Source organism: Sebastes umbrosus, chromosome 7, assembly GCF_015220745.1.
Source record: "Sebastes umbrosus isolate fSebUmb1 chromosome 7, fSebUmb1.pri, whole genome shotgun sequence".
Lineage (NCBI taxonomy): Eukaryota > Metazoa > Chordata > Actinopteri > Perciformes > Sebastidae > Sebastes > Sebastes umbrosus.
In genome coordinates, this window is record NC_051275.1 from 2,332,768 (window position 1) to 2,404,856 (window position 72,089).

Here is a 72,089-nt window from a genome sequence, read left to right on the forward strand (position 1 = left end):
CCATGATGAGATAAGTTTAAACATCCAAACATTTTGGGCATGCGCGCTCCTCGAGGTTGACAAATGTGCTCTGCAAAAGCCTCGGTCAGGAATGCATGCTGACAGCTTCATGGCCTTCTCTAAAACAGATCCGGCATGATGGAAGGAGTCCTTCTTGACAATGCCAACTGGTAGATGTTTGTGTAATTGCGTATTGACTTATATATATATGTATGTGTGTGTGTGTGTGTGTGTGTGTGTGTGTGTGTGTGTGTGGGTGTGTGGGTGTGTGTAGATGACACGAGAATCCATTATTTGCCCCTCTGTATTTTAACCACCAATATTGCCAACTACTTTTTCTCCTTGCGCTATACAATGTTTCTTTTTAGTGATCGTATTTTCTATCCTCAAGAGCACCTTAAACGGACTGTTTGTAACTTCTTACATGAATAAATCAATCCAGGTCGGTGTCCCATGCGTGCTTGCGTGTGGCTACGCTGTTCAGACTCAGACTCCAACACAAACTACATGGAAGCACCAAAACCACAAAGTTCTATCTAGTGAAGCCCGTCTGTTAAACAGTGCTGGCCGCGGTCGGAGGACGTGGGGAGACCGTAGCTTTGCGCACACTACACACTGCAGAAGAGTTAGTGTAGCTCTGAGAATATCTAGTGAAGTGGACGTTTGTGCAGAAATAACTGCTGCAGCTCCTCCAGACCAACAGAGATTTCCCGTGTCTTGTGAAGTGACGGGGCTCCGTAGAGAGAAACGTTATCGTCCTCCGACCAAAACTCCGGCGTCTCCCCCGTTCCCTCTGGCCGCGGTCGGGAGGCTGAGGCAGGAAAAGCCAACACTAGGATCAGCATTGATTCATGGAGAGACCTTCGTCTGGTCAGCTAACATTACTGCCAAGCAGCTGAAATATAGAGTGATATTGTGGTTTTAGCTGACGTGTGTTGCCTCACTGTTTTGAGCAATGCTCGTTCATGTCTATGTAGAGCGAGCACAAGCGTAAGCAACAGGACACTGACTTTCATTGACTTAACGGCCACAGGTGTCGCTGTTAACAAGCAATTTGTGATTCTAACAAACAGTCCCTTTAAATGATAGATTCACATTTTTTTCAATTATATCTAAACACAATATCTAAAGTCCATATGTATGTTGAAAGAGTTATTGGTTGCTGTAATTGTTCCACCTCTCCATATTGACAACAAAGAAATCCCTTGAAGTGATTTCAAAGTGATGGAGGATAAAAATCTATTGGCATAGTTAACATTAAGGTTGGGGGTTCCCAAAAGAATTTAAAGAGGAATGTGATGTGTATAAGACAGAGAGGTCTAATGTATTGGGATGTGTGTAGCCTACATATTATACCCTCCAAACAGAATGCAACGCGAATGAGCGTCAGCGACAAAATCAGTTTGATTGCATTGTTTTCTACTGGAACGTCCTAACTGACCGCGAGTGATGCAGCATTGCGCGGCGTGCCGTTTTGAGCTGCAATTTTGTTGGACACCCTGTTTCTATCTATTCCTATAGTTCGCTTTGAATGCGCAGCGATGGACCGAGGACCGGTTGATTCGTGAAGTTGAAATGAGGAGTTATCACTACACTACAAAAACCTAAATAAGGTGACAGCTGGTTGGAGGGAGATCGCCTGAACGTTTTCCTACTTGCTGTTGGCTATATTGTAAGACACACTCATGAGGACACAACAATGTCGATATTATTCATAATTACAATAAATCCTTTGTTCTGTATTATCATGAAAATATAAATGTAATAAATAAATAAATACATTTCCGAATCAACACAAATTGCGCCTGTGGCAAAATCCACAGTCCATGTCTTGTGTAAAAATGTATTTTTACATTCTGTTAAAAAACTCTTTCGATGTACATCATTGGTATGTGAGTATTGTTTTAAGAGAGACTTGAAAACATTGTGAACCTATCCTTTAATGTTCTGAGGATTTATTGCATGTGAAAGTGATAGAGCACTGATTTCTATTGCTTTTAAATGGCTTCAAAGTGGATCCAAATACCCTCAAATTAAAGCTGAAAGTCAAGTGGGGAATTTTCCCCTTTAGGCTAGTGCAAGTGAATACAGTATCATATGTAGTGTTGGCCAATGCAGCCCCAGTTCCTGACTCCTCCCCCAACCAATTCCCTAATTAGGGCCAGATTATATAAGGCACCTGTTGGCCTATACTCACTCTTTTGGCCCCTGTCCTCTGTTATGGCTGCTAGTGTTTGGTGTGTTGGAACCCCATTGTTGTCCTGTGGACCTTTCTGAGTCATCCCATATGTTAATGCTCCATGAGCAGGGTCACAACATCAAACTGTATCATTTCAGTATGTGGCACGGTGAGCCCTGTTAATCCCTGCTTTCCCTTTGCAGGTTCACCTGCTGCTGTTTTGCTCCTTATTTTTTCGTTTGAATTCCCGTTCTTTTGCCCGTATTGTCAAACCAACTGGGTTGTTTATTCGCTTTTGAGTCTTCTTTGTATTTGTTCCCTTTTTCAGTGAAGCAGAGTTCCATATTATTGGGAGGCTGGGCACCCGTGGTGAGGTCCCTACACCTTATGCATGCAAGTAAAGCACTGGGACAGGAATGTAGATTGCACCATTTTTTGCTGTGAGGATTGCTGTGTTGCTCCTGAAGTGAGTAAGCGGTAGCACCCAGTTTTGATAGTTAGACTGGCAGTTTTAGAGTTATCTTAGATTTTGTATTAAAGGTCCCAGATTGTGCTCATTTTCAGGTTCATACTTGTATTTTGTGTTTCTACTAGAACATGTTTACATGCTGTAATGTTAAAAAAAACTTTATTTTCCTCATACTGTCGTCCTGAATATGCCTGTATTTACCCTCTGTCTTAAACACCCCAATTTAGCACATTTCGACGGAATTGCAACATAATTGTGTTGCTAGGCAACAGCTTGGGTCCATGTTTACTTCCTGTCAGTAGATGTTATTCACATACACTGCAACCAGGAATAAAGTGACACTTTAGATTGTTTACGTTTTAAAACTGTGTAATGGTCTAAATATTGTATATTTATATCACAAATGGACAAAAATCCTGACAGCTTGTTTCAAACGCAGAGTTTTCGAATACGGGTTGTGTGTATTTCACTGTGGATTGAGCGTTTCGATACTTTCACAGTATTTATATAGGACTTAAGCCTGCTTTATAATAAAAAAAAAAGAAGAAAATCTCACTTTTTATAATATGGGACATTTAAAGTTAGGGTTGGTAATCTTAAGAAACCAGCAAGAGTACCCTAGATTTTAAAAACTATCCATTAATTTCCTTTCGGTCCGGATGAAATGATAGGACGGGCTTATTACAGTTCTGCGACAGCCACAGCCAAATTTTCATTGGCAATAATATCCCTTCCTTCCCAGCAGCTCCAGTCTGTGCCTATTTCATTTTTTATTAATTCAATAAAACATTTGGTCCATTCTGAAAACATGTCTGTCTTGTGTCAGTAATGAGTCTATGTGCCTTATCAATTTTCAAAAAGGTTTTTGAGACGGTATTTCCAGGGTGCAATTCCCCCAGTGGCATTGTTGGCATTTTTTTTTTTTTTTTACCATTTTCCCCTTATGCCTATTCCAGCCTTATAGTAATTATTTTATTTAAATCTAATGTGCTGGGGTACAAAACTAAAAATACAAAACTGCATCAACGTACAAAAACTACTTTCCTAGTCTCCACTTTTATATTACTGTAATACTCTTAATGAAGTCCCTCTCAGATCACATCATAGTAGTGCCCTGAATCCTTGAACTGTAATGGCAAAAAGAGGAGCACCACATGCTCAGCTTGCATAACCAAAACAATGAAGAGAAGTCGTTGAAAAGTCAGAAGTTACTTGGCAGAGGAAAAAAACATGCTGAATGTGAAATTCCGGCTCAGTTTGTGTGTGTGTGGAGGTTATATGACCAGACGGGGTGCGAGTGAAAGAGTGTGTGGTGACCTGTAACAGCTCCATGACTCCAGTCTGGGGCTTTAAAATCCACACACCGGGGTCCTGGATTGAACCCACAGCAGACCACACTTCAGTATAGACAAGGCAGCCCCAATGGGAAACTGATTGTTTATTTAACTACTGTTTTATGGAATACCTAGTGACAGGAAGTCCTTAAAACAGCAGCAGTTACTATTTATATAGTCCCTTTTTCGGAGTAAACACACTCGCTCGCCCCTCCTCCTCCTCCCACCAGACACCCTGCCGTTGAGGAATGCACCCATTCACAAGCTGGTGGCCATCTTGGAAGCTTGCCTCTCACTTCCTGTTTCCATGGCTACACTCCAGTGCTACGGGAGATGATAAGCACTAGCAGTCTCGGGTCCTAATCCTCTTCATCTAGCTCATTTTCTACATCACTTCATGCCATTCAGAATGAGCTGGAAAAGCCAGTTAGCCGCAACAAGCGTCACCTTTTTTTACGCACATAATCCCTGGATTCACAGACACAAGCAAATATACACAAAAGAAAAATGTGGATACATTTATTTTATTTTTTATTTCGTCCAACAGCTGGAAAACATTCATTCCAAAGCTGCGTTGATTTGAACGCAGACCAAGACTGCCAGTTGTGCTTGAGTCTGGTATACACATGTTTGTGTGCAGCTTATGGGGCAGCTGTATTCTGATGTGCTCCTCCAGCGCTGCACCATAAATCACAAGGTCACCATGAGCCCGTGGGACCAGAGGAAACATCAGTGTTAAATAGGAATGATATTTCACTTCAGCCTCTTCCTGCTCCACCGCTCCCCAGATACCCACTACAACCAACTCCCGAATGCTTTATCATGACAGCTTCACGTCAGTGCTGATTCGGATGTTGGGGATGAGACCGGAACAACACGTCTGTACGATCTGGGGATCCGTTATAAATCTGAGCTCGGTGGAAGTGATATAGTGCAGAGTAGCAGAACAGTTTTTTTGTGGCTTCACATCATGAATACTGTTCCAAAAAAAATGGACTGGTTATAGATTTTGTTACATCACTCAAGAATTAATGTATTAAGATTACAGATACTTCTACTCTTTACGCAGAAATAGTGTTTTCATGCACAGGTGGTGGAAGTGTAAATACATTGTGACACAATCTAATTCTCTAGTGATTAGCCATAGATTGATTAATTAGAAAATGTTAATTGAATATAATCCATGTATTTATGTCATTTAGCTTTGGATCCACTCAGCTGGAACTTGTGAACATGTGAGAATATTTCACCAAACACAATTTTGTCATATGCTTTTTTTTCTCTTTCTTTTTCACCTGACAGATCCCTCTGTACGGTAGCGTGTAGCTGCCACAACAGAAAAAGAAAACCGGATCAGTATTGCATCATTGTTATAACAAGATGTTTTTCACCTGATAACAATATATTTTCACATTAATAAGACATACAAACTTCTCACGTTATGACAATATACTATTTATCTTGTTATAACGGGAAATGTTTCATGTTAAAACGTGATAAATTATATTCTTATAACATGAAACACTTCATGTTATAACAAGATGAGATAGTCTTGGGGAGAGGTGGATTCCTTGTGATATGCATTCCGGTTGTGAACTGGCACTTCACGGCCCTTTGCAATGAACTGGCATCACCATGGCCCAAAAAACAGATAGGCTACCCCAGTGGGTCGAACTCAATCAACCTTCTGCAAAGCCCTGTGCATTTTAAAATCCTTCATAGTGTATGCTTATCACCATATTATTCTCTGTGTTCAATAACAGCAGAATCTCACCATGTCTCAAACCGAGCATGAATAGAACTGAAAATTGTGTAAAGGAGCCATATTCCTCAATTTATCTGTTCTCCGCACACCGTTTCCTCATTCAAGCGCGAGTTTCACGTTATAGGCTAACATGAAACGTTATAACAAGATAAATAGTATGTTGTTATAACAAGAAGCATTTCTTGTTTTAACGTGATAAGTTTACATATTGTAATAATTTGTTATAACATGAAAATATCCTGTTAAAATGTGAAAAACATTGTTATAACGATTTCACATTATTACGTGATATAGATCCGTACTTCTTTTTCTGGCGTGGTAACATTTGGTTTTCGTAGTTCCTCTGTGCCACTTGTCTGTCTAAAAATTTAAGGATCATCAAATCAGAGCTAAATTTAAAAAAAATTTACTTAATTGCCTTTATTCATTAAATATGACCGGAAATCTAGAGGTAGAAAGAACATATTGACCTTGTGTTACTCACGAATAACTGCAAATACTTGGGCGGCAACCTCTGGTTCTGGAAAGTGAAGCTAATGTGGAAGTGCTTTAACGTTCTTTCTAACAGCCAGCAGGGGGCGACTCCTCTGTTGCAAAAAGAAGTCTGATTGTATAGAAGTCTATGAGAAAATGAGCCTACTTCTCACTTGATTTATTACCTCAGTAAACATTGTAAACATGAGTTTATGGTCTCAATCGCTAGTTTCAAGTCTTCTTCAATACAGCATGATGTTCATTTAGTCAATTATGGTCCCATTTAGAGTCAGAAAAACCATAAAGCAGGGGATGCGTTAAGGCGTGGCTACCTTATGATTGACAGGTCGCTACTAGGCGTCGCCTGGTCTGGGTGTTGTCCGTGTTTTTGTCTTAGAACTCCTTTCACAGTGTGTTTTCAGTTTGTGAAAGTTCATTGTAACATTTTGGTCGCCTAAAAATGTCTTATTCTGAGTTCGGTTGTACTTAGCTCCACCCTCTCTTGTCACTTCTGGTTGTAAAAAAACAACATGGCAATGGCCAAAAACCAAGATGGCGATGGCCAAAATTCAGAAACAAGGCTTCAAAACGGCAGTCCACAAACCAATGGGTGACGTCACGATATATACTCTATGATTAAAACCCTTCCAGTTTGACCGTGCTCTCTCTGTGGTTTGTTAAGTTCCATCCCTGTAGGCGAAGCAGTAGCTGCGTTAATGTGAATAAATATATCCTGTATTATTGAGCTGTGGACAACTTAGGCAAAACAGTGACAGTGTGAAAACTGGAGTTAAGACAGTTTTATGCCCTGTACAGTTCTCACAGAGGCACGGTATGAGACGGGGAGGAAGCTTTAAAGATGGTCCGAGGATGTGCAGGGTCACTGCAGTGTCAGGAGGGACTCTCAGGATTGTTGTACATGGTAAAGCCCACGGAGACGTGTGAATAAGTGAGATGTTACAGACTGATGAAATTCCCAGAGAGCCCACGATGGATAATGTGATCCCACCACAGTGATGCAGAAACCAGATGGAGAAAGGTGCTTTCACATTTCTCTTCCTCTCTTTCTTTTACATGTCCATGAACACTCACACAGGCGTGTACCCGGACACACATACAGAAAGACTATACACACCCACACACCCACATACCCACACTCACTGCACACACCTGTCTAAGTCATGAGATATATAGCCCTCTGAGGGGAAATCCATTTAGTCTCTGTTGTAAAATATTGTGATTTTTCTCACTCTCGTATATATTTCTTCGCCTGCACAAAGTTTTCCTTGTCTTATAAAACGTTGCAAATAAATGTCCTTGACTGAGCTCCTTAGAAAAAAAAACCCAAACATTTTTATAACTCCATGCCTAAGCATTTTAGAAAAATGAAGGGAACAAGTGCTTATTCATGGCATTTTACCCTCTAAATTTCCCCCCACAACATCTGCTTTCAAGTAGTTCTATAAAATTGGGATCAGATCTGACTATTACAACAAACAACAATCAAGCTTTGGTATTCTGTCTCGCTGACGAATCCACAAATCCCAACTGGCTCAAACAGAGGGATGGTACTCCTGTTATCTGAAAGTGCCTTTTAATAGCACTGGGAGTCAGGCGTCCCTCGGGCCCCTGCTGACAGAGTCAACACAACCCGGGGCTGCTTTGCAGGTCATAAACACTCTGTTGACAGTGTCGGAGGCTTATTATCCTCAGAGCAAAGGACAGCGAGCTGGACGTACAAACACCAAACAATCCCAGCCTGCGGATTTAGACAAAGCCCTTGTTAGCAGGTCTCCTGCCACTTCCCTTTCCTTCAAGCTAAATCAGGATGTCACACGAGGAAAGTCAGTATTTTAATGTATAAAATGTAAACGGCTGCTGTTTTGCAGCCTCTGCAAGTAATCTTGTAGCGGCTAAATGTGTTGTAATCTATTGATATTTGATATGGGCTGATATGACTAAGGAAACAACCTTCATATCAGTTAAATGTGGGCCAGAGGTCACTGCTGCTTTGTGTGCTTTCTGGTCTCTGAAGCTGCTGTGGCTCAACAGTGTGGAGCTGGCTGGCAGCTCCGCACAGATAAGTGAGCATACATGTACCCCAGGGGGCCAGAGACAGCCGACCACTCAGTGGATGAGAAGTGTCTGTGCTGTCAGCTTTGGTTCCCAGCGTGGCCTCTCCTCCTCGGTCGCCCCCTCCCACCCCCGCCGAGCCCCTCCCTGGCCCTTTGTGTGCGGACCCTGCTCCCTGTGGACTCGCCGCTCTCTGGCCTTTCACATGCGACTGTGTCCAATCACCCCGCTCACCCCCCTCTGAACCCAGAGCCTCCGTCTCCATCTCCAACCGGCTCCTGACCCTGAGAGAGAGAGAGAGATGGAGGGTAGAGGGAGAAAAGTAGCTATCATTGGGTTGAAGAAAATTAATCACTTGTATTAAAAATGATGATGGAAAAAGTGGTCTGTACTGTCTAATGATACATATTCTTAAAGCTGGAGTAGGCAGATTGGAGCAAATATGATTAAAAACGTACACTATATCCTGACAGTAGTGCATGAGACAGGTCATCTGAAAAATTATGAGATAAGTTGAGGAATTACCAAGCACTGCCCACCAGCCGGAGCAAACTTTCTAATTTTTCAGCTAAACAGTACACTACAAGATGTTTCTGAAAGCATTTTATGCGAGAAATAGGCATTACAGTAACAGAATATTAATTCATATTTGATCAGCGCTGCCTAGTTTGACCGTTTGATCGGAGTTTGCGAGTGATCTGTTGAATGAACAGCCAATAGGAACGCGCTCTCTCTCTGAAATGACCTGTGATTGGCCAAAGTCTCCCGTCACGGGCTAGATTTTCTAAAGCCTGAAAACAGAGCCATGAGGAGGAGCAGAAGTCTAGTTTTCTCTCAGAACACTTGAAATACAATATGCTGAAAGGTTACTATGGAATTTTTGCCCAATGATGCCATTCTTACACTTTAAAGGGTTCTTTGACCACAATAATCCATCAAGTCTGTGGTTTAGTTTGTCCTTAACTAAATGTAAATAATAGCAATCCTAATACTCAAGCTTTTCTAATGTATGACATTAGAAAGTGGTGCTGATAAGTGAGAAAAAAAACACTTCACAATGACAGAAAACTGGCAAAATAGCAGGTGTGTTCAACTGTGAAAACAGAGTTGAAGCATCCGTCCTTCATCGGTCCTGTCTCCGTCACCTCCTCCACCTCCTCCACCTTGTTTTCCCTCTCCTCCCTTGTCAGACGTTTGCTGGTTTGTTGGCTTTGGCCCTGAGCGCCTGAAGGCTCGCTCTGGTTCGACCCAGCCTCGGGAGGATTGGATCGCACCTTCCATAGGAGTCAGCTGTCAGATGGTGAGCTGCACCTGCTGTCTGAAGCAGGGTGGGCCCGCCGCCGCCGCCGCCGCCGCCACCAGCCTGCCTGCCCGGCCAACGCTGGAGCACATAATTACTGCCTTAAAGATGATTATGCTGTTTACTCATGCCCATACGCACAACAGATGACTGTTTCACACTCCCTCTCCCCCCGCCTCTCCGTGAAGGCGTTGCACCTAGTGATGAGGAAATAGCTGCAGCCAACCAACATTCAGCCCATCCAACCAACAGGTCGGATGCCAGAAATGAGCCGTGGCTATTAGCTGTTCAAACATCCCCCCTCCCACAGAACTTTAATTCAATTCAATGGGCCCAGTTAGAGCTGGTGTAATCTACAAGGAACAGTGTATTCCACTGAAAAATGAGAACTGCCTTTATGGCTTTGAGGCAGTAGATGGAAACTATCACAGTCCTAACAGGGAGGCAGATTTACACACGGTTAATGAAGCTTTACAATATAAACTGGCTTTTGATTCTGGTCTTGTTAAAAATAAAAATAAAATCTTCCAGCAAATAGACTGTGCAGTCAGATAACAAAAAAAAAAAGCAAAAGCAAAAAAGTAAAGCTACTTACATTCATGCAAGTAGTTAATAGTAACTTCTTTTCCTCTTTTCAGTCTGGCAGAAATCCTTTGTGTACATGTCAAGTCAGTTATGAAGATTAAAGTTTCTGGAAACATGATTAGTTTTGTTTACATGGGCGGTAGCTTTTCTTATGATGATCACCTGTCTGCATGAGATAACAGTTTATTGTAGATCACAGATAAAACTAGGGTTGCACCGATACCGGATCGGATATCGGGCCAATACTGACTCAAATAGCTGGATCGGATATTGGTGACAATGAATCCAATCTATTCTATGTTAATATAGGCTACTATTTACTTTATATACAGGCATTTTAATTCCTGTTTTACCAATTTGTTGCTGCATTAAAAAGATTTTTTACCATGTTTCCAGTGCATGATTTATCATTTTAATAATAAATAATTCAGTAAATTTATAGCTATTTATTTATTTGTTACATTTTGTTTTACAAAGTGAGGACAGTGATGTTTAAATCAAGCCTGAGGGTGCCTTGAACACAAAAGAACAATCTCTGTCACTTCCACAAGAAAACAAGCCAAACAAATCAGTGTGTGTGATGATGAATCCCCATTAATAAAGGCCTCACTATGAGATCATGAAGTTAAACTAAGACGAGGATGCGTTCAGGTGCATTCACCTTTACATGGGAACAATAAGTCACACAGCTCGGCTGCGCAGAGGAGGAAGGAGGAAGTTTGTTTTTTGTTCTCATTAGATTGTAAAAGTTGTTAATGCACAGTGTATATGGGTAACACCCCCCTGCCTTCTCTCTCCCTCCCTCCCTCCCTCTCCTCTCCAGGAGCCGTAGTGAGCTGTGGAGCTGGGACATTCCTGGTTTGACGAGCAGCTTCGCCGCTGCCATGATTTGCTGAGCAACTCGACACTGACTCAGAGATGCGTGTGTGAGGAGGCAGCAGCGGTAGAGACACGGACACCAAGAAGTTCCTTTAACGGGTTAGAAAGACATACAGACAGAGAGCCGGGACATTACACAAATATCAAAACACGCGGACTCCAAACTTCCAGCAGAGCAAACTCTCCACTCCCTGGACTCCAGTGTGGACCATCGACCAGGGGGGAGTTGTCTCACCTTGGTGCCGAAGCCTGCGCTGCTCTGCGGGTCTGAACTCTCTCTTCGTCCCTCGTCCTCCTCCGGCTGTGTTCATGTTGCTCCCGTCGTCTCGCAAACACAGCCCGTGTCTAATGGAGGGCCCTGTACGGATATGCCTCCAGAAGAATGCGTTTTGCTGCTAATTCACCCGACGGCTCGCAGCGTTTGCCCTCCTGCAACAGAGGTAAGGACGGAGGGGAGACAGACAGGGAGTCCCGGGCCGACCGGCCGGCTGGGAGCGGGTTGGGGAGGCTTCGGTGTGAGCACCAGGCCAGCTGGGTTTCTCTGCTAATAACAAAAGAAAAAGTGACGTTGAAAGAAGCAGAGAGCTCCACAGTGCTACTTTAATGTGCTCTCTAGACAGGACCGTGTTTTGTGAACTTTGTATGCTGGTGAAAGTGGAGCAGCGGCTCGGAGAGCAGCAGAGAGGCAGCGGCTACACGCTCCGTCTGTGTGGAGGTCTGGGAGACTCAACATTCATATTATACTCATGAATTAACCGTCCACATTATAGACTATATCTACAGTTACATGTACATTACACACTCTGACACCACATAATTACTTATTTTGCTCTTTAACGTCCGTTTTTACTTCATTACAAAATTACACCTCTTATAGAAAATGAGACTTTTCTAGCAGTTTGGAGCTGATGAAGAATCACAATATGATGAAGAGTCAGAATATGATGAAGTGTCACAATAGGATCTAGTGGACCGTGTTGACTTCAGGCTACATCTTTGTTAAAGTATTATCTGCAGTAAGACAACACAAGACTGAGCAGCATTTTGTGTTGTGCTCAAATTCACCCAAAAGCATTGAAATGCTCATTATTATTCAGCAGCTATCTGTTAGCTTTCTGCTTGTTGGCCCGGCCCAGTGCTCTGTGTTGTTGTGTTGTCTGAGGTGAATGAAATGCAAGTAAAAAGGTCTAAATATTAGTTTGGTAAACAGCTCTGGAAGGCAGGACTAAGACTGACACCGGGTGAAAACAGATGGCCTGTGGCTGCATTTCTGCTTTGATAGATGAAAGAAGATTTTTTTTTAGAAATGGCAAATATGTCCCTACGTTGACACACTGGTGTCCCAGTCATAAAAGGTGCAAATGGATATGTGAAGCGTTGCTTTGTTCTAAAGTTATACTTTTTATTATGGATCTGCTTTAGGAGCCAACCTTCTGCCACAGTTCCCACTGTGCAGGAACATGGTGGCTTAGACTAATATTTGAAGTTGTGTGTTTTTTTCTCTTCCTCTCTCTCCAAAGACAGAGAGGCTTTATTGTTTTAGATAAATCCCCTCAGGGTGTCATAAATGTGGGTTTTGTAAAGCCGTGTTGCTGTAAAATTTGGCAAGTGCACAAATTACTGTGCAAAGCATACAAAAGCAGCTCCTGCCTGATCGCATGAAGGTGTCATTGTTTACTGATTGGGCATAGGATTTTTGCTGATTTATGATTTGCGATTAGAAATGATAAAAACACTGCAGGCAAAGGGGAATCTTTAAAAACCACCTCAAAGATGCAGATGTGTGGACGTATAGTCTCATCAGACAGCTTTTGCTTTGTTCCTATTGGCTCAGTTTCACACGTTTCTTTAGCGTCTGCACTCTTCTTTCAATGTGGGAAATATTCCAAAAAAACAATACATATTTTTTTGATGTGGCAAAACAATGCCCTCACCAACTAACAGCAATGAGTGTGCGAGTCTGTGCACATGAGCTTATTCTACTCAAGTCTTGCTGTGTTGTGATCTGCACCGCTGCACCTCGGGAACTTTGAGGACGACAACTCAATACTTTGTAGTTTTTGAATCATAGACAGTTTTTTATTTAATTTTTTAATTTTTAGCATTAATCCACATTTTTACAATTTCAATTTAATTTTTTTTAATGTCAAATAGTGAAGTTAGTTTTGTACAGTGTGTTGTTAAAACCTTTTTTTGTTTACTGTACGTGCAAATATAAATGTTAAAATGTGTAAAAGAGGCACCATAAATGTTGAGGATTGTATACTATCAATGATAATCAGAGATCTTTCAGAGCACAGATTAAAAAGGATGATAGTCATGTCGTGGCTGCAGAGACAAGTTCTTCACTTATTTCCCTCAAGTCATTTCCTCTGTCTGCCGTTCACCCCCATCATCAGAGCTTCACAGGGACTTTTGTTACATAGGGGTGACTCTCAGAAAACCGAACACTTTAAAAGTTATCGAAAACAAAGTCTCGAGTCCCTCTCGAATGCATCCAGTCGGTGGGACACACATGGCTGCCCTCAGATAAAACACTTTCAAGTTCAAACAGTTGCTTGTGCATTGTTGCGTCGGCGGGGGGACAAGAAGACACTTCCGATGCCTTTCAAATCCTTTCAGTGCTCCCCAATATTGGGTGAGCTTTTGACAGGGCCAGAGAGAGATTTGCTCTTTGTGTTCGTACTCGGACGCTGACGGCGTTCGCTTTTAAAGGAGAAATCCTCCCTCAGGTTTTGATTCGGAGTCTGTTCCAGGACGTTTTTTTTTAGTAAGATCTTGTAATTTTTTTTTTCCTGTGCCGACTTTCCTTCAACCTGCCTCATTCCAACTTAATTCCCTCCATGATTTCCCATTTTTCCTTGAATACCTTCCTCCCTCGCTCTTAACTACCACTGCATTCGCTGCATTGCATTCTGGTCAGTCTGTGGAGAAATTGGTTTATTTCTTTTGTTGCTGGAAATAGCATCATGTTGTTAGGCAGTTTCTTCATAGAAAATCCATCAAAATAGACTCATAAATCCAAGCTCCAATACCAATAACTGGTGGATTTCAAGCTGGACATGAATTATTACAGTATGTTGGTATTGTGTGGGATTTCCCCCTCAGTAACTACATATTGGTAATGTGATTGAATCAGACAACGACAGAGCCTCAGAGTCATGTTTTTATTTTCACAGCGTTTTTTTGTGACTTGTAGGGAAATTAATAAACCATTAGTGGCCCGGCTCTTATCAGACAGACCCGAACAAAGCACAACTATGCCATTAAAGCGAGCTCGAATAATGTTTGAGCCATTAGGGTGCTCGCTAATGATAAACACATGTTGCTGTAGGAGAACTATGTTAAGTGGGCAATTTGAATGTAAGCAGCATGTGTAATGATGCCAGCCGCTGCTCTCATAATGGCCCTTTTGATTTTTCTGATGCAGTATTATAATCACACAACCGCACATACGCTCCAACAACGACAAGTGATTGTTGAATAGTAGCAGTTGAGGTAACGTCTTGGTTTCCATGGTAACGATCAGGTTTCATTAAAGATAAAACCAGGAAGTGATGTCGCATATGAGTAAAAATCTTTTTTAGTTTTGGCTGAGGCTGGGCTATATATCAATATTATATTGATATCATGATATGAGACTAGATTTTGGATATAGTAATATGGCAAACGTGTTGTCGTTCCCTGATTTTACAGTAAAATGATGTCGTTTCCTGAACTTAGCAGACTGTTCTAACTGTTTTATTATTTGCCTTTACCCACTTTGTCATTATGTCCACATTACTGATGATTATTTATCAAAAATCTCATCATGTAAATATTTTGTATAAGCAATGTTATTACAATATGGTCGCAATATCGATATCGAGGTATTTGGTAAAAATTTGTGATATTTGATTTTCAATTTTTTTTTATTACATTACATTTTTTTATCTGTTCAAATGTACCTTAAAGGGAAATATATCAAGTATTTAATACTCTTATCAACATGGGAGTGGGCAAATATGCTGCTTTATGCACAAATATGTATATATTTATAATTGAAAATCAATTAACAACACAAAGACCCTCAAAGGTACTGCATTTAGCATAAAAAATATGCTCTAATCATAACATGAACAACAGCTGTCAGTGTGTCAGTGTGCTGACTTGACTATGACTTGCCCCAAACTGCATGTGAGTATCATAAAGTGGGCATGTCTGTAAAGGGGAGACTCGTTGGTACCCGTAGAACCAATTTACATTCACATATCTGGAGGTCAGAGGTCAAGGGACCCCTTTGAAAATGACCATGACAGTTTTTCCTCGCCAAAATTTAGCATAAGTTTGAAGCGTTATTTAACCTCCTTCCTGACAAGCTAGTATGACATGGTTGGTACTGATGGATTACTGAGGTCTTCTAGGTTCATATAATAGTACCTTCACTCTAGTTTTAAAACTGAGCCTGCTATAACCTCCAAAATCGCAAGTTGTTTTAATGCGTTAAAGAAATTAGTGGCGTTAAAAAGAATTTGCGTTAACACATCATTATCGCATTAACTCTGACAGCCCTAGTTAATACGGATACAATTAGTCGACCAGCTAATTAATCGATAACTACTTTTGATAACTTTGGGTTGCTGGGGGATTGTGATTGTTTTTTTTTCACTAATCTTTTAGTTAGAGTTTATAACGCTAAAGACAACCCCCACAAATAGTTAACAGATGAAATAATTGTTAGTTGCAGCCCTACTTTCAGTGATGGTTAAGTGGATGAATGTATATCGGAGGTCAGTGTGGTGGGAGAGGGTGTGTCTCCATGGGTGACTAAAGTATATTTCGAGGCACCTCCCACATTCTCCCGTTTTCTAGGCCGTACAGATTCGAGGCCAGGCAGCAGACCTCAGCCCTAGCCCTGAAGTGAATTAAAATCCTAAATCACAATGTGGTCTGGCTGTTTATCTGGCTTCACGCAGTGATCTGTCATATCATTGCTCCAAAGGATCAACCTTTGGCTGAGAAAACATGTTCTCAGAGTCATAAAACAGGAGAAAAGTCTCAAATCTGAGCCACCACCTTATTTTTCATCATCATCACAATATTTTGACAGCTGTAATTAAGTCTTGCTCGTTTTCTAAATCTCCGATGGCTAATCCGTTTCAGCTTCTTAGTGTAATAAAGTAACATTTAGTGGACTGTTGTGTGACCCGCCAAACATATCTTCCCAAATCTGTCTTGTTTTGAACTCATGACACATATCCCTCCTTTTACTCTCATTGCTCAGGGATTGAGTCATACTGCAGCCCTTTTTCTACTGTGGCCTTTTACTCCGCGAGCTTCAGCTCCCATTCGTCAAGGACGGACCCAGAGCTCAGGCCCCATTAGATGGACAGACAGAGGGGAGTTTTGGGCAGCGTGCCAAAGAGCCCCCATGTTTAAGGAGCCAGGGGGTGCTGATTGACAACACCCAGCAGCCATGAGCAGGAGGTCGATGGGAAAGATGGGCAGGTCAGAGAGAGAGTTTGAGTTCTCGTGACTGCTGGGTTGGTGAGTGCACCCTGCAGCTGCAGCGCCAAAAAAAAAAAAAAAGACTTTCCACCCTCCGTTTCCCTCCCTAAATTTATTCCATGGACAAGCTGTGAGTGGAATTGGATAAATCGAAGCTGTGTTGAAGAAGTCGTGAAGGCAAACGCAGTAGCTGAAGGTGTCACTTGTGTTTATGTGAAGCTGTCATTAGTAGCACTTCTTATCTGCTCTGAGCTCACACTGTCATTATTTTAACTGCACAACGTCTCGTGGGACCCCCTCCCCGTTTCTTCCATGCCCCCCCCCAACACTCTGACAGATGATCCAAACAGCCCGGCGCTGCTGACTCGCTTTACTACGCAAGCATGTTACTCCAGCAGGTCACAGATAGGCTGCGAGCTTCCTCCGGTACAACTCCTCCGAAATGTCAAAGGTGAGCCGACTGTAGCCCGATGTGTACGCCAGCTTTCAACAGATGGTCGTATTGAGTTTCTACAAATTCAGAACCTTGAAGGACCTGAAACAGGATAATGACTTTCCAGAGATTTGAGAAATGAAATGAGAAACATCGGGGCGTAATTGTTAAGACAAACAAACAGTTTTTTGGGAGCAGCAGAAACAGATGTTCCAGCCAGCCACCGAAAGGCAGCGGGACGAAGCCGTACAGGCTGGAGAGACAGGCAGGGTGAGGAGCTCTGCTTCTTCTCTGAACATGGTTTGTTTTCTGTTAATGTAATGGAAATACAGACCTCGACTAAATATATGTCTGCGTTGTCAATATGATAAGGGAATGTAAACCAACAGCACACATGGTGCTTTGAGGAAAAAAAACACTGTCCAGGTGGGAAGAGTTGATGAGAATACCTCAAGATCAGATGGTCAGGAGCAGTTTGTGTGACACAGAAGGACACAGATGATTTTTACTGTAGGAAACTGTAGAATCAAGTCTTGTACGTAGCTGGTAGTTTTGATGAAAAGACCAAAAGACAGAAATACTTTGTCGGTCCCGAACCGTTTGAAGCACACTGTCAGTCTTTTTTATTCTTACAGTACTTTCTGTAGATGCCTTTTTATTACGTGCACCTAATCATTCGAAGGAGTGCTTCTTGTCTCGTGCAGCTATTAAGATATGTGCCTTTAACGTGATGCAGAACACCACGTGCATGAGAGAGAACAAAAAGTTCCCCAGGAGGGTTCGACGTGGCATTTTACACAATACTTCCCTCTCGCCAAAGACAACAAATTTTCCTCATAATTGTCGAGCAAATACACGATGAGACCCATTGTTCCGCAGCCTTGTCTCGTGTAGCGCTCCTCAGCCCTGGGGAAGATTTCAGGGAGTGAACTTCTGAACCGGACCCTTGCTGACAGCTCTCGCTGCAAAGTATTTTGGACATTCGAGGGGATTTTTTTTTTTCTTTTGCATCCTCAGCGTCTTCCTGTTTTCAAGATTCATTTCTTTTTCCCTTCCTGAAACTGACCCTACTAAATATGCCTGACTTAGTCCGCCGCCTCAGCGCGGGCCCCCAAGAGTTACAGTCTTTTCTTCTCGAAGCTGCGAGCGACCGCAGCATTCTATTTCAAATGTTGAACCAATAAGTCACATCTGACATGGGTTTTCTGCGAACCAGAATGTGTGCGCTGTTGAAAAGCCAGCGCGAGGATCAGCAAGACTATATTAAGGCAAAACTAGTGGCTGGCACTCCCCTCCGGCTGACAAACAGGCTACTTGTTTGAAGGGCTGTTTTTCTCCCAGATCAGAGTGTGAGGCAGTGCGGGTACTGCTGCCTGCCTCCGGGCCTGTGGTTGTGGGTGCCATTTTGGGCCTTCCCTGCTCCAAGATGTAGCCCCCTGGGGAGCAATGGAACCCCTTATTTATAAAAGATATTCAACGTGAGTGGAGAAATCTGGATAAAACATCTGGCTGGTCCAGCCTTCTGCATTGTTCTGGGAAGATTGTAGCAGACACGCGGCATACTGCGGGATGTATTTCTGCCTTGTGATGAATGAAAACACGTCTCTGGTTCGACTGAGTTTTATCACTTAAAATAAATCACTGTCATCTCTATGTGGTGCTCTCGCACAGTAGCAAACGTACACAGAGAACGCACCGAGTTAGTATACACCACGGTTTCTGTATTATCGCTGTGTTGTGCTGTTGTCATGAGGTCGTGTTTGTCTTGGCGCCATCAGAGCACTACGTCATCTGCCAAAAGCTCTTCTCACCCCCAAGGCTGCAGCAGCACCGAGCAGCCCGGACCCTAAATATGTTACAGAGGGTTTTTTTACGATTTGACCGAGAGCCAGAAGTGGAAACTTTAGACGGCGCTCGTGTTGACGTATCACCACCAAGTTTGTTTTGTGATCACTTGATTGCCGCACAACAAGCGCCGAGTGTTACAAGGCGAGACGGGTAAACATTTAGACAAACTAAATAAAGCATTTACACACTCTGTTTGGGACTGCATATTTATCTTTGGGTCTTCAAACTTGTACGTACAAGGGAGCTGGTTTGTTTGTTTGGGTTTTTGCAAGAGATTTGTGGAGTCGGTGAAGAAGACTAATTATATTTTAACCTTTTTTACATGTGTTTGTTTTTGTTCTGCCGGCTGGCTGTGGAGTTCAGCAACGCTTTCTGTCCCATAAATCCTCCCCCTGTGAATATACGGCCATCAATTTATCATCCCGAGAAATGAAAATAGTCTGTGTGTACTTTCCTTCTCACGCCTCTCAAGTGACAAACAAAGAAGAGGCAAACACCAAGAAAGCAACCCGGTTGAGTTTTATTCCTGCTTGGTTTTTAATACCAACATTGCAAAACTTCTTGTCAGTATCTATTTGGACGCCCTGTCATTTTGTTTTTGTTGCACATGTTTGAAATTACATTATTCAATATATGTTTTAGTTTGAAAGTGCTTTTGGTCGGCAGCCAGGGACCTATCAGGAGGAGACTGAACAGAAACTGTTGTCTGCGTCTTTGCCGCTTGTTGCCGTAGAGACCCGGGCAGTGATGGAATCCAGGAGAGCTGGGGAAGGACGAGAGACTGAGGGGAGAATGGGTGGGGGCAGCTGGATCAGATCACCGTAGTTCACAGCCCACACAACAGCATTTCAAAACACAGATAGTGTCTCGACTCCCCCAGAGAAGGTGGACATTTTCAAGGCGTTTGGCGAACTCGATCATTTTCCCCTCCCCTGCATCAACGTGTTTTCCCATCATCTCTCTAATCAAGGCTGATATCGAGGAATGTGAATCCGTGGCCTCCTCTGCTCCGGTGCCACGGCTGCACAATCCCAGCTCCCCTCTCGCCTGGCGTGATGAATCAGACTCTTGGCACATGTTGGAGATCAGTGTTAGAACGCACCCTGCGGGCAAGACGGCCCTCTTGTGCATTCCTCCTTTCCATCAGAATTACCTTTTCGTCGGAGCAGACGTTCCCCCGTGGGCTGAAAGGCCTGTGAAATCAGCTGGAAGGGCCCAGAGAGCTCCGACAATGGGGAAGGGTTGTTAGTTACATGCGCTTTTGCGAAAGGTCTCGAGGTGGCCCTGTATGGTGGCGATACCCGGGGATCTGTTTCCAGTGTCCGAGACCGCTATTGAGTTTCGCCCCTGTGGTTAATCCTGCTGTTCAGGACCTTGGGAAACAACCCGTACCTCCCCACCCTCCTGTCCCTCCCCCTCGCAGATTCCCAGGAAAAACAAGGCATTGCAGAACAATCTCCAATTAAGATGGGTCTTACATACTGTACCATTCAGTCCCCACTCTCTCGCCCCTCTGTCTCCATCTTCCTACCTCTCTCCTTTTCTCTCCCCTCTGTTTGTGTCCTCGGCCAACCAGCCTCGGGGCAGAATTAGCGCTGTCTCCCAGGTCCCGGCCCTGGCACTTTGGGAGGGTCGGGCTTTGGTGAACGGAGATGTTGGGGGGATGGGGGGGAGGTGGGGTGGATGTGTGTCCTTGGTAAACAGGGCTTTGTGGGATGTGACTGTCTGATCCCCGGGGGCCTCTCCTTTCATTCCTCCTCTCTTCTGATCCCACACCACGGCCATGTTGTCAGGGCTGCGGCGTCTCGTGGGTTCTGGGACCCGCTTGGCCCCGCCGTCACCCCGCACCTCCCGGACTGCTTACGCTCCTGCAGACACAGAGAGACAGCAGTGTCTGAAAAGCAGACCGTCCTTGAAGATGCATCTCATTTGTCTTCTGCAGTCGCACTCAGTTTCAATGATTTATTGTTATTGAGGAGACTTGCATTAACTTTCTGCAGGATGTCAGGTTCCAACAAGGGCAGTCGAAACCCTTCGATTGTCATTTCCTCATTGTAAAACAAAAAGGACTCTCTTCTCTTCCCTCCTAATTCCCTCATTTGATTCCAAATCATGTCTCTCTTTCTTTTTCTTCTCCTTCTCTCCTCTTCTTTAGCTCACTCCCCTTCTCTGAGTCTGTCCCACTTTTAATAACGTCTCAGTCTTTAATCAGACAGAGTTAGGCCATACCAGAGGCCCAGTGTTTCCACTCATTAGTTTCCTCTGTGGCCCCGGGCTGCCTCAGTGGGCTCCCCCAGACCAACAGAAGAAGCCCATAATGGTCCCCTAGAGTCTCTTCTCTCGGGAGGCTCTTCCCAATAATTTTTTGGGCCGAGCTGAATGCAGTTAGGCTGAATCATCCATCAGTTTTGGCAGACGTGGATGCGAGCGCAGCCATTATCTGTACGTCTATCTCCGAGCCAAGTCAAGAGGGAGGAGAAATGAGTCGGGGCTTGGCAACTTTTCACCTCTCAGTGAATGTTTCACCTCTTCTTACCCCCATCTCCTTTTTACTCCTCTCCCAGAGAGCTTTTCTTGCTATTTTCTCCCCCCCCCCCCATGCTTCTCATCTTCTTGTTTTGAATTTATCTCCCATCTCTTGTGTGTATGTGTGTGTGTGTCTCTTTCTGTGTGTCCGTCTCTCTCACTCTCTCTCTCTGTGGAGCTGAGGAATGTGTGTGCTGCAGCTCCTCTGTCCGTGAGATGTGGGGCGAGTGCAGACAGGTTTGGGGTATAGCATGTGAATCAGCTTCAGTGCACAGGTCAGATTAGACCATCATACCAGAAAAGACTTGCTCTTTCTCTCTTCCACCCCACTGCTCCCTCACCCTCAACGTCTTCATCTCCAACTCATTCAGTTCCGGGCGTTTGTTAAAATTCTTTCTCTTTCTGAAGATCTGATTTATTGGATTTATACCACTCTGGTGTTGATTGTCTCCCCCCCCTGTTATCCAGTCAGCGTTGGAGCTGCTTCACGATGTCTTCCGTTTGACTTTAATTCAGCTGTGCAGTCTTGTGAAGCGGAGAGGCCAGGCTCCCGCCTCAGTCAGCAGCACCAGTTGCGACCTGTTCTTCTCTCCAGGTCTTTGATGCTCCGCCGCGTTGCTTTTGTCCCTGTTTACCCAATATGACAGGGATATGGGCCAGCCCCACATGCGGGCAGATGGGGCTTTAAGTAGTTCCTGCAGAGGGGAGGCCAAAAAAGAGTGCAGGTGCTAACCGCTTCCCCCCACCCCCCCACCCCAGAACTCAAACCCCTTTCCTTTCCCTGAGGGCAGCCTGTCAGTGTGTTTATTTTCTCCTGTGTCATCACCAGGGATCCCTCTTGTCCGACCGGGGATGTATGGTGCTATTCCTGTGTCTGAGTTTTGTATTACTCCCAAGATGGATAAATAAAGGTGCTGCCTCTCAACAGTACGTCTCTACTATGGATTTCTCTGCATGACGAATAATCTACAAAAAAAAATATAAAAAGTCTGAATGAGGGACAGAAGCTGTCGAAAGAAGAAGACTGCTGTTTGTTCTTGCTTTCACACACTTAAGCCCGGTGTCAGTCAAACATTTCCCAAGACACACATGGGTCAGCCCCCCCACACCCAAAAAAATAGGAACTTTTTCCACTTGAACTCACTGACACTAACTTCATTTATTTTCATAAACTGTCCCTGTGTCTGTATATCAGCTTTCAACGGCGCAGAGTCTGTTTTGTATGCTGGATGTCTCTTCAATTTATAGCCGGTCGATCCCGCCGCGAGAATGGCCATGCATCTGCAATATAAGTGCAAAAAACAGAAGGGTAACACAAGATCAGATTTGGGATAGGAAGAGGAAGAGGAAATCTGGAATACAGGATTTTTTTTTTTACTTTAAGTAGTGTAGTCTGGAGTTTTGAAAGGGAGTGGGCTGGCCGCAGTCAACGTTGGACCAGAGGAGACTGCTCTCAGGCCGATCATTCGACGGGGACTTCCCCACTTCGCCCGTCTCGGCGTCTGCTCAGGAAGACTTGCCTTTCCATGCTGCCGGTGCTGCCAGCATCGGGACGACTCTCTGTGATGATGAGGGATACAAGATATCCTCTCAGTGTCTGTCTCCACTGAGGCGGCTTCATGGTGGCGGATGTGAGAGGAAAGCCAAACAGATAAGAAGCAGGAATGATGCCCCTGTGTTTCCTCGTCGAGCCAGATCGATGGGCCAGATAGGCAGCCGTGTGTGTGTGTTTACACAAGGACACCCAGTCAGAGCTGTAGCGCCCGACAGCTACGCCCACCGGGAGGAAGTAACTGGTTAAAGTAAGAAAGGTGGATGCAGAGCGAGAAGGAGTTACAGGATAGGCTCTGGTTTCTCATCGTACCGTGTGCCAAGGTGCCTGCGCTTGGCTGTGCGTTTTTATAGCGCTGTTGTTATTATTGTAATTATATATCATTATTCCGGCAGAGAGAGAAAGATAGTTTCCACCGATGACATGGGGGCAGCGTGCAGGGCATGTTGCAACTCGTGGGATGGAGAAATGCTAGCCTGCAAGATGTGGGTTTGATGTGCTTGAATGAGCATGCACACATTCAGACTGGAGCCTGAAATGCAGAGCGTACAGCACATACATAATGCTAATCCTAAAGTCCAAATTACAGATGGTTATTCAGTCAGAATCAAGCTGAAATTTGAACTATTGAGAAAGTAGCATGATTGTTACTAGGGCTGGGCGGTATGATGTAGGGATGCACTGATTCGACTTTTTCAGTCCCAACACTAACAGCGATACCTGGACTTTGAGTATCTACCGATGCCAGTGTTTAATTAATGAGCTGTAAGCAAGTGCCTTAGATCATTCTTTTATGTGTAAGGCAACATTGACTTAAACATTACTTTCCTAACTGTGTAAAACGAAATGTAACAAATAAATACATCGACATAAATTTGCTGAAATCGATATTTAATATTGGATTAATAAATCGTACACCAGTAACTTGGTAAAAAAATCTTCAAAATTATCAGGAATTACAATTCAAGTGTAAACCTTTTTAATGCAGCAACAAACTGCTCAAAACTTAAACAAGAATTAAAATGCCAGTATGTAATGTATGTAGTATTTAAGCATGGAATTGAATTGAATAGGTCGCCCCCGTTGTCACCGATACCAGATCCAGCTATGATATGATGTATACTGTCAAAACGATATAAAAATGTCTAGCGTATATATTTTTCTATATCGTTTCTATCGTAATATAGGCTAGGCCTATATTTATTTCTTTTTTTCTCTATAATTTCACTTCAAACTGTTATGTTCTTTTTGCACTTCTTAAAATGAGAAAGTACTTTTCATTTGTCAAGTATTTAATTCACACAGGAGTATGCAGAAATATGCTTTACCATGTGGTTATTTATTTATTAAATTACCAGAAAACATGCTATATCGTGATATATATCTTTATCCAGATATGAAATGACCTATATCACGATAGAAGACTTTGGCCGTATCGCCCAGCCTTGATTGTTACCAGTTTTTAGTGTTTCTTTGAAGCACTTTTACACTTGTTTTGTGTTGGATGTTTGTGTGTAAAAACAGTGAAGATGTGTGTGTGAGTGAAGCAGAGAGAGCTGGAGGTGACCTCTGGGGGCTGGTCCAGGGCCACCAGACACCCGCTGGTCCACCCTCTCTCTCTCTCTGCTCCCTGACCTTTGACCTCAGGATGAAAAGGGGGCGTGAGCCAGGAGCTGGGAGAGTTTATTATTTCCTGCCTCTTCTCTCCTCCTCCTCCTCTCAGGATGCTCTCAGAGAGAGACAGAGAGAATTAGTACATGGATAAAGCATTTGTGTCTCATTGGTGAAATCAAACATCCCACTAGCATCCCTCAGAACTCGTGCTGAAACAATTAGTCAATCAACAGAAAATCAATTGACAATACTCGTAATAGTTGGTGAAGCGTTCAGAACATTTGCTTGTTCCAGATTGTCAAATGTAAAGAATTGTTGCTTCTCTTCGTTTAATGTAATTCTTAGGGCTGTCAAAGTTAACGCCATAATAACGCGTTAACGCAAATTTGTTTTAATGCCACTAATTTCTTTAACGCACTAACGCAACTTGCGATATCGACCTTTCGGAGGCTGGCATCATATGTAACTACAAAACCTCAGGAATCCATCGGTACCAACCATGTCATACTAGCTTGTCAGGAAGGAGGCTAAATAACACTGCAAACTCATGCTAAATTTTGGCGAGGAAAAACTGGCATGGCCATCTTCAAAGGGGTCCCTTGACCTCTGACCACAAGATATGTGAATGAAAATGGGTTCTATGGGTACCCACGAGTCTCCCCTATACAGACATGCCCACTTTATGATAATCACATGCAGTTTGGAGCAAGTCATAGTCAAGTCAGCACACTGACACACTGACAGCTGTTGTTGCCTGTTGGGCTGCAGTTTGCCATGTTATGATTGGAGCATATTTTTAATGCTAAATGCAGTACCTGTGAGGGTTTCTGGATCAATATCTGTCATTGTTTTGTGTTGATAATTGATTTCCAATAATAAATATATACAATCATTTGCATAAAGCAGCATATTTGCCCACTCCCATGTTGATAAGAGGATTAAATACTTGACAAATCTCCCTGTTAAAGGTACTGTTTGTAACTTCTTACACTTACACTCTTATAAATCATTGCGGGTCGGTGTCCCATGCGCACTCGCGTGTGGCTACGCTGTTCCATCACAAACTACACGGAAGCACCAAAACCGCAAAGTTATACCTAATGAAGCCTGTCCTCCAAAACAGTGTCAACTCTTCCTGCTCCGGCCCCCCGACCACGGCCAGAAGACACAGGGGAGACCGTAGCCCTGGTCTCCAGGGCCGGAGTCTCTGCTGTACTTTGCTTCTCTGCCTGCCTGGTTGCCTTCACTCACACACCGCGCTTGTTCTCATTCGCTATCTCGCTCCACCTAAATAAATAGGTAAATAACTGCTGCAGCTCCTCCAGACCAACAGAGGTTTCCCGTGTCTTGTGAAGTGACGGGGCTCCAGAGCGAGTAACGTTATTGTCTCCAACCAAAACTCGGAGATCCCCTGTTCCTTCTGACAGCGGTCGGGAGGCTGAAGCAGGAAACATAGTATCAGCATTGATTCATTGAGAGACCTTCGTCTGGTCAGCTAACATTACTGCCAAGCAGCTGAAATATAGAGTGATACTGTGGTTTTAGCTGACGTGTGTCGCCTCACTGTTTTAAGCGATGCTCGTTCATGTCTATGTAGAGCGAGCACAAGGTTGACCGCGAGCAACAGGACGCTGACTTTCGTTGACTTAACGGCCACAGGTGTCGCTGTTAACAAGCATTTTCTGATTCTTACATAGAGTCCCTTTTAAAGTACATTTTGAACAGGTAAAAAATGTGTGATTAATTTCTGATTAATCGCGATTAACTATGGATGATCATGGGATTAATCACGATTAAATATTTTAATCAATTGACATCCGTAGTATTTGTAAATTGAATCTCCTTGACAAAACAGTAGTGATTTGAAGAGGTCACCTTCTAATCTTAAGTAATTGTGCCGGGCAACTTTCACCATTTCTTTACAGAAAAGTGATCAACAGATTAATGGAGATTAAATAATCACTCACTCAAAACTGTTACCTACAGGCACCGACTTGTCGTTCTCTAGCGGGACTGCAGCCCTGACAGGAGGCTAAACAAATTGACCCGCTTGAGCAGCGAGCAGATGAAACAATGTTTAGGTTGGAGAATGAGGGTTAGAAACCTGTTCAGCTTCACCAATCCCACCCAGACCCATCCTTTTAATTTGACCCACCCTTCAGCCCGGGTCGGCCCTTCCGCTAACGTCTTCGAGCCACCGAAGCGCCAGTGTGAATATCACAGCTGGACGGCCATTGTTCCTCCGGCCTCAGGCTCAAACCCTGGTAACCAACCAGGAACCCGGGATCAAAGCTCGCCCGGATTACTCTTAGAAAAAGGAGGAGGAGGTGCCACGGTCGGAGGGGGTCAGGTTGAAAAGGATAGAGGAATGCTCCTAATTACGTACCCTCCAGTGTGTCTGTGCCTGCACTTCAGGCTACAGTGAACCTATGAGGAAGCAACACAGTGTGACAAGAGAGTGATATTAAGAGCGAGGCGACAGTCTCTCCACGGCCACTCCATTAGCGGGAGATCTCAGTGGCCCACTGGGAGAGAGGCAGGGGGGCAGAGAGGCTGGACATTCCAGCCTCCGTGGAGACACTAAAGTGGGTGAGAACAGGGGTCAGAGGAGAGGGTGCGAGGTGGAGATCAAGGAGTGTGTAAAGAGGATATGTCGTGAAGATTAGAAGGATTGTCGTACGGGAACCTAATAGATTTTTTTCCCACTCAGATCCACCTCTGAAATCCTCCTCCAGCTTGTTTTATTTCTGTCTTCTTTTACTCATGGGGGTGTTGTCATGTTTCCATGCAGAGCTCTGGTTTGATGTGTGTTTTCTCTCCTCTGTGTGTTGCAGGTTTGCTGAACAGACGAGGGCGTGCGCGTGGGGCAACACGGCTGCTGGCAGGGGTCTAAGTGCACCATGGACAGTGGCCTAAGGGTCCTCCTGTCCACTCTGCTGTGTCTCAGCCAGTCCCTGCTTATCGGCTGCTCATGTAAGTTGTTGTCCTGCTTTCAGCTTTAAGACCCAGACGCACCAACCCGACATCAAAGAACAAGCGGCGCTGAAGGCCGATTTCGTCGCCTCACATCCCTTTTGTCTTGGCTAACGAGTTGCATTTGAACACACCGCAAAGACTACAGCCAATGGCCAGTTAGCACGTACTGTACGTTCTGCGCCCGCGTGAGAGGAAATAACTCTCCACACCAGCAGGCGGCGGTAGCCTATATCCGTCATTCAAAACCGGAAGACCGAGGACTACGGATATACAAGCCGTTATTGTGATACAAACATGAAACAAAGCGGCGTTTGTCTACCATTTTCACACCACTCTCACTCACCACTTAGCCTCATTCCAGATGTTCATGTCGTGAAAATATCCGTGTGTTATATATCACATGAGATGGAGATGAAAAATGAGAAGAGCCTTCTGTGTTTTTTCTCTTGAATTTACTCATTTGCTTGCTTTCCTCATTTCCGTTTCTCTTCTCGTGCACTGATTGGTTTAAGCTGAACAGCCAATCAGAGTGATTTCTCTCACCGACGAGCTCCGCCGCCGATTCAACACGCTGAATCGGCTGAAAAGCCGCCGACACGGGCAGACTAGAGCCGACGATAAGGGGCACACCGCAAAAACTAGGCAGGCGCTCACCGATGGCCCCAAACTGTCCGTCGGCTAACCGTCGGCCCGGTGTGTCGGGGCCATAACATGGTGGTGAAGAGGTGTGATCCCCTTTCAAAAAACTACTGTTTGCTTAAACCACAAGCCATTATTTCTATCATAACAGTAGAGTGAATGATTGTGTAATGTGTAAGGGGTCCCTCATAGTGTTGACAGCACACCAACTCTGCAGCTCTGAGCAGCTTTCATGCATGCTTTCATCAGTTTCTAGCAGCAACATGGCAGCTGTTTTTAAGCAAAAAGGAGGGTAAATATTGGACTTGCATTCATCAGGTGGCCGTAAACATGACTCTGTCTGTCTGGGTTGTGTTTTCCAGCTTGATGTAGAGTTTCCTGCTCCCAAGTGGCCAAAAAATTTAATTATTGCAGCTTTAAAGTGGTCATCTTGATCCTCTTTTTGGTTCTAAACATTTTGTTGCATAAAACTGTGTGTAGACTAGATTCACAACTAAAACCTCTTTGTACGCACAGAGACAGAGAAATAGGATTATTTTTGTCTGATTTATGAAGCTGTACATACACCTGATTCTGTTTTATAAATCTCAGTTATTGCGGAACTGGACGCATGTGTACGAGCCTCATTTCCACACAGTTAGCCATACATGGATGTAGAAACACTTTTAAACATCCATTTGCATCGATAATTGTGCCCACTGTCATTATGCACGGCTGTGGCTATTTGTAGCGTGCATACCAATAATTCATCATGTTTCTGCAAACCATCATTGCAGTGAATTCTCACTCAACATTATTATCAAACGATGATTCATTCGCTGCTCATATGTTGTAACCGACTTTACAAAGTGCTTCTCAATTCAGGATCAATTGAAACGATCATTAACAGAGATGATGACATTAATCACTCATAAATGGTTAAAAATGGAGTTTATAAATGCGCCTTTTGATTGACATTTTACAGAATGTTGCGTAGACTGCAAAAATTCTAACAATCAGTTAAATTGGCAAACAACACTAAAAACAATGTTACCCATCTCTCAACTTCTACTCAGTCTCCTCCTCATCACATCACCCGCAGCTATCTCCGCTAAAACCATGTGTTTATGCCTGGTCTGAAGTCTGCGTGAGGTACACACATTCTCACTACACAATGGGCTTCATGCAGCAACATTCTCTTAAATTTATCTCATATTTTATCTTAATTTTCTGTTAATAGAAAAACAAATAAGAGAAGTCAACTCCAGAAGCACCAAACATTCTTAACCATCCAAATCTGCTCTTACCCAGGTGTGCTGAATGCTGAATCCCACTTGATCATAAATTGGAGGCCTGTGGCCGATTATTTATTATTAGCATAGGGAACGCCCGTTAAACACTATATAAGGGCAGGTGTTGTGATGTGTGCAAATACTCTGGCACATGCCCAAGAATTGGAGAGATGTCACTAAAACAGGGCTGTAAGAAAAACTCTGGTGTTGCTGGTGTTGAAGGAAAATCAAAATGCATCGAAGAGGAGTAAGCCATTCAGAAGCTGAACACACACAATCTCATCCAAGGGGTTTTATAGTCTTAATTGATCAATGGACAACAGAATTTCTTTAGCCCACAAATTTAATAATCCAATCTTTATAATTACGCTAAAATATATAATAATCTAAATTTCATTATATGATATTTGTGCATTTTTTATGTATTTAAAACGTATATGTTTTCTTGCATTGGACAAACAATTTGTGGATTATGAAAACAAGATGTTTTTTTTTGCTCTTGACTTCCCGTAAAATGTTCTCTTAAAGCTACAGTGGGTAGAAATGGAGCAAATATGATTTCATTTCTATAAAATGTCACTATATCCTGACAGTAGTGCATGAGACAGGTAATTTGAAAACATGTGCCTCTGTGTCCTCTGGTGCTCCTAACGGCATCTGCAAGATTTCACAGAGCGGAGGAAAACAACCAATCAGAGCCGAGCTGGAGTCTGCCGTCCAGCTGCCTTCTCTGAGCAGCTGTCAATCACTCACAAACTCCGATCAAACGGTCAAACTAGGCGGTGCTTATCAAATATGAATCAATATTCTGTTACTGTAATGTCTAGTTCTCTCCTCAAATGTTTTCAGAAGCATCTTGTAGTGTACTGTTTAGCTGTAAAATGAGAAAGTTTGTGTCCCGGCAGCCATGTTGAGATCTGCTAAGGAAGTAGTCGTCCGTCAAGGGATTTTTTAAAGCCTGAAAACAGAGCCATGAGGAGGAGCAGAAGTCTCTCAGAACACTTGAATTACAATATGCTGAAAGGTTGTTGTGGAATTTTTGCCCAATGATGCCAAAAACCTTGTTGCCTACTGAAGCTTTAACTAAGAGTAGAGCACAAAAAAGAAAACATTGGTGAATCCCGTAAATCAACGGGTACTAACAAAATAAGAACAAATTGTAGATTACAAACAAACATGAGAGGAAATTTGTTCTTCCGGCACAAGGCCCATTCTTCCTTTATAAATACCAGTTTATGTGTGGAAAACGGCGTACACATGGTTTCTACATGTGGCCGCTGGTGGTAGGGAGGTCTATCCTGTCGTACACTAGAATGCTAAAGAAGCAGATGGCATGAAAAACATCACAACGGGCAAAACAAGGGCCGGGGCCTCCTGAAAGTCAAACTTACTCAGGACAAAGGATGAAGACGTCAGTTCTAGCCACATGGTTTTTACTCATAGTACAGTAGATCTTTTTTTAATTTGTTTGGCAAAACAACACAGCAAAAAGGGTCAGTTCACCCAAAATGCGTTACTTTTTTGTATTACCTATCTGCAGAACTTGGTTTTCTTTGAGCACCTCCATTGTATTGTTCTGGGTGGAGGCAAAAATATATCTGCTAACCTATCATCTATAACAAAATGACTGATTCAACATTCTGTCTCCTCCCCAGCTCAACATCCCTCTTTCCACTCTGAGCCGGCCTCCTTGGTCCAGAGTCAGGGCTCCGTTGCTCGTCTGCTCTGCTTAGTAAGTCCTCCATCAGCGGTGGTTTCCTGGCGCTTCAGAGGCCGCCCCCTGGACCAGGACACGCTCCCCGACGTGGAGCTCAACAGCGGCTCCCTCACCATCTCCTCCCTTAAGCCCGGCCATGTTGGCGTCTATCAGTGTGTGGCACGCTTAGATCATGGGCCGGCCATCGCCAGCCGCCACGCGCGTGTCGCCATAGCAGGTACGGATGCAGAGAATTGCCCTTCTGTGCATACTTCTACTCACTTCAAAGCAAAAAAGAGGAAGTTGCCTTGAGAAAAGGAAGGCCATTTTGTGAGTGTTGAACGCCTAGAAAGAATGCTTGTCCTCGGCTGCCTGCTGCTGAGTGGTGGAGGGGAAGGAAGCAGTAGGAGTTTTTGCTCGGGCACCCTTCCAAATGCCTCTTGACCGGTTTCCTTAATGAGCCTTGGGCTTTCCTGTGTAGTGTGTTATGTTCCTGCTGGGATGCTGCTTGCTGTTGGACACTACACTAAGGGGTCGGCCCTGATCTGGAACTGTATCAGACATGAATAGAATCACTCACTGAAACAATAAACAAACCCAGTGATCCAACACAAACAGCTCAACTCAAGTAGCGCTGTTCGCCTTCCTTCTTGACTGTGCTGATATTCGGCTCATATTAAAGGGGACGCATCATGAAAAACTCACTTTTTCAGTGCTTGTGCCCATACATTTGGGTATCTGGAGTGCCTACCAACCCACAAACTGTGAAATAAGACAATTTCTGTGGGCTGTCGAGATAAAAAAATTTGTGATTTAACAAGCCATTCAGATTTGGCTCCCCTTCATATGTCACACAAAGAGTGATCGAAGCAAAGAGACGAAACTCCGGTGTGTTTTCGACAACAGCTGCTGTTGTCATTTTGGACTGAAAACGCTTATTATATTTATAATAATTATCTTTCAACACAGGCCATTTTGGTAGAATTTGACAAAGGATAGAAATAATTTAGTTTCACTTTGTAGGCGTACGTTTTACTGGCATCCGGTAGTCTCTTTCAGTCCAAAATGGTGGAAGCATAGCTCTGCTGCTGGGCGCTGACGTTGCAATGGAACAAACAATTGACTTACACTTCTTGGTGATATGCATTCTTTGTGTCACAGACTGGCTCATTAGAATATTCCCCGTGACATCGCAGTGTAAACACAAATGTAATTAATAACATTAATTATGGCACTGTTCCATTTAGGTGGGCCAGGGCCCTGGTATTGTATTGTACATGTTGACATGGCTGTGACACTAAATAGAATGGGAAGATGTTTTCAATATACCGTCGTTTACCCTGCAATTACATGTCAAAATGGCTGCTGTGAAAAAGCCCTATATATCGCCCACAGCTTGAGAACTACCTTTGCAAAGATATATTTTTCAATCAGAGCAGACTGGGCTTTTTCGGGAGGGTGGCTTAAAGAGACAGGCAGTAAAATGGAGTGTTTCAGACAGAGGGTGAATACAGGGATATTCAGAGAGACAAAATAATGTTTTTTTTTAACATTAAAGCGTGTAAACATGTTCTAGTAGAAACCCAATATAAGTTAGTATGAACCTGGAAATGAGCATAATATGTCCTCTTTAATATGTCCAATATTCTGCACAGAAAGTGATTGCTGATCGAGTCTTCTTTTTCTCTCGTCTGCAGAAATATCAGAATATGAAGATGGCCGACGGCGGTCGTTATCGGTGCAGGAAGGCAGCTCTGTTCTCATAGAGTGTCCTCTACCATACAGCGTCCCTCCGGCCCTTCCTAGACTAAGAGTACGAGGGGAGCGGATAGAAGTGTCAACAGGTTTGTTTGAGACCAGCAAGTAAATGTGACAGGGCTTTTTTTCTTTGTACCTTGAATATAAAAACCTTTCACTAGAGGTTGGCGATTTGACTATATTAACTGTGAGACACTAGAAATTCAAAGATTTGCTATATTGTTAATGTTTCTGGTTATATTAGGCCATTGCAGGCAATGTTGAAACTCAGTGAGCAGGACTACTTGTGCATCAGCTTGATGACGTTGCTTGATTTATCAGGATTTTTTTTTCACAGAATTTAGCAACAACATTAATTTCCATTTGTGTTTGTTTTTTTGGTTATTTTATCTATAAATGGTTTCTCTGTTGATATTCCAGAAAATGTACTGCTTCTCAACATTTATACTATATTTGGCCAATATGTTAATATTTTGTATAACCAGTGATTACTGATATATTCGTGCAGATGTGCGTGCGTGCGGCTGAGGCAGACCATTAAATTAGCAAAATAAAAAACATCGCCTAAAAAAACCCAACCTGCCATGTACTCTGCCAATTTCCGATATCCAATATATTTGTTTAATCTTCTAACCCTAATTTATACCATATACTATTATATAAAATCACATTTACCATGCTCATGGTGTATCATACAATATCTTATATTGTGGAAGTTTCTCTGTGCTGTTACTGAAACTGTTTGTTTCCTTCTCTTTCCAGATGACTATTTAGTTCTCCCGTCTGGAAACCTGCAGATTATCTCTGCTTCAGACCAGCACCAGGGCATGTATAAATGTGGTGCATTCAACCCTGTTACCGGGGAAACCGTCATGCAGCCTCACGGTACAAAGCTGTCAGTGAAACGTAAGTCTGAAGACATTTAATTTACGATTCAGAAGTTCTTACATCTCAGCCTGCATGTTCTTTTTTTTACCCTTTATTTATTGATTTTATTTTATTGATTTTAATTAAACCATTGCATCATACAATATCAATTAATGAGACAAAGAGCATGCTGTAACATGATCATCATATGTAAATCCAAAAGCAATATTTGTATGTGAGGAAAAAAAAACATTAATAAATGAAATAAAAAATAAAAGAAGAAAAAAATAAAATAAAGTTATTATAATAATAATAATAATAATAATGGTAAATGATTAAGTGAGTGGAAAATAAATTTAAATTAATTAAAATAATAATCATGATCATAAAGAAAGAAATGCATAATATTGTTATAAAATAAGTACTAATAAATGAATAGGTAGATGAGAACTGATTGCAAGACAGTAATGGAGAGGAGTATCAGCTGTATGTTCTGTTATTGTCAGCTAACGTGGTTCATTTTTGTTATTTGTTCAGATTCAGACTCCTCCCCCCCAGTGCGGATAGTTTACCCCACCGCCCCGAGGACTGTTTTGGTGCAGCAGTCCCAGCCGCTGACGTTGGAGTGTATTGTGTCTGGTAGTTCAGCACCAGCAGCTAGATGGTTTAAGAACGGTCAGGAGGTCACACCGGGGCCTTCTCACCCACGGCAGCACAACAACCTGGCCTTTGTAGCGGTGGCGAGGAGTGATGAAGGGCGTTACACCTGTGCTGCTGAGACCAAGCAGGGGACTGTGATGAGCGCCAACTACACTGTGAATGTTCTCGGTAAGAAAAACACAAAAAAGGGTGTTGTCGGTGTGGGGATTGTTTGCAGCATGGTGATGTTAATCTTCCTCTCCTCCACAGAGCCTGTGTCTATCGCGGAGGGCCTGACCGACCAGCTCGTCTCTCCCGGCTCCTCCGCTCGTTTCACCTGCGTAGCGACAGGAAACCCTTCACCAAACGTCACCTGGCTGTTCAACGCTGACCCCGTCATCCCATCGCGGCGCTTTCAGATCTCTGGATCCTCGCTGGTTATTACAGACGTGACGCCACAGGACAAGGGCGTGTTTCAGTGTCTTCTGGACAACGGGATCGGCTCGGCACAGTCGTGTGGGATCCTCACGACACAATCAGGTATGCATCAGTCATCTTAAACTAATTTGTTGCTTGGCTTTAATATGGAGCTATCTGGACTCAGCTTGTTAGCTCCGCCAAGGCCGAAGGCCTAGGAAGGAGGTTATGTTTTCACCGGCGTTGGTTTGTGGTTTGTTGGTTTGTCCGTTTGGAGGATTACTCCAAAAGTCCGTGATGGATTTGAATACATTTTTTGGAGGGGTTCGGATGTGGCACAATGAACAATCCATTCGATTATGGTGGCGATCAGTATCATGATCCGGCTTTGGGAATTTTTTGTAATCTGTGCATTAACACCACAGGCTTTAAGACATGCGCAGTGTAACTGATAACGCGTTCATGACGAGTCACCCAGCTCTCTCCTTCTGCCAGCTTTCCTCAGCAGCGACGTACATGAAACTTGCCTTGGCGGAGGTCTGCGCTCTCCAAGTTCACTTCTAGTATTAGTAATAAATTGACCTTTTTAACCCATTGAGTGCCTTCAAGAGCAGGCAACAAATAATGAATCATCCAAGACTGTGCCCATTTTAGTGGGTTAGGAGTTATTTTCATTGTTGATTAAACTGTCCAAAGTGTTTTTATTATGCCTACGTTACGTGCGGCCCATTCTCGTTATGAGAATAATTGGATTTTGGTGGTCAAAGGTCAAAGTCACTGTGACCTCTCGTCCATCCCATTCTCGTGAACCCGATATCTCAGGAACACCTTGAGGGAATTTCTTCAAATTTGGCACAAACATCCACTTGGATGCACTCCAGGACGTACGGATGAGATTTTGGTGGTCAAAGGTCAAAGTCACTGTGACCTCACAAAGCACGTTTTTCGCCATAACTCAAGAATTCATATGCCAATTATGACAATTTTACACAAATGTCTAGTGATGACATTTTAGACAGACATTCATATGAACTGCTACGTAACTGGTTGGCGAGGTGGTATTTCTAGTATTATACAATTAATCAGTTAGTCTATAAAATGTCGGAAAAAATGAAGGATGTCAGTGAGATATTCTAATTACAATGATTTAAAACACAGAAAATGTGCAACTCCTCACATTTCAGCTGCTGAAACCAGAGAATATTTGGCTTTTTTTTGTTTGATAAATTAGTTAAACGATGATCAAAATTGTTGTTGATTCATTTTCAAGTAAGTCAGTCCCACTGTTCCCAACATTCCCCTTTCAATTTCCACCTGAAGCAACAAAAAACTGGTTCTAGCGCCTCATTGCCGCTGTGCTGTAAGATCATGACTAACCTAACAACACGAGTTTGCACGCTGACGCCAGAGTCCTCGCAGAGCTCCGAGAGTTTACGGATACAAAAGGGAGCATTTTAGAGAAATGCCACTTAGCTGTAAATTGTTTCAAAAATAGTTGCCAGCGTTGGAAAGGGTTAAGGCATCTCACCAAGCGGGATCTCCGTGGGCCTGCGCATACAGTATCTACGGGGAGTATATGCTCTTTGAGTGTGAATGTTTGTGTGTGTGTGTGTGTGTGTGTGTGTGTGTGTGTGTGTGTGTGTGTGTGCGTTTCTGAGGGCTGGTAGGAGAGGCTTAGCCAAGGCCGCCCTCCTCCTGAGCCTTGAACTGAGCTTGAGCGTGAGAGTGAGCTTTGTGCACACTGTCGGGGATAAGCCCCCGGACACTGGAATGTAAGGAGTAGCCGTGGAGGGTTATGACGAGGACCAGACCACCCAGCTGTCAACATCATACACAACTGCCTTTTATTTATTAACACATCACAACGATCCCCCCCCTCCTCCTCCTCCACAACCACTCTCCCCCTCTCCTCCCCTCTCCTCCCTCCCCAGCCGCTCGCTCTACGCCAGGGCCCCACTCCGGCTCAGGCGGGTTCACTGCAAAACATTTGTACAGACTACAGGAAAGAAGAATGAGATTTGATATCTTTTGCTGCAGACACATACACAGAACCGAATATGAAGCTGATAAGCAGAGAGGTAAACACTCTGTTTTTAGGTACCAGGCGCAGGAGCTTCTAAGTAAACAGTATCATTGATGTGGGTAGTCTGTTATTATTAGTAATTCATCACAGAGAGCAATCTGAAATATGTTTGGGTTTTCTGTTTGGTACCGTTGTTTCCGTCACCATGACAACTCCCTGCTCTCATCCGTTAAGTGGGATGCACCACAGGGAGGGATGTGGTGTCCTTATCCTCCCTGCTCCCACATGTCACAGCCAGCAGTCCTGCTACAGCCACAACAAATGGTTATTTCAACACTTGATTGACAGAAAATTGGAATAATCCATTAATATGTTATTAATGAGCAAAAACACCACCATACATTGATTTCCTGTCTTTTCCTTGTTTTATGTGTCATTGTTCATTCAATATTTTGGGGTTTTGGTCGGCTGGTCTGACAAAATAAGCAATTTGAAGACAGCACCTTGGACTTTTTAAACTAATTTTTTTGACATTTTCCAAACCAAATGATTAACTGTTAAGATGTGATTTAACCGAAAAATTGTCCATGAAAATAATCACTGTTTGCAGCCTTAACGACAACTGCCCCCTCCTCACCACATCAGGAAAGAGCTATTGTGACATCCATGCAGTCAGTCAGCAACAGTGATTAATTGCATGATTGTCCATAGTTAATCACGATTAATCACAAATTAATCGCACTTTTTTTATCTGTTCAAAATGTATCTTAAAGGGAGATTTGTCAAGAATTTAACACTCTTATCAACATGGGAGTGGGCAAAAATGCTGCTTTATGCAAATGTATTTATTATTGGAAATAATTAACAACACAAAACAATGACAAATATTGTCCAGAAACCCTCACAGGTACTGCATTTAGCATAAAAAAATATGTTCAAATCATAACATGGCAAACTGCAGCCAAACAGGCAACAACAGCTGTCAGTGTGTCAGTGTGCTGACTTGACTATGACTTGCCCTAAACTGCATGTGATTATCATAAAGTGGGCATGTCTGTAAAGGGGAGACTCATGGGTTCCCATAGAACCCATTTACATATCTGGAGGTCAGAGGTCAAGGGACCCCTTTGAAAATGGACATGACAGTTTGTCCTCGCCACAATTAAATTTATAAATAAATACATTTTGAGCGTTATTTAGCTTTGAAACTGTTAATGCGTTAAAGAAACAAATTTGCGTTAACGTGTTATTATCGGCATAGAAAAAAAATGTATTCGCATGTCCTCCAATAATCCGAGCTCTGTCCAAACTGAGGCTCTCGTCTCTGCTGGTAATCCCTCGTGATGTACCATCACATTTTCTCCCAAGTGTTCATCTCTAATGGACTGACCTTTTTCTGGGAAGGACCTGGCAGCATCTCTCTGTCCAGGTCTAGCAGCACTCACTCAAGATGTATCACTCCTCTCCACGAGGACGGTGAGAACGCCGTGGCCTTAACTGCCTCCTCCTGTATCTGTGTGTGTGTGAGGAGGAGGAGCCTCGGCTGTGGTGACGCTGTGAGTCAGAGCTGTGGCGAGGGCAGAGGGAGGGAGCGAGCAGCAGAGTGTGTTGGACTGGCTGTAGTGCTGGGGTCTGATTCTCTCCGGTATTTTAATGGTTGGCGTGTGGAATGTGTGGCAGCTGGCAGCAGTACCAGGATCAGGTCTACTGTTACCAGCTTCAGGCCTGTTTGTTTTACAAAGTGAACCGATGCTGCGCACAAAACAGCCCGAGACTGGACCCAGGGCCCTGCGATGTGCCCCTGTGGCAAGCCTCGCTGCTCTAACCTCCTTACTCACTTGTTTAGGTTTTAATATTCAATTATGGAGCTCTTTGACCTAGGTGGAGCGGCTCAGAGTCGAGCGGCCCCTGCTCTCAGTGTCCGCCAAATGTCTGTGAAAAATTCCACCCGGGCTCTGCCAGACCGGTGTCAGCCGTAATAAGGCTCCCAGCTTGCATGATTCGCCCAGGTGGACCGCTCTGGCTCTGACCAGGATTTAATGAAAAGAACAAACAAAGCGTGATTATGTAGTGCTGCAGAGGGCCAGCTTTTTCTTGTTATTTTATGTAGATTAAAAGGCTCGTTCCAAATGTAAAACTTTCCAGCACTGATTGTCCTCTGTGGACATGCAGGGCCGCCTCGGTTAGTCACTGGCTGAGGAACTTTGGTGCCATTGCTTCAGCTTTTATTATATCCAAAACTCCTAAAAAATCCTAAATATTCACTATTAAAAAGGCTAATAAAAATATACCACTACATACAGTTATCTTGTGCAGGAGATACTGTAAGTTAATTAGAATGTTTTTTATCTTGCAATGTTTATATATGATTGATCAGTTACATTTGGGAATGCAACAATATATTGTGGTGCAAAAATGTGACAATGTGCATTTTAGTGTTGAAAAATGACTGTAAGAAAGGCAATATATTGCACATTTTTAAATCTAATTTTAGGAAAATGTTAGTTAAAGAACACAACACCATATGCATAAAATCTGAGTAAAAAAAGTTGACTTTTTATGCAATCAGAACAGTGGGATGTGTATTTGCATTTATCACAGTCCCTATAATTAAAAATCAACAGTGTTTTTTAGAATCTCTACAGTAACAGAAAACATAATATGGCGATACTCAAGTGTATCAATATTTTCTTACACCCCTAGTTAAAAGATAAAAGAAAGAACTACAACAGTCAAGAAACATAAATGAAATTGAAAAATATATAAATGAAAATATGAAAATAATATACACATTGTGACTGATGTGGAGACAAGCAATGTGATTGCATTTCATAGATGGTTGCTGGACAGCAGATCTCGGATCAGCTCTGACTGCTTGTTTTCCTCCGGTCTGTGAAATCTTGCAGATGCTGTTAGGAGCACCGGACGATAAAGAGGCACATGTTTTTTTTTTCAGGTTACCTGTTTCATGTTCTACTGACAGGATATAGTGACCATTTTATAAAAGTAACTTTTTTTAATCATATTTGCTCCAATATCGCCTACTTCAGCTTTAACGCTTTATTATCACGTTAACTTTGACAGCCCTAATTTGTATTTGTCAGTTTGGTGATGACCTGGTGAAACCTGCAACAATGTTTTGCACATTTTCCAACAGAGGAAGAATAATCAAAGGAATTATGTCACCCTTTGTTTTTATTCCAGCTTTGTTAAAAGTACTATGTATCTGACTGAACTGTAATCTGACTCCAGATACATTTGAATCATCTTTGATTTCTGTCTCTGTCAGATCCACAGCTGGGCTCCACTGCTGGTGTGCTGCTGGAGGCTTCGCCGTCGCTCCACGAGCGCTTCCTGACTGAAGACGACGGCGACGCGGTTGACCTGCCGGCCGACAGGAGCGCTGACCGTCCTACTCCGGAGGCGCCGATCATCATCAGCCCGCCTCAGACTCACAAGCCTGATTTGTACGACCTCGAGTGGAGGTCCGGGCGCGACGGAGGGAGTCAAATCAACGCCTATTTTGTCAAATACCGTAAGGTGAGGGGAGAAAATACAGGCTGCCATGTTTCACTTCTTTCTTGCCATTGTCAAAAAAATATCAGATTTTATTTTTACCACAAAAACACAAAGTGTTAAAGCGAATGTGATTTGTTCATTAAATAAAGAAGAAAGGTCCAGGACCTGAACTGACTGAAAGGTTGGTTATTTCCTGTTTAAAAGCCTGTGTCTGCTTCAGTAATAAGCTCACTCTGACTATAAAACTGCAGCGATACTAGTTAAGACTTTGTTGGCAGCAGGACTCAGTTCTGCTGGAGTTGGAAATTGTGACAGAAATCTCCCAGGGGTTGTTACTGGGGCCGTTCCCTGTCGTTATTCGGGCTCGGAAAGAGACCGTACTGCGGAGGATTGTGTGATTTTGTTTTTCCCTCTGTCATTTTTAGTCATGTGTTTGTATTTGTGTGTGCGTGTGGCCGTCCGTGTGTGTGTCAGGTCGATGAAATGGGAACAGTGGTAGGGAGCTGGCACACAGTTCGTGTCCCTGGCAGTGAGAAGACCCTGCGGCTGTCAGAGCTGGAGCCCTCCAGTCTCTACGAGGTGCTGATGGTCGCTCGAAGTTCAGCGGGCGAGGGCCAGCCGGCCATGCTCACCTTCCGCACCGGCAAGGGTCAGTCCAACCACAGAACACTGTTTAAAACAACTGTTAATACCTTCAACTCCTGTGTGTGTTAGGCTGTTAAGTGTTTCTTGTGGTATTCTTGGGAATAGCTGACCACTGGGAGACCCCATGTCACCACTTTTCCAACACAGCTACAGTAGAAAGAGGAACATTTTCAGCTGTCTAAAACATCAACAGTAAACGTCAGGTTTGGGTGTCGTCTCCTCTCAGTGAAAGAGCATCCGGTTGTTTCTGAACTCCAGATTTTGCACCGACATTAAACAGACATTCAGAAAGAAATTTATCAGAGAAGAAGCAGAAACATGCGTCTCTGCTCCAGCGATGGCAGTCTCGTGAGAATAAAAATGAATATGCAAAGCACATCGGGCCTCATGCAAGAACATTTTTCATTCTCAACTTTCTCTTACTTCTTTTCATACCGCGGGCTCGTACGAGTGGGCCATGCAAACGCTCCTAACTTAAGATAACGTGTAAATGACCCGCGTAAACATGATGAATGCAACCTGTGCATAAATTAACATAATTAAAGCCCCAATGATACCATATAAGGCTCCGCGTCCTGCCCTGTTCATCTGCCAATATATCAGCATGCTGTGTAAAGACACGCTCTCTTCCAAAAGGGCCTGACGTGCTAAGGCATCCAAAAGAAGTAAGTCAGCCACGACGCACCTGGTTACACTTCCCGTTGACCTTATTACATACAGAGACAAATGATTTAACCTTCAGTTAGGGCATCATTTAAACTGTTTTACAGTTTGAGATGTTCACATTGGTATTGTAGTGCTATACAATAGCATCAATGGCCAATTTCAAATAATGATGATATTATAATTGGAATTGCAGAGTCAAACAGGATAATGTCAACATAATTATGAAGTTTAATTTATAGAAGATATTCAAACTTGCTTCAAGGTGGGGCTGTCAATCGATTCAAATATTTAATCACGATATTGCACATATTTAATTTGTTGAAATGTAACTTAAAGGGAGATTTGTCAAGTATCAACACCAACATACCCATAGAACCCATTTTCATTCACATATCTTGAGGTCAGAGGTCAAGGGGACCCCTTTGAAAATGGTCATGACAGTTTTTCCTCGCCAAAATTTTGCATAAATTTCAAGGGTTATTTAGCGTCCTTCTCGAAAAGCTAGTATGACATGGTTGGTACCGATGGATTCCTTAGGTTTCATAGTACGACAAATTTCTACGAATTTGCGTAAATGCGTTATTATCGCATGATAACTTTGATACAGAGACACATTAACCTTCAATTAGTGTGTCATTTAAATGGTTTTGCAGTTTGAGGATGTTCATATTTGTATTGTAGTGCTATAAAATAGCATCTATGGACAATTTAAATTAAAGATGATATAATAATATATCATAATATATAATAATTTGAATTGCAGAGTCAAACAGTAATAATTTGCATATTGTGTGTAACAGTGAAATTGATATAGGATTTTCAAACTCAGAATTACTTCAAAGTAATGAAATATACAATCCATTAGTGAAAAACTTGTTTTGGATAACAGCAGACTTACTGCAACACTCCAGCAGGTCTGGACCACTCGTCAATTGTGTTCGGAACTGAGAGAAAATTCAAAAATATGAGAAAATTGATGAATGCGACAAGTTCTCCTAAATCACTCGTGCAAACCACTTAAGGACAAATCTGTTAGTACAAGTGGTTCTGACATGAGGCCCCTTTGAGTTATTGAGTTAGGGGTGTAAGAAAATATACTGTAGCTTTTTAGGGTGATATTTTTGATTCTACCTTCAGAGAAAACCCATATAATCAAATTATGTTTGTAATTTATGTTAGAGAAAACAAAGTATTTTGGCTCAAGCACCTGACAAAATGAAATTAGTTCACATGACTAGATTTATTACTGTATGTACAACCATATACTGTATCTGAGGGTGGATTACTTATTTAAATGACTTCTTCCACAACATTGTCCAATTATAATCCTGAGTACAATCGTAATGATCAGTATCGTAATCATAGTGAATGACTTCAAGCAAGTTTGTTGTGTTTTTGAGACAAATAGCAACAAGAAACGACCGCAAATGTTCCACAAACTAACAATAACGCTATACCACAGCAGGGCTGAAATATGTAATCTACTGCCAGAAACCACAGATATGATTGTATCCCAAGAGAACCACCCATGGGAATCCAAAGGGTGGTTCTTTTACAAAATGGTCCTGGAGCAAAAAAATACCAACCAGTCCAAAACCAGACTCTTATGTCCAGATGTGGCTCCAAACTCGCTAGAACAACGCCGCCTCCCTGACTTGACTTGACCTCCCTGAGAAATATTTGACTTATCCTCAATAAGGTTTTTTTTTTGGGGTCTAAATTGTATTTATTCATTTAACGGTTCAATTGTTTTTTTCTGTAAAATGCATCTCTCCACATGCTGCTTGTTTCAGAACCTTCTCCACATTGCCAGAAATATAATACTGGTGGAGAAATACTGGATCTAAATACATGGTTTTACCTACAAATAGTCAAATAATAATAAAAAAAAGAAATCAGCCTTTAAAAGCCACCAAATGTATATCAATTAAAACCTCAAATATCCAGAAACAATAACGAGGACATGACGTCGGTATCCTCAGTGATAGCTGTGGCCCTGTGTTAGGAGTGTAAGAAAATATCAATACACATGAGTAACAATATTATGTTTTGTGATACTGTATCGATTCTCCAAAACGCTGTATTGATTATTAATCAAACCTCTTAAAAATCCGCCGACAGACCCGGGCGCTGTTCCGTCTTTCGGAGGTTGTAACGGGCTCACTTTTAAAGCTAGTGAAGGTACTGGCATCATATGAAACTAGACAATCTAAGGAATCCATCGGTACCACAAAATTTTGGTGAGGAAAAACTGGCATGGTCATTTGACCTCTGACCTCAAGATATGTGAATGAAAATCGGTTCTTTGTGTACCCACGAGACCCCCCCCCTAACCCCCCCCCCCCCCCCCCCCCCCCGCTATTCCCATGCAGTTATGGGGCAAAAACAAAGTATGGTGTCAAATGGTGTATTTGAATATTTCTGCACACTGGGGTCCCTAAACTGTCTTGGAATTGCATAAATTTGGTATCACTGTAAAGCTGAGACTTGTGTGGATCCAATGAGCCCAACTGTATTCATGTGTGATTATGTTAGTCCCCATAGTAGCCATTTCACGTAGTGACTTTTTGTGTTACTCAGATTTTATACATATGTTGTTGTGTCTTTATGACAGTTTTCCTAAAATTAGATTTAAAAAAAAAAAAATCCCATTATATCTCCCTGCTTACAGTATCGCAGTATATTGAATCACTGTATCATGATACATATTATATCGCTGGATTCTTGCCAATACACAGCCCCACCCTGTAAAGAAATATATAAACTACTAAATAATTATTCATTAATCTTTACTTAAGAATTAAATAATTGCAATTGGCATGATGCTTCTGTTCACTGTAACGTGTTAAATTGGATACACATTCACATCACACACTCACTGCAGCGTTGAGGAGTGGAAACCTGAAACCCACCCTGATAAAAAAAAAGGCTCCGGAAAAACCAGGACGAAACTTCAGATTTCCGAGCCAACATCCGGAGCTGCTCAGTGTGCTTTTGGTGGAACTGATAGCCCTGAAGACCTGTCGGGGGCCTTGTTTTTCTTACTCGCTTTCCTCTTCCTCCCTCAGAGAAGAGCACCACCTCCAACAAGAATCCCTCCAAGCCTCCTGTCATCTCGATGCCCCCTAAAGCTCCGGAGGACAAAACCGCCAACACGCACTTTGGTGTCGTCATACACGACAGAGGTAGGTCTGTTTTGTTGCTGCGGCCGTGTGCAGACAGACAGTGATTGTGGGATGTTTCTGACATGTAAATGCTTATTGTGGAGTTCATGACCGGACTGTGTTGAATAGATCTCACAGTTTCATGTTTAGATGTGGTCAGCTTTGTTTCTTTGCACCTTGGAGTACAAACAGTGACACCATGTAGTGACTCTTTGGATGAAAGATGCTGTAAGCAGAAAGCTGTGAGCTTGCACACGGTGTTGGGGTCAGAGCCGAGTGTGTGTGTATGTATGTGTGTGTGTGTGTGTGTGCAGGCTTACTTTGCTGAAACTCACATTGGTCTTTTCACTAACCCTCATTTCTCTCTCTCTTACTCTCTCCTGCCCTCTCTAACTTTGTGGCTCAGAGCCCAGGCAGTAAGTACACATTCCTCCACGTCATGCCGTCCTTCTTTTTTCTTTTTTTTTCTCTGTGAACTTGTTCCATCCTTTACGTGAGTTGCGATGCAGTGACGACGCTTGCCAGTTCTCTCTGTGTATTTTATATTTTGGATACGCAGAAGTTTACACGACTCAAAGAGTTGTTCCTTACCTGTTTCCCTCCCAGTACCTGAGGCCCCCGACCACCCCACCATCTCCATGGCGACCGAAAGCTCAGTGTATGTCACCTGGATCCCGAGAGCCAACGGCGGGTCTCCGATCACGGCCTTCCGCGTGGAGTACAGACGCGGGCGCAGCGCCGAGTGGGTCGTGGCTGCGGATAATATCTCCCCTCTCAAGCTGTCCGTGGAAGTTCGCAATCTGGAGCCCGGTGAGCTCTTACATAGTTCACAACGTTTTTGTACGGTCCAATGACGCATGACGTGATGCCCACATGAGGGTTTCTGGATCTAAAATGATCATCATCGTATTTCTTTCTCAGGTTCCTCATATAAGTTTCGTGTAGTAGCCATGAACATGTACGGCGAGAGTCCTCACAGCATCCCCTCTAAGCCGTACCAGGTGCCACAAGCCAGCCCACGTATCGCGGACCGCCCCGTGGTCGGACCTCACATCTCATCCACAGACGCCATCAGTGACACACAGATCATGCTGCGCTGGACTGTGAGTACATCACTAACATACAACATCCCCTCTCTTACTTCCTTAACGTTTAACAACTCTGGCTTTATTGTCTAGTTTTGGGTCATTATTCCTTGTTGGACTTTACTGATGTCCTTACAATGCATAGGTATAATAATTAAACATCAAGGCCTGACTACTTATTATCTTTTGTTGTTCTGGGATTTTACAAGGTCAAAACTTGAGACTTGAATGTTTTTGAAAGCAAAAAAAACAAGCATGTCCTCATTTTTTGAGTCTGACTCAAGTCCTAGTGGAGTCGTATCATGAAAAACTCCCTCAATCAGTGCTTGTGCTCATCCATTTGGGTATCTGGAGTTCCTACCAACCCACAAACTGTGAAATAAGACGACCCAGTCAGTTTTTTGTGAGCTGCCTAGATCAGAAAACATGCAATATAACAAGCCAATCAGATTTAGCTCCCCTTCCTATGTCATATGCAGGCTCATTACAATATCGCCCTCAGTTTGAGAAATACCTTTGCAAAGGTGCTCCATTTTTTTCTCTCAAGCCAATCAGAGCAGACTGGACTTTTTCAGGAGGGGGTCTTAAAGAGACACGTCAGACAGATATATATATATATACAGGTATATTCAGACAAACAGTATGAGAAAAAGAATGTGTTTTTTGAACATTAAATCATGTAAACGTGTTCTAGAAGAAACCCAAAATACAAGTATGAACCTGGAAATGAGCCTGATACGTTCCCTTTAAATGTCAAGTTCTGGAGTAGAAGTATGAAGTAGCATACAACAGGGTTGTAACAAAACATACATATGGATCCATGCATCGATTTAATGATCAACGATCCAATATATCGATGCAAAGTGAAAACATTGATACATCATCCTTTAGGTATACCCTTATTTTTCTTAACTGAAAAAAAACAAACAAACAGTTGCACTTAAACATGAAAAATGTGGCACTTTATAGAGAACAACAGGAGGTCGATTTTTATTATTTTTATTAAAAAGAATAGATAGTTTTTCATTTAAATGTCTGGAAGAGCCCAGTAATACATTTGTCCAATCATATTTAGTTGCTTTTTGTGAGCTGATATAAATGTAACTGATTGTGATAAATGGACAGAATGATATTGTCTCATATTGATCGCAGGCTCCTGAATTGAATTGAATCGAAATGGTATTGTGGCAGACTTTGTGATATCAGCAAATATTGTATCATTAAACTTGTGATTTACACCCCTAGCATACGGTGTAAATACTAAAAAAAAGTACATATTACATCTTTGAGAACAGTACTTAAGTAAATGATTTTTTGCCACTGATTAAGACCAGCCAGAGACAGAATCATTTGAGTGGTGAAGTGTTTTTTCCAGCCAGCTCACCTGTGTTTGAGCTGCTGCTGCTTCTCAATCAGACCTTTAACTGAGCGGCTGTGCTGATTAGAGATGAAGAGGCCCTGTCCATCTACGCTTTGATTCCACTCTCATCAGAGCTGTTCCTCCTCTTCCTCACCACAGCTCGGGCTGCAGATGGACGCAGATAGTTCCCCACATTTACTTAACCTCAGACAGTCTCATTATTTCCTGAACTTTAGACACAATCACAATCTTGCTCTCAGTCCTGAACATCTGCTGATAACAAGCCCTGCCATTAGTTGCCGGAAAGTTTCCTCTCTTTGTATAATAATTGCCCACCAGATTGCTGTAGTCTAACGTAATCTTTTTTTCCATCCCCATCCAGTATAGCCCCTCGAGTAACAACAACACTCCAATCCAAGGCTTCTACATCTACTACCGGCCCACGGACAGCGATAACGACAGCGACTACAAAAGAGACGTGGTCGAAGGTGAGTGAAAACGTACATTTTAATGTTTGTGTGTCTGCGTTTCCGCTGCACGTTGAGTGTGTAGATTGTTTGTGGGCGGCCCCGTCCCCTCCCGGATGTTGAGCTCACACTCTGCAGATAAACTGGGAGTTTGGAGGGTAATGGATACTAAGTGTCAAGAGCGGGGTGTAGTGAAGAGGGGCATTTCTGCAGTTTGATTTATAGAGAGTGCTGTCCCTGGGCAGCAGGGCTTTCTGAAATCTGTTTTTAATAAATGGTTGCCAGAGCTGAAATATGAGGCCGGCCAGAGGAGAGGGGCTCAGGTTGCTGGGTGGAATGCTAACAGTGGAGCCTGGTACAAGAAGGGAACTGAAGGAGGGACGTCCTTTCACACCGCCCAACTCTTTAACATCTGAACGTCTAGTTCTCCACAACGTCCTTCTCAGCATCAGGGACGTGTGTGTAGGGCTGGGTACCCAGTGAGCACTGCTTTGGTGATTTGAAGGTCAAAAGATGTCAGTACATTCAGGTTAAAAATGAGCTCAATTCAGTCAAAAACTGTTTTTTAAATATCAAGGTTACATAAACACACTTTACATATACATATTGCTGTGTTCCCACAGCAATTCAATCTATTTCAATTAGGGCTGTTCATCGATTAAATTATTTAAATCGCAATTAATCGTATGATTGTCCATAGTTAATTGCAAATTAATCACACATTCTTTTTATGTGTTCAAAATGTACCTTAAAGGGAGATTTGTCAAGTATTTAATACTCTTATCAACGTGGGAGTGGACAAATATGCTGCTCTATGTAAATGTATGTATATAATTATCATTGGAAATCAATTAACAACACAAGACAATGACAGATATTGTCCAGAAACCCTCACAGGTACTGCATTTAGCATAAAACAATATGCTCAAATCATAACATGGCAAACTGCCAACTGACTTGACTATGACTTGCCCCCAAACTGCATGTGATTATCATAAAGTGGGAATGTCTGTAAAGGGGAGACTCGTGGGTACCCATAGAACCCATTTTCATTCACTTATCTGGAGGTCAGAGGTCAAGGGACCGCTTTGAAAATGGCCATGCCAGTTTTTCCTCGCCAAAATTTAGCGTAAGTTTAGAGCGTTATTTAGCCTCCTTTGTGACAAGTTAGTATGACATGGTTGGTACCAATGGGTTCCTTAGGTTTTTTAGTTTCATATGATACATGTATCTACACTTTAGCTTTAAAACTGAGCTTGCTACAACCTAAAAATCCCAAGTTGCATTATTGTGTTAAAGAAATTAGTGGTGTTAAAACAAATTCATGTTAACTTTGACGGCCCCAATCTTATCAAAAGAAGCCGCAAAAGAGTTTTGCCTGAAGAAGACAGAATTAATATCGGATTAAACCACTCAATGCCAACTTTTGGTACCCAGAGTTTGATTCTCAGTACTACTGTCACATTTTGATCGGTCCTCAATAAGTGCTGAGGTTCAGTACCGTGCCCTACATGCATGCTGCAGTTACTTTCTCCCTCAGATAATCTTTGTGCTTCTTGTTTAAAGAAAAGTTGATTTGTTGTATTAAACTTCTGTATTGACTGTGATTAACAGCACACAGTGGATTTAGCTCCAGCAGCAGCTTTCTTTTATTGTTCCCACTTGCAACAGTTCAAAAGTACCTCGGGGCCAGAGGTAGCCCACGTGCACTGATTTATTATACTTCATATTAAACAATACACAGCGAGAACGGCAGCTCATTTCAGCCTCATTTGTTTGAAATGTAGCATTTCCATGTTGGAGATTGTCGTCTCATCTGTGATTCAAAAGTGTGTAGTAGTGGTGTGATTGTGTGAAATGGTGCAGCAGTGGTGTGTGTGTGTGTGTGTGTGTGTGTGTGTGTGTGTGTGTGTGGAGTGGTAATACTGGAGGCAAGCCAGGACAAACATGAAGCTGCCATATATGGAGCTCATCTAGAGTAAAGCAACTGTCTGAGCCCTCGTGGGACTGAAGCAAAGAGAGAGGGGGGGGGGAATGACAGAGAGAGCATGAAAGAACATGACCTGAAGTGTGAGACATGAAGAGAAGGAGAGTTTACACAGGATCTGGAGCAATGCGAGTCAACACCGGCTCGTAGAGGAAGTGATTTCTAACCTTTGTCCCCCTTTTTTGTTCACCTCCACCTTCTCAGGTGTGAAACACTGGCACATGATTGGACATCTCCAGCCTGAGACCTCCTATGATATCAAGATGCAGTGCTTTAATGATGGGGGAGAGAGTGAATACAGCAACGTCATGATCTGTGAGACCAAAGGTAAGAACACATAACCGCACGAGAAATGACTCAAACCAAACCTCCACTTTATCAGAGGTCCGGGCATGTTTCTGCGTCAGGCTGTAACTTTAATGACGGGTACGATCGCCGTAATTACACAACATAAACCTACTGAGTTTTATGAGACCAACAACAATGGTTTGCATTCTATAGTTTGTTAGTTTTCTTTGTTGCTACGGGTTCCTCACATCCCCTCCTCCCTCTCTGCTGCAGCACGCCAGACCCCAGGGTCGCCCAGCCAGCACCCCATCACCCCACCTGACCCCCACCCGCAGGAGCCACCCAGCCCCCCCGGAGGACTGCTCTACTTGATTGTGGGCTGTGTTTTGGGAGTGATGGTGCTCATCCTGCTGGCTTTCATTGCCATGTGTCTGTGGAGGAATCGCCAGCAGAACAACATGCTTAGTGAGTTTACAGACCAACCAAATGCAGACCGAGCATAAAAGAAGTAGAGTTGCTGCTTACAGTAGGAGATTTTGGATATAGCATATAGCCAATGTCGTGCTCACTCCAGGTTTTACCGTAGTTCACTGTAAAATGAGTTTGCAGCACAGGCACACATACAAAGAGTTAACTTCATTTTAAGTGTCTCATATTTAAAGAAAGTTGGCCCCCGAGACGGCGTGTACAGCATATTCCAAGTGTTCATAGTGCATATATGGATTCCTCAGCGCTTGCAAAAGTGTTTGCCATTGTTGGATGGACTCTTTACCAGACCTTTAGGGTCTGTAAATAGTTGGGGGTTTTATATGTAGCTTATAGATTTTGGGGAAAAGCCCAGATTGAGTCACAGGTGCTCACTTTCTGTGTGATAATGCACTGCAGTTCGGCAACATCAAGAGTGTATTGAACAATCAAGCTCATTGTTTGTTACATGAGTACTCGTGCCAAAACATCAAATTTCATTAACTTGTTTTGGAAAATATAATGTTTTGTATAAATCCTGTCTCTGTGGAAGCCCATTTCCACCAGTGCGATGGAAGAAAAGATCCGTCAGTCATTATAATGAGAAACTAACTCAAAATAATGACTTAGTATCTCAAAGTAATGTGTTAGTATTACTTATTATTTGTAGATACTAAGTCATTATTTTGAGAAAATTTATCATTATTTTGAGAAAGTTTGTCATTATTTTGCAATACTGAGTCATTATTTTGTGAAGGTTTGTCATTATAATGACTTACAGGATCTTTTTTTTTTCATCACAAGGCTAAGTTTTCATCTTATTTGTTTCTTTAACTGGCAGAAATGGGCTTCCATACAGTATGTTTCTCATTGTACAAAATAAGCCAAACTTCTCAAAGGGCAGTGTTTAATGTTGTATTAACATACGCAGCTTTACAAGAACATAAACAAGGTCAAAACTGTGCTATGATGGGAAAAAAAAGGCTGCTAACTGACAAATGATGCAAAAACAAAATACCAGTACATTTATTTCCTGGGTAAAAGGTTAAAAACTGTGGGCAATAAAACAAGAAAAGTAAGCAATTCTTTCATAGGACCGTTGTCAGCTAAATGTACCACTTCTGTGTTTCAGTGAGTAATTATTAGGCTTTCAAGAACAGCCAGATTAGTCTCACATTGTTAATACATACTGGTCTATGGACAGATTCCAGTGTGTACTCTGAATACCTAGCTTAGTCCATGATTGAATGATTTTCTTGTTATGACAAATGATTCCTTTTAAACTGATCTCTAACTCTATCCTAACCATTCTGCCTCTCCATCACCTCCCCTCTCTCTCTCTCTCTCTCTCTCTGTCTCTCTCTCTCTCTCTCTCTTTCTCTCTCTCTGTCTCTCTCTTTCTCTCTCTCTCTCTCTCTCTCTCTCTCTCTCTTTCTCTCTCTGTCTGTCTCTCTGCTGTAGAGTATGACCCTCCTGGCTACCTGTACCAGCCAGCAGAGATAAACGGCCATGTCCTCGAGTACACCACTCTGCCCGGCACCAGCCGCATCAACGGGGGCGTCCACGGGGGCTACGGGCACAGTGGCCCCATGTTACCCCAAGGGTGCCATCACCTCCACCACAAACTCCCCAACGGCTTGGCCCTGCTCAACGGCTCCGGCAGCCTGTTCTCACCCGGCCACCCGCACGGTCACGACGGCACCCTGCCCCACGGCACCCGGGACTGTGAGCACTCGCACCCCCACCACCACCATAACGTGAGTGCTGCACCGCAAAGTACTCCAAAAATCTAGAGACTGGACGCCTCATTCATATTCATATCAAATGACCAAGTGTGGTATTTTTACATCAGCAGCTGCAAATCCAGTTTGGTTAGGCTAAATGTAGTGTTTGTGTTCTCTTGTCAGGGTGGAGGCATGTACACAGCTCTTCCCCAAACAGAGTCGTCTGATTGTATGAGCTGTCAGAACCTCTGCAACAATAACAGGTAAGACAAGTATGGATATCTTTTGCTTTGCTGTGGACGTCTGGGACAATTTATTTCTGGTAGGGCTTTCAGCACGATAACGCGTTAACGCAAATTCATTTTAACACCACAAATTTCTTAAACACATTAATGCTACATGTGATTTGAGCTTACGCAAAAGTTTGAGGAGGAAAAACTGTCATGGCCATATTTAAAGGGGTCCCTTGACTTCTGACCTCCAGATATGTGGATGTTAATGGGTTCTATGGGTACCCACAAGTCTCCCCTTTACAGACATGCCCTCTTTGTGATAATCACATGTAGTTTAGGGCAAGTCACAGTCATGTCAGCACACTGACACACTGACAGCTGTTGTTGCCTGTTGGGCTGCAGTTTGCCATGTTATGATTTCAGCATATTGTTTTATGCTAAATGCAGTACCTGTGAGGGTTTCTGGACAATATCTGTCATTGTTTTGTGTTGTTAATTGATTTCCAATAATAAATATATACATGCATTTGCACAAAGCAGCATATTTGCCCACTCCCATGTTGATAGGAGTATTAAATACTTGTGATAAATTTGCGATTAACTGTTTTATTCGATTGACAGGCCTAATTTCTGCGTTTTATTTTTCAAGAAATCTGGGAATTTATTGTTGTTTTATTAATCAAAAACAAAATCTTTAATCCAAAAATGAAGAAAAATCGTATCTGTGAAAAACTTGCAAGACAACAACCCAAAGACACTCTGTAGTTGAATCATTTATCCTTTTTTGACTTACTTAAAGGGACTCTGGTGCAGAATCCACAGGTTGCATTTTATTACCGGAAAGCTTTCTGTCACAAGAGCACCTTTGGAAAAAACTGAAAAAGATGAGCCTTATGGATATTGCAGGGAAATGCACATCACTCATATTTCACTTTCAGATGCCGCTGACGTAAAAGAGCACACACACACACACACACACACGTGCACACATTTCCCCTCCTGCTACTCCTGTTTATGTACTTAAGGGTCCCCAGCATCACAGTTTACCCTGTGTGCACCCAGCCAGCAGACCTAATGAGCCCTGTGTTTATTTACCTCCGGCTGCTGGGAAAAGAGGGGGTGTGGTCACAATCCAATCATGTGCCGATAGAGGGAAGCTGAGTTCAGGGAAACATGGTGAAGCTCACTGCGTTTGGGAGCGAAAATCGGAGAGCAAAACCACAATGTGTACAGTTATTTAGAGGCAGCGAGACCTTTAATCTCCGGTTAAGCTGTTGAAAACACTTTTTTGCAGCTGTACTCCCGTCGTGTTAGAGCTGTCATTGTTTTGTACACTGTTAGGGGTATTAACACAAGGGTTCTCAGTGTCTGGCGGAAAAACCCACAGACATGTGCAGAGAGGAAGAGCGGTATGTGAAGCAGAAGAAGCTGAGAGTTGTCAGTGGGTGAGCGCTCAGCAATGCACGGGCACCTTTTTATAAACTAACGTCCCACTTTTCTTTTCCATCTCCTTCTGTCTCCGAGCAGATGTTACAACAAGACCAATGGCACTTTCTCCAGCGGCACTCTGCCTGTAATGCACCGCGTGGCGCCATGCCAGCAGGACGGTCTGGAGATGGTGCCTCTGGGCCAGGTTTCATCGCCGTGCCACGGCCCCGACGGCCACATGCACTCTGGCGACCAGGGAGCCGACGCAGGGCTCCAGCCAGACGAGCACAGAGAGTCCTCGCCCTCACAGCATTCCTGCTGTCTGGTCGGGAACAATGAAAACTGTCCAGCAGACAACACTGGTGAGACACATTTTTATACCAAAGGCCCACAAAATCTTTCCAAGTATTCTGTCTTTTTCCGCCTCCACTACTTCTTTCTTTGTCTTCCTCTTCTCCCCCTCTGTGAGAACTGCAACTTCTCCCTTCCTTGTTGGCCCTGATTATGCTTTTGAATTTCCTATTTATTTCAGAAAATCTATAATTTTTGGATAATCATGAGGTTATAGAATAAAACACACAGTCGGAATGACCTCATCCCCTTCAGCGTTGCATACAATGTCATGAAATCCTTTTTTTCTTATTGTCAACAGTGATACTGTTTAGTGTAATAAAGGAATATGATCATAGAAGAAAAGGGTGATAGTAGCCTAAATACGAGCTGCTGAGTGGAAAACCATGGTAACGCCGTTCACCTCGCTCAAAGGTCATCCTTACCATAATAACACTACTGTAGGAGCAACGAAAGTCAGACGGCGGCTGGTGGTACCACGGTTTAGCACTCTGCGGCTCACGTTATCTCAGTTTCACAAGCGTGTCAGAGAACTACGGTGGCCTTCAGGTAACGTGAAAATGTGAAGTAGCATCTCTTCATGGCGGCTTGTGGCCAGTGAAATATTTCATGGTGAATGTAGGAATAAGGCAGAGTAACAAAATTACAATCAGATTGTCTAATGGCTTGTACAGTAACTGATATGAACATGAATATTTATCAAACACATAGCTCATTGTACTTTTAAGCTCAGACAGCTAAAGGAATAATCTGATATTTTGGGATTTATTAGTTGTGTTGCTGAGTCAGGTGAGAAGATTGAAACCATTGGAAGATCTCCAGCAGGTGGTTATCTTAGCTTAGCATAAAGAGTAGAAAAGTCTTGCCTAACTTCCTGAAGTCTTGTCTTGTTGACGCCACAAAGTCACTTATCCTGGCCAAGAAAAAAATCTGTCACATACCCTCGAAAACCTCAATGTGTCATTTTGAACTTGTCCATATTAAACAAATATGATGTAACATGTTAGTTTGTGATAATTAAAGGCTTTATAATGTGTTCTATACGATATCCAGAGCATTGATATAGCATCAAACAGCTATTTCCTATGGAAAGATATAGAGGAGTAATGTCTACCTGAGCAGAGAATGAAGTCTCTCTCCCTCAGTATGTGTTGTAATCCGAGCTTCTCCTTGCTTTGTTGACGTAGCCGGGCCGGCCATGCATGCTTTTAGTGCATGTTAGTACATGTGAGCGTGCCTGACTGGCTAGCTGCACTGCGCTCGTACAGCTGATAACGCCGTCCCGACCGGCGGCACCATCGCGGAAGCATAGCACCAACCCTCCGGTTCTACCCGCCCCTCCCAGGTTGCCTTTGTTTTCACTGTTAGCGCTGTTTCCAGTCTCTGTGCTAAGCTAAACTAGCCTTCTCCTGGCTGTAGCTTCATATTTACCGTACGGAGTGGTATTGTTCTTTTTATTTAGCAATGGTTATTTCCCAAAATGTTTTGTTTAGACATTAGGGCTAAAAAATATAAATTCCACGGGAAGTGAAAACAGACACTCACGGTTCAACACTATCATGAAATCAAACTGACAGTTGTTCTTCTTCTTCATGCCTTACTAGTAAGTTTGTATAGCATAACCAATCGTCACGTTGTATGCAAACCAACTATGCAGCATCACCACAAATTGCACTGTGGGGCCTCTCCAGAATCTGTTCTTGTCTTTTTTAATATGAAGTATAAACCAAAGACTCTTCTCTCTCCGTGCAGCTGAGGAGGAGCTGGAGTGCATGGACATGGAGGGGCCTGTGGTGTGCTGGGAGAGACTCAGCCTGCCAGACTTGGATTGTGACGAAAAGCCTGGGTGGATCTCTAGCAGCAGCCTGGCAGGCGAGCTGATCCAGCCCGGCCCACAGGAGGTCTGAACGCAGCCCGCACACAAACACACACTCTCCAGCGGCGTGGAGGGTTCAGAGGAACCAGGCTGGACGAGAGACAGTGGTGGAAATATCACAGAGGAAGAGGACCAGCGACGGGCTAGTCAGAGACACTGCATGTTACGGTGACAAAGGACACGAAACGTTGGATGAACTGAGCTGAGAAGTGTGAAAAACAGAGCGACTACAAGAGACCGAGAGCGAAGCCAGATGGAGAGAAACGCAAAGAACAAAGGAAACGTTGCTCAAAGACTGGAACTATATCCCACTGGAGGGAAGACTCTCATAAAAGATTACTCTTGAGATGACTTATTTATTTTTTGTAGTAGTGAAATATTATTTCATATGAATGTATCTGTTTTAAAGTAAAAAAAAGTTTGTCTTTTATATTATTTATGCCTTTTGGATGAGAAATACTTTTTATTTTTTGTTGTTTTGTCCCTCTGTGTTCCACTCAAGCGTGGAGATTAGCAATTGTTTGTGTAAAGTTTTGTAATAATATAAAGAGAAGATATGGAAGAGTAAACAACAGACAATGTGTCCTTCATGTGCGGCGCGGCACCCAATGAATGAATGATAGTCCTGGTGGATATTCCCGGCCCAGGTCCAAACCCATCGATATTTCTGGCAGGCCTTTGATGTGGCTCTGTGATGGGCTGTTCCACTGCAGTGACCCCTGAACGGGGTGAACACTCCCTTCACTGTTCAGATGAAGGCTGCTGCTCTTTGCTCCAGTGAATACTTGATAGCTCATCACTTTACACAAAATGCACCGTTGCTTTGAGAGCGCTGTTGACCTATTGGCCCCAATCTGTTAGAGAAGTGGAGTAGTTGCATTAAAACAGCACGGTTAAATGTGCGCAGCCCCTTTGTGTGTTAAAACTGCTCTGCTGCTAGTAACAGAACTTTTTTGAGATCACGCAGGTGAAGTTTACCTGACACCAGGTAAAATTCTGTTATCGGGTACAAATCTCCTTACCTTGCACCGCAGCTGGATTCTCGCAATGTCACAACATCGTGCGAGAATTGTCGTATTGCATATCATACGAAAATCCACTTTGTCTGGCTTCAGGTAATGCGTTTGTGTCGGGCAAGCCAGAGCACGGACCAATCAGCGTCCTGTGAGGAGCTACTGGCGTGGCTTAAGGCCCAGACACACCAAGCATCAAAGAACTAACGTCGATGAAGGTCGATTGTTGCGTCACCTCAAGTCGCCTCTGACTTGGCCAAAACGTTGCACTCGAACACAACGCAAAGACTACAGCTGACGGCCAGTTAGCACGTACATTCTGCGCCTGCGTGAGATGAAACCACACCACCAGCAGGTGGCGGTAGTCTGTATTCGTCATTCAAAAAGGGAAACCGGAAGGCTATACGAGTGTATATATAAGCCATTGTTATGATGAATAAATGAAACAAGGCGGCGCCTGCTGACCATTTTCACAGCACTCTCACTCACCACTTAGCTTCATTCCAGATGGCCATATTGATATGAAAATATCTGTGTATTGGAATGATCAGATGAGATGAAGATGAAAAGAGAAGAGCATTCTATGTGTGTCCTCATTTGCTTGCTTTCCTCATTTTCGTTTCTCTTCTCTTGCACTTATTTGCTTAAGCTGATCAGCCAATCAGAGTGATTTCTCTCACCGACGAGCTCCGCCACCGATTCAACATGCTGATCAGCTGAAAAGCCTCTGACACGGGCAGACTAGAGCCGACAGTGCAGGACACACCGCAAAAACTAGGCCGACAGACGCTCACCGACGGACCGAAACTGTCCGACGGTGTCGTCAGCTTTGGTGTGTCGGGATCTTTATGTGTGTGAGATGATACGGAGAGGCGACTGTTCATTCCAAACAACAATGGTGGCTCCTTAAGAGGTTAGATGCTGCAACAGCATCACTTATATCAGAACTGGAGAACATTTCTTCATTGAAAAAAAGAGCAAAGAACGGCACAAAGCTTTTCATGATGGAAAACATGTTTTCGCTCTTCTCCCGACTGGCTTCGGCAAGAGTTTGATTGACAGATGGTTCATCCAAGCACCTGCCAAGTATTTTTTGAAAGTGCCTGCCCTTTTCCAAACAGTTTCCAATGACGGCTACTCAGATGGTTCTGTGTAACAAACCATCTGCTGGGTCAGGTTACACATCTCCAGCCACAGGAAAAAACTAAATGAATGAAAGTTAAACACAAACCGTGTCATAAATAGCAGCAAATGCTCCATCCAGAGAAAACGGGATCTGCTCTCATCCATGTGGCGTTCTGGGTATTAAAGGGTCAGTTCACCGAAATCATAAACATGTTTTTTCACTTAACTCTGACAAAGCAGATTGTGTCATTTCATTGTACCGACAAAGAAGAACATTGACATCTGTGGATTATCAAGATTAAAAGGGACTTTGTTTATGGAAAGACACAAGGCTATTATAGCAGCCCGTTTGCATGAAAAGGCGTGTAAATGCCGCGCTAAACGCCTTGCGCTTTATAGTGGCATTTCCATGCAAATGGGCCGCTATAATAACCTTGTGTCTTTCCATAAACAATGCACAAGACGTTTAGCGTGCAATAAATACACCTTTCTTGATTTCCACGTGTCATTTGTACGCCATGTATCCTGTACTGAGTGCAATGGAAACGCATCCGCATATAAATGCTACGGTAAGAGTTAGTGACGTAGTATAAAAAGCGAGAAAGAACACTTCTAGTGGACAGATTGGGAGGTGGATGTGCCCAACAAACACTGGACTTTTAACCAGGAGACTGTTGTTGACTGGTGTTTTGTTTTGTGAGTTACGTTCGTGACGTTTGTCATGTTTTTTTTATAGACATTTGTGATGTGTTTTCCGTAGATCTTTACATACGTTTTTACTTAGTTTACATACTTATTTTAAGCCCAACCATGCCATTTTCCCTTATACTGTACTAACTAAGGCCCTGTTCAGACCTGGTATTAAGATTCATCCTCGGTGATCAGATCACAAGTGGACAGCTTTAAGTACGTCTGTTCACACCTGGCATTAGAATGCATCTCCACATGCATCTTCAGTGGCCACTTGTGATCCGATCTCACTTCCCCGCTCTGTATGCAAATAAACATGTAGTAAACACACGGCTAATACAGCAGACGCTGTGACGTAATATTATATGAATGTCAGCAGTAATATCGTGAATTCGGGAATATAAGTTTATTGGACCAGCAGTCCCCGGGGACCTCCGCCCCACTGGCAGGGGTACAGAGCTTCAGAGAGCCGGGGAAGAGAGAGAGAGAGCAGCGGAACAAAAACACTGACACATCTCCGACAGTATGATAATAATGCACTTCCTGTTACCAGTCTGATAGTCTGTATGCTAAGTAGCCTATAGATAAGGTATATTTGAATAAAATACAGATGTACCGACAGAACACAGTAGAGCACAGAGGCCGTTTCCGTGCTGCGAGGCAGACGAGCGCTTGCCTGTTTATTCACCTGAGGAGCTCAGTGATCCCGTGGATCCCAGCTGGACATCAGATGAGAAGGCGGTCCTTAATGTGGCCAGGACACATTCGGGTACACACTGCTAAAAGAATGTGGTCATATGTGGCCTAGACCAGCTCTGAATGTGGTCTGAACGTTGTATCGGAGCCGTTTTGCAAGTACGAGAACATGAGCACAGTATCGCCCCAATACCCGATACTGGTATCGGGTATCAGTGCATCCCTAGTATTTATACGCCTTCCCGTGAGACCGGGTTGATTATAGAGTTGTTCAAGCAGTACAAACAAAATTTCCATCACCTCAATTGTGCTGCCTTGGAGGCCGAAATCTCACAAAACTTTAACATATGAAACAAAGACTATCTGCATGGCCGGGTACCACGAGGGTCTACGTGACAACATCTACTGTTTTGTGATTTGGGTGTGCTGGCCCTTTAAGAAGTCACAAAGTGGGAAAGTTGGTAAAAATGGCCATCTGTCCCAGTTTAATGGCGTCACATTCCATCATTTCTGGGAAGTGAATGTTGAATTGCCAGTTGGAACTGCTAACATGCAGGGTTGTCTGGTGTAGCTTTAATATCTCGCTGTGAGGAACAAAATGGGCAGTGGAATATTAGAAACAGACGGAGGGAGAGTTGAGATGAGTAACTCTGTGGCTGCGTGATGCTCCTGATGTGTGAAAACACTGCAGATAACTCATTCATAAAACAAGTTGTAATATGCCCTTTTCAGGTTTCAGCCTACGTTAGCCAAACCCGTTTTGTGATGGCTTAAACCCTCCATTGGTTTTAAAATAATCTGGGCGGTGTGCTGGATGATTGGAGTTGATAGGATTGCAGCGGGCAGATGACAGGGCTGGCCCTGCTTCAGGGAGGATGACTGCGGTGCAGGCTTCCCATCATGGTGCCGGTCTGCCTGTGTTGGTGCCAGAGTTGGCTGCCAGTCCTCAGGCCCTGGCTCGCCTGGCATCTCTCCTCCCCCCGATGGTATACGGGATATTCCTGGCACCCGGATTTACTCGCCTGCTGCTGAGGCGTGGCACGGCCTCTTCCGCCTGTTATTTTTAGTCTCGATGGAGGCTGGTGGCATTTGTTCAGTTGACTTCACTTAAACTCAGCTCTTTCCCAGGGAGAGCTTTCTCACACTTACGAAAAAGTAGTATACTTCAAGTTTATTTTATGAAGTATACTTAAGTAAAGTTCAAGTTTATATTTCCCAGGTATACTTTATGTTGTAAATATACTTATAGCAATGTACTAGTAGTATACTTATAAGCGTACTGCTTTAATACGTTTTGGGACTATATAGGTCCCCTTTTTAGTTTATAAAAGAATACTTTTAAGTATACTTCAAGTGTAAGAATAGTAAACTTTGAGTACACAACTAGTTTACCTTTGAGTCTAATTTTTCTGAAAGTATACTATAAGTAAACAGATAGTTTACTAGTTTTATACTTAAGTAGGGATGCACCGATACCACGTTTTTTTAGACCGAGTACAAGTACAAGTACTTATATTTGGGTACTCGCCGATACCGAGTACCGATAAGAGTACTTCTCTGTGCCAAAAGACCCTCGTTAACAGCCAGCTGGAGGGTGTGAGCGACACACGGCAGGCTGGGGAGTCCCGCATACGAGGCGGTGCGCCGCAACCGGCTCTAGGTCGGCTTGGAAAGGCTCAGGGCGAAGGTGCTTCCCGGGGCCGTGGAAAAAGTGTCACCGGGGACGGACTGTCCTTAGTGCGCCCCAACTGCGTCGTGCCCCCAGATCGGGGCTCGGCCCACGTAAAAGACGCCAGGGGTCTGTGGTGATGTCTGCAACCCACCCGACCCGTCTTGAAACACGGACCAAGGAGTCTAACGCACGCGCGAGTCAGAGGGTGCAAGCAAAACCCTGTTGCGTAATGAAAGTGAGGGCCGACGTGCGGCGGCTGAGGTGGGATCCCGTCCCCGCGGGGTCGGACGCACCACCGGCCCGTCTCGCCCGCACGGTCGGGGAGGTGGAGCGTGAGCGCGTGCGATAGGACCCGAAAAAAGTGACGAGAGGATAACATCACGCTACCGAAAAGTGGTATCGGTGCCGTTGTATCGGAGCCGTTTTGCGTGTACGAGTACATGAGCACAGTATCGAACCAGATACCCTATACTGGTATCGGTATCGGTGAATCCCTACTTGTAGGTTTACTTCTTCAGTTCTTCTTCGGACTAAATAGGCCGACTTTTTTACCAACTATGTTGGTCGCAACGCATTGGTCATTTTAAACAATTATTGCCATGTAAAATAAATGCATTTACATTTTTGTTCCAACAGTACAGTGTGCCTTGGATTATTTTTGAGGGAGACTTGCATTTTGTACTTTTTTTTAGACCATATTCCACCCAATGCAATGAGACCTTCACAAGACTGAATGTGCCCAATACACCTGAAGGACCCAAAGAGTTCCTGTAAGTGATCACCACAAAGACCAGCAGCTCTTCTACTCCATGTCTTCAGGCCCACTTTGTACTTTATAAAAGTATACATTTAGTGTAAGAATAGTAAACTTTGAGTACACAACTAGTTTACATTTAATTACTTTTTTGTACTGCGACTATACTATAAGTATACAGATCGTTAACTACTTTTATATTTCTAAGTGTACTACGTCAATACTTCTTGGGACTAAATAGGCCCACTTTTTAGTTTATAAAAGTATACTTTAAGTGGAAGCATTGTTCAGATAGTTTACTAGTTTTATACTTCTAGCCCACTTTATAGTTTATGAAAGTGCACTTTAAAGTATACTCTCAGTAAACTACTAGTTTAATAGTTCTAATACAGCTAGTATACTTATGTATACTTGTAGCCCACTTTATAGTTTATGAAAGTGCACTTTAATGTATTTACATTAAACTACTAGTTAAATAGTTTGTATACCACAAGTAAACTAATTTTCTTAAGTATATCTTGATCAAAAGATTAAGTACAAGTATAAGCCAAGTATACTTAGACTTTTCTGTATACTTGTCAGTATGAGCCAAGTATACTTAAGTATACTTTTGTTAAGTATATCTTTGATAAGTACATAAAAAGTAAACAGAAAGTATACTCTCTTATTTGAAGTTTAAAAGAAGTATACTAATAGCACACTTGAATAAATATCTTTTTGGTAAGGGCAGCCTTGAACCGTGTGAACGTGTTTCACATGCACGCTGATTTTGAGGTGTGAATCCAAAACTGAAAGTGACTCAGAACGATGGGAAGAACTGGTCGCAGACTCGTCAAGTTTCCATTCAACTTGTATTTCCATGCAGTATCTCCATCCAGTGTCCATTATGATTCCCTCACTGCCATTAGGAAGAAAAAAGGAAGAAAACAATGGGTAGGAAATGAAGCTGGAAAGGAAAGAGAACGGGTCCAGGGAGAGGGAGAGGGGGATGCTGACAGATGCAGGCTGGGCTGATGAGGAGAAGATAAGGGGCAGGGTTGTCTTTAAATGAGCTGCTCCTCCATCTCCCACGTCTATCAGTCGGCACCCTCCCTCAGCCCTGCCCTGCACCCTCTACCCACGCAGCTACACCCCTTCATTAAGGAGCCCATGGGAACAAGAAAGCTCATTGTCTGCCCTGGAATTTCTGCCCCCTTGCTGCCGAGCCGACCTGTTAACGCCAGTCCCTCTCCCCTCCGCCCACCATTCTTCCTCTCTCTCTTCCTCTCTCTCCTCTCTCCAGCACGCCCTGAATGAATGCAATTCTTATGAATCGGGCAGTGTGTTGTTAAGTCGCTTGATTCAGCCCCGGGGCGGTTTTATCCTTGAGATGTCACAAACCGCAAGGGAAGCATGTTGTGGTTGGATGAACTCCAGCGGCATTCCAGCGGGTCCCTGCAAATGATGAGCAGCATAATCCATGCGTTCCCTCGAGGATATCCGCTATTTATTTGTGATCAGACTCAATTCTTGATACATGAAGATGCCACACCCATGCTGATGTAACTGCAATATTATGTAGACTGCACCTGTTAATCAGGGAAACACTATCTCATCGTCATCCATGATTGCCTTTAGTGCGCTAGAAGGCAGAATATTTTAGTCATCATTGGGCAAAAATCCCACAATAACCTTTCAGCATATTGTAATTCAAGTGTTCTGAGAGAAAACTAGACTTCTGCACCTCCTCATGGCTCTGTTTTCAGGCTTTAGAAAATCTATGTGACGGGAGACTTTGGCCAATCACAGGTCATTTTAAAGAGAGAGCGTTCCTGTTGGCTGTTCATTCAAAGGAGGCAGCTGTCAATCACTCACGAACTCCGATCAAACACTGTCAAGCTGCAAATGAGAAAGTTTGCTTGGTATTTCCTCAACTGATCTCAACATGGCGGCCGAGTCATTTTACAGCTAAACGGAACACTACAAGATGAAAACATCTGAGGAGAGAAATAGGCATTACAGTAACAGAATATTGATTCATATTTAATCAGCGCTGCTTAGTTTGACCGTTTGATTGGAGTTTGTGAGTGATTGACAGCTGCTCATAGACGGCAAGGCTCCAGCTCGGCTCTGATTGGTTGTTTGCCTCCGGTCTGTGAAATCTTGCAGATGCCGTTAGGAACACCGGAGGACACAGAGGATCATGATTTTTTTTCAGATTACCTGTCTCATACACTACTGTCAGGATATAGTGATGTTTTATGAAAATACCTTTTTTAAATCATATTACTCCAATTCTGGGCTGCACGGCGGTGCAGCAGTTGGCACAGCACAGCAAGAGAGTCGCCGGTTGAAACCCAGCTTGGGGTCCTTCTGTGTGAAGTTTGCATGTTCTCCCCATGTTAGCGTTGGTTTTCTCCGGGTGCTCAGGTTTCCTCCGACAGTCCAAAGTCATGCAGGTTAGGTGACTCTAAATGTCCCTGTATGTGAGTGTGAATGGTTGTCTGTCTCTATGTGTCAGCCCTGTGATAGTCTTGTCCAGGGTGTACCCCGCCTTCACCCAATGTCAGCTGGGATCGGCTCCAGCCCCTCCCCCCCCCCGCTACCCTCCCCCGACCCTGAATAGGATAAGCGGTTTACAGATAATGATTTGATGCACCAATTCTACCTACTGCTGCTTTAACTGCCCCCATTTTCTCCCTGTCAACGGATGTGAAAGGTCAACTTTCAGAGTGAAATTATTGGTATTCAGGAGCCAGGAGAAATTCTGTTTAAAAATAAATCAGCTGTGCAGTCATTTTTATTCACCAACCACTCCAGAATATCTGTGCACAGATATGAGTAATGATATGTTTATTTTACACGGATGAATTACTTAAGAGAACATTTGTCTTGTGTGTGTAAGGATTTCTGTCAAAGTATCTGACAGTTGAACGGAGCTAAAATGTTCCCCTGAAATTATTGAGGAATGAGAGTTTTCAGCCCGGAGCGATGTGTTGATATGTGTCAGTCTGCTGTGGATGTGCCCTCGGTCTCTCACTCTGTTCAAAGTGACAACACACAGTAGTAAAATAAGCAGCACTTAAAGAAAGAAAAACAACACAGCGGGGTGGTTATTAAAATTAAGCAGAAACAGTAATGAGCAATATGTTTCAAGAAAAACAAACAAAAAAAAAAAGCGGTCTTGTCTAATGAACCTGCTGTCCAGATGGTTTTAATACACAATACAAGTCTGGTAAGGTATTTGAAATGAAAACCACAACCTCAGGTCTGCATGGTGTCACGCTTTGTAAGTTTAAATGGCTACATGGACTGCAGGAGACAATAGCACAGTCTTCCACTGATCAAAGTGTTTCAGTGTGTCTTACAGTCCAGTCTGGTGCTAAAACGTCTGTTTCGTCCAAGGGATAGGAAACATATTTTCTCACTTAACTCTTGTGATATTTAGCCCAGTAGTTTTGAGTTACTGACATTTCTGCCTCTATCCCAACACAATGGAGGTGAGTGGAATTGTATTTGTGATGCGTATATTTATCTAATTACTAGTCAAAATATCTCATAACACTTATGCCTAATTTAAGACACAACACACAACAAGTAATATTTCAGTGAAAATATGGACCTGTTTCTAGACCAGGGGTCTGCAACCTGCGGCTCCGGAGCCACAGGCTCTTTAGCTCATCTCCAGTGGCTCCCTGTGGATTTTTAAAAATGGAAATGATTAACTGTTTTTTGTTTACATTTTCATTTTGATTTATCACTGTTGTAGGTCGATGGTACGATGGTACGACGGAGTATTAGGGCCACATTGAGGAAAAACAAATAAATCTGAGAATTGAACATTTTTTATTCATTACAAGCTTATTATGACACACAACACGTCCTGATACTTGTGAAATATAGCAAAAAACAATTTCCCAGCTAATTTCAAGATCTCTTTTTATTTTGAAAGGCCTACATATTACATCTTATTTCAAGAAATCTTAGCAAGTGAATTTTCATTTTCACTTTTCACAGATTTTTTACATGCAAAAACACTTTGTATTCATTGTATTTTTCACATTGACACAGTACTCCAAGTATTTTGTGTTGGATTCCAAATAAAGTTGTGGGTTTAGATTAAAAAGGGAATGGTCCAAATCAATGCCGCAGAGGCTGAAATATCCCGATTTTTAGTACCTTGTCAAGCTACAAAAATGCTGGATCCTACATTTCCCAAAATGCAACTCAATTGTTTTTTTGTTTTTTTATTGTGATTGGTAAACACTCCCATCTTTCAACCTCCACGCCAACACAGGTTTTTTTGTCACTGACTTCACAAAGCTCCCCTCAGAGTCATATAAGACAACTGTTTTCACAGGTAGTGGGAGAACGGGGTTGGGTGTCACATTCATTAGATCTCACTCCCTAGAGGGCGGTGTTAACAATGTTGCCACTGAAATTTTCAGAGTTGGGGTCAGAAGTCACCTACAGGGTCATTTCAGGTGAGGTGAGAGGACTTTTAGTGTTTTTCATGGCAAAATGTAAATATCCAGCTCTTCTCTTCCAGTCTTTTATACAATGGGTTTATAATGCAAGAAGTATTACCATTAAAAGGTATAAAGGGAGATCTATTGTTTAGATAGTTGTTAGGTTAGTCCAGGGGTCAGCAACCTGCGACTCCGGAGCCACATGCTTAGCTCCTCTCCAGTGGCTCCCTGTGGATTTATAAAAAAATGTGTGGAAATGAATAACTGTTAACTGTATAACTGTAGGTCTATGGTACGACGGTATGACGGAGTATTAGGGCCACATTGAGGAAAATAATATAAATCTGAGATTTCGAGAATAAAGTCAGAAGTTTACGAGAAAAAAGTCTTAGTATTATGAGAATAAAGTCATAATATTAGTATAAATATGTATAATAGTATAGTAGTAGTAATTTTACAAGTTATTTTCTTTTTTTCTCGTAAAGTTATGACTTTATTCTCTTTATATTACAACTTTTTTCTCGTAAAGTTATGACTTTATTCTGGTAATATTACGACTTTTTTTCTCGTAAAGTTATGACTTTATTCTGGCAATATAACGACTTTTTTCTCGTAAAGTTATGACTTTAATCTCGTTAAAATTACAAGTTTTTCTCTCGTAAAGTTATGACTTTATTCTGTTAATATTACAACTTTTTTTCTCATAAAGTTATGACTTTATTCTGGTAATATTACAACTTTTTTTCACGTCAAGTTATGACTTTAATCTCGTTATATTACAACTTTTTCTCTCGTAAAGTTATGACTTTATTCTGGTAATATTACAACTTTTTTTCTCGTAAAGTTTAGACTTTAATCTCGTTATATTACAACTTTTTCTCTCGTAAAGTTATGACTTTATTCTGGTAATATTACAACTTTTTTTCTCATAAAGTTATGACTTTATTCTGGTAATATAACGACTTTTTTCTCGTAAAGTTATGACTTTAATCTCGTTAAAATTACAAGTTTTTCTCTCGTAAAGTTATGACTTTATTCTGGTAATATTACGACTTTTTTTCTCGTAAAGTTATGACTTTATTCTGGTAATATTACAACTTTTTTTCACGTCAAGTTATGACTTTAATCTCGTTATATTACAACTTTTTCTCTCGTAAAGTTATGACTTTATTCTGGTAATATTACAACTTTTTTTCTCGTAAAGTTATGACTTTAATCTCGTTATATTACAACTTTTTCTCTCGTAAAGTTATGACTTTATTCTGGTAATATTACAACTTTTTTTCTCGTAAAGTTATGACTTTAATCTCGTTATATTACAACTTTTTCTCTCGTAAAGTTATAACTTTATTCTGGTATTATTACAACTTTTTTCTCGTAAAGTTATGACTTTATTCTGGTAATATTGCGACTTTTTTCTCATGAAGTTGAGACTTTATTCTGGTAATATTACTACTTTGTGACTTTATTCTGGTAATATCACAACTTTTTTTCTCGTCAAGTTATTACTTTATTCTCGTTATATTATGACTTTTTCTCATAAAGTTGTGACTTTATTCTCGAAATCTTCGATTTTTTTCTCCCGTCAATGTGGCCCCTACTTCACTGCAAATGTTTTGCGGCACCAGACAGATTTTTTTTTTTTTTTTTTAAATGTCTCTTGTGATACTAAAGGTTGCTGACCCCTGGTTAGTCCAATGGTTCTCAAACTTTTTCTGTCATTCCCCCCTTTGGAGGAAGAAATTGCAGCCTATGCTGTTAAAATATTTCAAATATAATAGATGGATAAAATGTTTGCCATGGGTCCTAATTTCCTAATTTAAAGTATCACACACTATCAGGGGGGTGACTCTGTCAGTCATTTTGAAGGAGACAGACACAGATGCAGCAGACACAGACCTACTCATGTGCTCGGGTCTATTTTCGTTTGACACAATATGCATATTAAATGTAACTTGCCTATAATAATAATAATAATCTGTTGTTTTTCTTCAGATGACATTAATTATATAACCGATCATGTTTTGAGAAGAAATGAGTTAACATTTCTCCTATGATGGTTGTTTCTTATAGTTTATTCAGTCGGTAGTCCTAGTGTGTTAAAAAGGTTGGTAAGATGAAGGTTAAACTTTATCAAACCACTTTTTTTATTGACATGACTGAGATGTAATGTCTCTAAATGTCTTCTTAATTTGTCGGGTCTCATGCTTACAGCTGCCAGAGTTTTCAGACATAAAATACACACTGGTCTCTCCTCATCTCCCACCGCCTTCATTATTATTTATATAAATGTAATTTATGGTGTCGTTGGATTGCTGCTATAGACCGCCCCGTTACAGGTGCGTGAGGGAGAGAAAGCAGTTTTTCACCGCCGTCAAACTGTTGTTTTTGAAAGGCTGAACGATGAAAAATATGGACTGAAGCAGAATATGTAGTTAGTTAATAACATGTAGTGAATTTTGGAAATAATTACAATCTCTCTTTTTTCAATAAATTTTGACTTTTGGACTGAGGATTTCCTGTTAGTCGCAAGCAACAAATCCCAGTTGGGGATGCTGATCACAATCTCTTCAGGGTTGGTTGTCACATGTCACTGATAGTGAGTGACTGACAGAAGGATGAGTTGAGTATTGATATAAATAAGGATAAAAAGGGCACCTATAGGAATGATTTTCCTGTTTATGTTCTTTTGATGCAGAAGATGTGTTTTGTATCATTTTTAAGATTGTCTCCATTTTTCCATTTTTCCCCATTAAAATATTATAGTGACAACCGACCCCATGATTGGGATGGTTGTCACAAGTACACAAGATATATTTGACAGTCTGTATCTTTATAAGCTTAAGGAGAGTAAGGTCACTCCATTCCTACCTGACACTTTAGGCTTTCATTACACATTGAAAGGGAATCTATTACAGTTTGGTTTTTGTTTCAGATGCAGCGTCTGAGGGATTTAAATTAAAGGTGCAGTGTGAAGGATCTGGTGGCATCTAGCAGCGAGGTTGCAGATTGCAACTACCTGAAACCAAGTTTGTAGGAGATCTACGGTGGACAACGCAAAACGTGAAAACACGAAAGGCCCTCTGTAGAGCCAATGTTCGGTTTGTCCATTATGGGCTACTGTAGAAACATGGCTGCCGGCTCCATGAACAGGTTGTGTCTAGAAGGGAGCCTGCAAATGTGAAATCTGATCTGATAAGTCTTGCGAGACTTGCTGCCCGACAATCTATCCTCACCTTAACTATTCAAGGTCAATGCCTAACCTTAACAATCTGGTGAGAGTTTCCCCAGTTAGCGGGCTCCCTTCTAGCCACTACCCTGTGAAAAAGGACCCACTCTGCATGCAGATATAAACGGCTCATTCTGAGGTAACGAAAACACACCGATTCTTATTTTTAGGTGATTATACACTAAAGAAAACACACTTATTAATATTATATTCTATTTCTTCCAATAGATCCCCCTAAGTGTTAGACAATGTGCCTTCAAAGCAGAAAGTGTGATGTCGACGACTAACCCCGTTCTCCCCTACCCAGAGATTTTGATGTTTAAATTGGTGTTATTTCCCTTTCACTGGTGAAACTCCATTCACATTCATTGTATTGTGGTGGGGGCAAAACATCTCCAATTCTGGGTAAATAAGACCAAAACTATCTGCATGACTGGATGCCACTAGAGAATATGTTTTGGGGGGGATTTGGATGAACCCACTCTTTAAAGCAGATGATTTGAAGATGCACACAGTGGTCGTGAATCTTAAAAGTAGACACTAATGCAGCACACGTTTGAAGTGATGAGACTAATGTAAACGGAGAGTTCTCATTAGTCGTCCTCCACCTCCAGCCGGGTGAAATAGAACGTTATCCTGGCCCCTTCGTCTGTATCGTACAGAGCCTGGCAGGTGTACATCCCCTCTGCGTCCCTCTGAAGCTCCTCTATGACCAAAGCCGAGCTGTTGACGGGCACCTGCATCCGACCCAAGTGGCTCGACTGAGACTGCAGCTTTGGGCCTTGTCCGTAGTTGTAAGCCACCGCTACGTTGTTATCAGTGCCTGGTTTGGTGAATCCCCAGATGAAGATGGTTGGAACGGTGGACCCACAGTCCAAGATGACCGAGCCTCCCACTGTCGCTGTAGCATGGGAGCGAATGTATTCCACCTCCTCCGGGTCAAGTATCTCCAGACCTGTAACACGAGACAGCCGGAGTCAGTTACTATTACTGTAAGGAAAGGAAAGCTCTCGTGTTGTTGTCTACGCACTGACAAAAACAGCCCCAACAAGCTCAGTATTGACAGATGGTTATTAGTGTCTCCAGAAAACTTTTGCAAGACCTCACAGTTCGTTGGGAACGGACTGCGTCAGCTCCTCAGGATGAGCAACACATAATTAAACACAGTTTATCTGCCTTTGGCCTATTCGATGGATCAAATTTTATGACCCTCCCTCTGGCTGCGCTTAGCAATTTGACATAATAATGGCAGCAGTTTGTGATAAAGAGAAGCTCGCAACTCGCCTCAACTTGTCTCCAACACAACGTCTTTGTTGCTAAAGTACATACAATGATCTTTTACCTTGGAGAGGAAGAGCCAGCCAGCAGAGGAGCAAGCAAAAATAAGGAGTCATCCTCAGACTCCCCGTGGTGCCACAAAGATTCAAATGGAAATCTCAAATCAGGAGGTTATTTAAAGTCCATCACAGAGGAGGACGCGTCTCCTCTCCAGTCCACACCGCTGTGCACGCTGAGAGTGACTGAAGGACTGACAAGGAGAATTCTTTCAAACACTGGATTCACTTTAAATTATTCATCGGTGCGTCCACCTCCCCGGCGTCGCTCCATTTCGCCCGTCTCTCCAGCTCTTCCACTCATGACTGGGCTAATGGCTGGACCGGAGAGTGAAAGGTGCAGGGTGTCAGGATGATGCCATTGCTTCATATATTATTGAATAAACCGGTGGCGATAGCCTTTTTAGAAATTCCATCACTGCCAACGTGAAATGAAAAACCTGGGCCCGGCAAGGGTGGAAAATGGGCGCGGAGGCTCCCTCGCAAACATGCCAGTTATTATTTACCCTATGAGGCACACAGCCAGAATCAAATCACCGCTGATTCATATCATCTATTGATATTTCTCAGCTATGACTCAGTGGGCAGCATTGTGTTGTCTCTAAGCTTAGACATATGGAAGCAGTGCATATAGACACTCAAAAATGCATGGGTTTTTGCATAATTCATGTATGGGTATTACATTCTTTAAAGTTGGAGTAGGCAGATTGGAGCAAATATGATTAAAAAAAGTTATTTTTATAAAACGGTCACTATACCCTGACAATAATCTGACAAAAATAATTTGCGTCTTTGTCCTCCGGTGCTCCTAACGGCATCTGCAAGATTTCACAGAATGGAGGAAAAGAAGCAGTCGTTTGCTGAGCTGGAGCCTCACCATCTCTGAGCAGCTGTCAATCACTCACAAACTCCAACCAAACGGTCAATCTAGGCAGCGCTGATCAAATATGAATCACTATTCTGTATTATTATTACTTAATACTGTATCTGTTACTGTAATGCCTATTTCTCGCCTCAAATGTTCTCAGAATCATCTTGTAGTGTACTGTTTAGCTGTAAAATGAGA

At 42.7% G+C, this 72,089-nt stretch overlaps 1 protein-coding gene and 2 long non-coding RNA genes across 3 annotated transcripts; 1 reads left to right on the plus strand and 2 right to left on the minus strand.

The window, feature by feature from the left end:
• Nucleotides 1-10,552: 10,552 nt before the first annotated feature.
• Nucleotides 10,553-11,485, minus strand: LOC119491652. Its single transcript, XR_005207633.1, has 2 exons — nt 11,294-11,485; nt 10,553-11,148 (listed from the first exon to the last, which is right to left on the minus strand). It is a non-coding gene; the product is annotated as an uncharacterized LOC119491652 (long non-coding RNA).
• On the plus strand, nt 11,327-56,636 carry cdon (cell adhesion associated, oncogene regulated). Its single transcript, XM_037775803.1, has 19 exons — nt 11,327-11,498; nt 27,353-27,491; nt 31,060-31,338; nt 32,798-32,944; nt 33,621-33,764; nt 34,263-34,553; nt 34,635-34,904; nt 40,094-40,344; nt 40,798-40,972; nt 44,703-44,819; nt 45,405-45,608; nt 45,720-45,901; nt 47,626-47,731; nt 49,902-50,024; nt 50,259-50,450; nt 51,912-52,207; nt 52,358-52,437; nt 53,935-54,197; nt 55,939-56,636. The coding sequence occupies exons 2-19, from the start codon at nt 27,419-27,421 to the stop codon at nt 56,091-56,093; spliced, it is 3,348 nt and encodes a 1,115-aa protein (XP_037631731.1). The 5' UTR covers nt 11,327-11,498; nt 27,353-27,418; the 3' UTR covers nt 56,094-56,636.
• A 4,739-nt stretch (nt 56,637-61,375) lies between these two features.
• LOC119491799 lies at nt 61,376-69,608 on the minus strand. Its single transcript, XR_005207658.1, has 3 exons — nt 69,524-69,608; nt 66,726-66,731; nt 61,376-61,386 (listed from the first exon to the last, which is right to left on the minus strand). It is a non-coding gene; the product is annotated as an uncharacterized LOC119491799 (long non-coding RNA).
• Between the last annotated feature and the right edge of the window lie 2,481 nt (nt 69,609-72,089).

Coding starts and splice junctions, on each gene's coding strand:
- cdon (XM_037775803.1), top strand. CDS start 27,419: ATGGACAGTGGCCTAAGGGTCCTCCTGTCCACTCTGCTGTGTCTCAGC. Junction 45,609..45,719: donor AGTTCGCAATCTGGAGCCCG/GTGAGCTCTTAC, acceptor TTTCTTTCTCAG/GTTCCTCATATAAGTTTCGT. Junction 45,902..47,625: donor AGATCATGCTGCGCTGGACT/GTGAGTACATCA, acceptor ATCCCCATCCAG/TATAGCCCCTCGAGTAACAA.